Raw genomic sequence first — 70,180 nt, 5'->3', positions numbered from 1 at the left:
AATAGTTTTGAGCTGAGCTTTTCCAAGGGGAGGTTTTCCTTATTAATAATTTGTCTGGCTGACAGAGCCTGTGACACAGCACCCTCCACCCTGCCCAGCTCCCACAGATCTGAGTCTTAAGAGAGCTTGTAAAATCCAGGAGGAGGAGGACAGCCCCAGGCTTCTAGTGCTGTACAAGAAATTACTTTCCGCTGGTTAAATAGACAGATTCTTTCAGTCGGCCTGCTCCCTTTAAAATAAAACAAAAATCATCCAAGGAGCTCAAAGAACTTTAGAGACCTTAATGAAGTCTCACACCACCCTGAGAAGTAAGTAAAGGTACTAGAGAGGGATCATGTCACCCATCACTGGAATGCAGCCACCTCTGAGGTGGTACATGGCAGCCGTTTAATACCACAAAGCAACATTATGCAGGCGTTCAGGACAAGAAGTGAAAAATACCATATCCAAGTCAAACAGCAGGGCTAAATTTAAAGTGCCCAGGAAGGCAATACTGGAGCTAACATTTGGCCAGCACACTTGGGCGTTACCCTTACTTTTGCGCAAAAACAAAAAAAAAAACCCACCTGTAATGAAAGCAAAGTCTCAGAACTTTGGCTTTAAGTATTATCTAGAGGGCAGAACCTCAGCGCCCCTTAATACCATGTTGCATTCAGAGGGACGAGCGCGATCTACTGCATTGCTAGCATCCTTTCCTGTACTATCATGGGTTTTCTTACGGGGTCTCATCCACCTGTAGACGAAGCCAAACTCTGCACAGCGTGTGCACTGAAAAGTTCTCAGTACAAAGGAGCCTGGTTGCAGCCACACCTTGTTTTACTGCATTCTAATGCTAAAGGCAAATGATGTACCACACACAGAGCAACAACTCTGTGCTGTTGGGGCATGACCTCTTAAGGGATCACAGCAGTTTTCTGCCAGGAAATTGTTTGGTTCACAGGCCCACACACAAAGAAGTTAGATAAAAACAAAATACTCTTGCTGGAAGTTGTAATGTAACATGACTTTATATCTTAGTATTCGGAACAATAACACACAAGAACCGAAAAACAGAGAGAGAGAAAGCAGGCTGCTCCCTAAAAATGGAATGACACAACTCACCCTTCCTTATTCTAGACTGGTTCTCTGCAGAGTGATTGCTGCTAGGTCCGAATTGCACACATCCGTACAGAGCCACCTAGACTGCAAGCAGGACCAGGAAAACCCCCTGCAATGTAAAGTGTCAGTCGACAATTTTAACAGAATTTTCAATACACCACAGAGGTGAGCCTGCGCCCTCTTGTCCGTTTCTGACCTTTATTCAGTCACCAGCTATCCCAAGTGCCAGGAACCCATGCGTCAATACTTGTGGCTCCTTTTTGGACGTGCTAGAGGGACTGGCACAGAGGAGTCTCAGGGAAGGGTGTCCACGGAGTATAGGTAGCGACCGGGCCGTATGGTATGAGCAAGGCTGTGAAATCCTGACACGGAGCCCTATCGTGATCTGTATTAATGGCCCTTTAAACAGCCTGACTGGTATGTATGGAGTAGGGGGCGGAGCTCTTGATCCAAAGACGGAGCCTATTCAACAGTGATGAAATTCTAGCTGGCTCGGGGTTGCTTCTACCCTCTGCTTCTTATGATTTCTATTAAAAACCCCTGGCTGGTCCATGCCTGCTGAGTGACTCGGCCTTGCAGGGCTTGGGCTAAGGGGCTGTTTAATAGCTGTGAGAGGGTCCCCAGTCAAGGATCAAGGCCCTGTTGTATCAGGTGCTGTACAGACAAGTAACAAAGACGACAGTCTCGCTACCCTAGCGAACGTACAAACAAGTATTATTATGACAGTTGTGTCCGCAACAATTACACAGTTGTTTCTGGGTGTAATTTTGCACCCTCAGAAATGGAAGCTGGGGTAAAAATCAGTAATCCCAAGTAGTCAGGTCATCTGCTTTGCCTCAGCTGAAATGGGGTGTATATGTTCAGATGTGTTTTTAACACAGAGAACAAAAACTTCAACACTCAGTCCAGAGGAATTCTTAACTAAGCATCCTCCAGCATCCCCTTCCAGGTGTAGATTTTGGCTGCCAAGAGGGGCCAGGTGACAGAGTTTACAGCCGGAACACCTGGTAGCCGGCTCAGCCAGTCAGCCTCCCGACACTTTGCTAGTAGGTACCAGATGTGTGCTAGAATCCTAACATTGTTGTTATGAATTATTTGTGTTACCATAATGCACAGGATTCCAAGTTGTAGCTTCAGAGATTCCAAGGCCAGAAGGGACCACTGTGATAATCCAGCCTGATCTCCTGCATAACAGGCCAGAGAACTTCCCCAAATAATTCCTAGAGCCAAACTTTTCAAAAAACATCCCGTCTTGATTTAAAAACTGCCAGTGATGGAGAATCCCCCACAACCCTTGGTAAATTGTTCCAATGGTTAATTACTTTCACTGTTAAAAGTTTACCTCTTATTTAATTCCAGTCTGAATTTGTCTAACTTCAACTTCTAGCCATTGGATTGTGTTCTACCTTTCTCTGTTAGAATGAAGAGCCCATTATCCAATATTTGTTCCCCATGACGGTATTTACAGACGGTGAGCAAGTCACCCCTTAACCGTCTCCTTGCTAAGCTAAATAGATTGAGCTCCTCGAGTCTATCACTGTAAGGCATGTTTTCTAATCCTTTAATCATTCTCCTGGCTCTTCTCTGAACCCTCTCCAATTGATCAACATCCTTCTTGAATTGTGAACGCTAGAAGGCACATATTATTCCAGCAGCGATCACACTGGTGCCAAATGCAGAGGGAAAATAACTTCTCTACTTCTACTTGTGATTACGCCCATTGTGCTAGGCACTGTACAAACACAGAACAAAAAGACAGTCCCTGCACTAAGGAATTTACAATCAAAGTAGGAGACAACAGATGGATATAGACAGACAGAAGGGGGGAGCACAAGGAATCAATGAGACAATATTGGTCAGCATGACAGGCAGTGGTCTGAGCCATCTCACCAGGGCCGGCTCCAGGGTTTTGGCCGTCCCAAGCAGCCAAACAAAACAAAACAAAAAGCCGCGATCTGCGGCGGCAATTCGGTGGGAGGTCCTTCGCTCCGAGCAGCTGGATTGCCGCCGAACAGCTGGACGTGCCGCCCCTCTCCGAAGTGGCTGCCCCAAGCACCTGCTTGGTAAGCTGGTGCCTGGAGCCGGCCTTGCATCTCACTGCCTAATCGTTGTCAATTTTTTTGTAGCCATCATTGCAAAGGAGAGTTAACACCCTCTTCAGATGCCCAGCAATGAAATTCTAACTGGCAGTTGGTATCTGTCATAATAATAACAAGTGCACTCTCCCTTTCTACAGTGCCTTTCAGCCCCGGCTCTCAAGCAGTGAGATCTCAGCAGCTTCAGGCCTGGTCAGTTCTTGGGTAAGAGCCCTCCAATGAAATCCTGGAATGGTCCTATGGGTTTTGTGAGTAGAACGCATTCCTCTGGAACCATCCTGGAGGTGAATGCTTGGCTGCGAGGATGGTGTCGCCAGGAGGGCTTTGGCTTCCTTGACCACAGGATGCTGTTCCAGGAAGAAGGACTGCTAAATAGAGATGGGGTCCACCTATCGAGGAAGGGGAAGAGCATATTTGGCTACAGACTAGCTAACCTTGTGAGGAAGGCTTTAACGTAGGTTCGACTGGGGCAGGTGACCAAAGCCCACAGGTAAGTCAAAAACATGGAGACCTGGGAGAAGGGTCAGAATCTGGGGGGAGCATGGGCTGTTATAGCAGAAATAAGGGAGAGACAAGACAGAACTTGTGGGGGGGAAGGGGGGGTATCCAATCAGTATCTTAGATGTCTGTATATTAATGCAAGAAGTATGCGGAATAAGCAGGAAGAAGTCGAAATGCTAGTAGATAAACACAACTATGACATAGCTGGCATCACGGAGACTAGGTGGGATAACACACATGACTGGAATATTGGTATAGAAGGATATCGCTTGCTCAGGAAGGACAGGCAGGGGAAAAAAGGGAGGAGGTGTTGCCTTATATATTAAAAATGTATACACTTGGACTGAGGTAGAGATGGAAATAAGAGACAGACTTGTTGAAAGTCTCTGGGTAAGGATAAAAGGGGTAAAAAACAGGGTAATGTCATGGTAGGGGTCTACTACAGACCACCTAGCCAGGAAGAGGTGGATGAGGCTTTTTTTAAACAACTAACAAAATCATCCAAAGCACAGGACTTGGTGGTGATGGGGGACTTCAACCAACCAGACATCTGCTGGGAAAATAACACAGCAGGGCACAGATTATCCAACAAGTTCTTGGAATGTATTGAGACAATTTTTTATTTCAGAAGGCGGGGAAAGCTACTAGGGGGGAGGCTGTTCTAGATTTGATTTTGACAAATAGGGAGGAACTGGTTGAGAATTTGAAAGTGGAAGGCAGCTTGGGTGGGAGTGATCATGAAATGGTCGAGTTTATGATTCTCAGGAATGATAGGAGGGAGAACAGCACAATAAAGACAATGGATTTCAAGAAGGCGACTTTAGCAAACTCAGGGAGTTGGTAGGTAAAATCCCATGGGAAGCAAGTCTAAGGGGAAAAACAATTGAAGACAGTTGGCAATTTTTCAAAGAGACATTATTAAGGGCACAAGAGCAAACTGTCCCACTGTGTAGGAAAGATAGGAAGTATGGCAAGAGACCACCCTGGCTTAACCAAGAGATCTTCAATGATCTAAAACTCAAAAAAACGTCCTACAAAAAGTGGAAACTTGGTCAAATTGCAAAGGAAGAATATAAACAAATAACACAAGTATGTAGGGACAAAATTAGAAAGGCCAAAGCACAAAACGAGATCAAACTAGCTAGGGACATAAAGGGTAACAAGAAAACATTCTACAAATACATTAGAAGCAAGAGGAAGACCAAGGACAGAGTAGGCCCGTTACTCAATGAGGGGGAAAGACGATAACAGAAAATGTGGAAATGGCAGAGGTGCTTAATGACTTCTTTGTTTCGGTTTTCACCTAGAAGGTTGGTGGCGATTGGACGTCTAACATAGTGAATGCCAATGAAAATGAGGTAGGATCAGAGTCTAAAATAGGGAAAGAACAAGTCAAAAATTACTTAGACAAGTTAGATGTCTTCAAATCACCAGGGCCTGATTAAATGCATCCTAGAATATTCAAGGAGCTGACTGAGGATAATCTGAGCCATTAGCAATTATCTTTGAAAAGTTATAGAAGACGGGAGACATTCCAGAAGACTGGAAAAGGGCAAATCTAGTGCCCATCTATAAAAAGGGAAATAAGGACAACCTGGGGAATTACACACCAGTCAGCTTAACTTCTGTACCCGGAAAGATAATGGAGCAAATAATTAAGAAATCAATTTGCAAACATTTGAAGATAAGTAACAGTCAGCATGGATTTGTCAAGAACAAATTGTGTCAAACCAAGCTGATAGCTTTCTTTGACAGGGTAACAAGCCTTGTGGATGGGGGGAAGTGGTAGATGTGGTATATCTTGACTTTAGTAAGGCTTCTGATACTGTCTCTCATGACCTTCTCATAAACAAACTAGGGAAGTACAACCTAGATGGAGCTACTATAAGGTGGGTGCATAACTGGTTGGAAAATCGTTCCCACAGAGTAGTTATCAGTGGTTCACAGTCATGCTGGAAGGGCATAACGAGTGGGGGCCCGCAGGGATCAGTTCTGGGTCTGGTTTTGTTCAATATCTTCATCAATGATTTAGATAATGGCATAGAGGGTACACTTATAAAGTTTGGGGCCGATACCAAGCTGGGAGGGGTTGCAAGCGCTTTGGAAGATAGGATTAAAATTCAAAATGATCTGGACAAACTGGAGAAATGGTCTGAAGTAAATAGGATGAAATTCAATCAGGGCAAATGCACAGTATTCCACTTCGGAAGGAACAATCTGTTGCACGCATACAAAATGGGAAATGACCGCCTAGGAGGGAGTACTGTGGAAAGGGATCTGGGGGTCATAGTGGATCACAAGCTAAATATGAGTCAACAGTGTAACGCTGTTGCAAAAAAAAAAAAAAAAAAAAAAGTGAACATGGTTCCGGGATGTATTAGCAGGAGTGTTGTAAGCAAGACACGAGAAGTAATTCTTCCGCTCTACTCCGCGCTGATTAGGCCTCAACTGGAGTATTGTGTCCAGTTCTGGGCACCACATTTCAGGAAAGATGTGGACAAATTGGAGAAAGTCCAGAGAAGAGCAACAAAAATGATGAAAGGTCTAGAAAACATGACCCATGATGGAAGATTGAAAAAATTGGGCTTGTTTAATCTGGAAAAGAGAAGACTGACAGGGGACATGATAACAGTTTTCAAGTACATAAAAGGTTGTTACAAGGAGGAGGGAGAAAATTTGTTCTTCTTAACCTCTGAAGATAGGACAAGAAGCAATGGGCTTAAATTGCATCAAGGCCGGTTTAGGTTGGACATTAGGAAAAACTTCCCAACTGTCAGGGTGGTTAAACACTGGAATAAATTGCCTAGGGAGATTGTGAAATCTCCATCATTGGGGATTTTTAAGAGCAGGTTAGACAAACACCTGTCAGGAATGGTCTAGATAATACTTAGTCCTGCCATGAGTGCAGGGACTGGACTAGACGACCTCTCGAGGTCCCTTCCAGTCCTATGATTCTATGCTCCAACATGGTTTGCAACTTGTTTCTATAGTGCCTGAGTGGCAGAGAGCCACGAATCTGTCTTCATATTTAAAGATATTGGTATGAACTGGGTGCAGGGGTGCCGGAACAGGGGGTAGGGCCACAGTTTGGGCTCTAGGAGGTTTCCAGAGGGGTCACTGATTTTCACCTGTGGCCCCCCACCTTTAGAGCGCTTGCGCCGCTCCTGACTGGGTGAATCCTTGTCGTGGGTGGAGACAAAATCTTGTTCAAACTGATATGTGAACACGCCCTTCATTTAAAACAGGGTAAGAGATCGTTAGGGGGCCACACCCAACCCAAGGCCTAATAGAGTCTGCCCGTAGACTAGCTTCGTTGCGCACCAGAGCTTCCCAGAACGCAGATGTTAAATGTGTGCTGGGCTTGTTAGAACGATGCCATTCAACTGCAACCCACTTTATCTGGTTTTCTGCTGCAACTAGATTTACTAGTTCGTGGTGAGCTCTTGCTAGGTCACGGTCCCAGCTGGGCCTTCTGGATAATGTGTCTTCTGTGTGCTCAAGGAGTGTGCCTGCCTGTTTCAATAGCCTCGGCAAAGCAAATACATGCATGTTGGAGCGTGTCTTTTAGCACAGTCACAAATCCATCTATGTTTGTTTTCTTGCTGCTCATCAGGGGAACTGGTGCAAAAGTCTTACGTGCTGCAGCTCCTTCTCGAACCTCGGGCCTAGCCTAGGGTTGCCAGGCATCCGGTTTTCGACTGGAATGCCCGGTCAAAAAGATCAGCGATGCAGGGGGGCTAAGGCAGGCTCCCTGCCTGCCCTGGGTCTGCGCAACTCCCGGAAGCAGCTGGCATGTCCCTGAGGCCCCTAGCCGCAGGGGCCGTCAGGGAAGCTCCGCGCGCTGCCCCCGCCACGAGCTCTGGCTCCGCAGCTCCCATTGGCCGGTAACCGTGGCCAATGGGAGCTGCAGGGGCGGCGCCTGTGGGCACAGAGCTGCCTGGCCGCCCCTGCACCTAGGAACTGGGCCGGACATGCCAGCGCTTCTGGGAGCCACGTGGAGCCAGGGCATGCAGGGAGCCTGCCTTAGATGTGCTGTGCTGCCAACTGAAGTAAGTGCTGCCCGGCTGGAGCTTGCACTCCTCACCCCCTCCTGCACCCCAACTCCCTGCCCCAGCCCTGAGCTCCCTCCTGCACCCAAACACCCTCCCAGAGCCTGCACCCCTCACTCCTCCTGCACCCCAACTCCCTGCCCCAGCCCTGAGCTCCCTCCTGCACCCAAACACCCTCCCAGAGCCTGCACCCCTCACTCCTCCCACATTTCAACTCCCTGCCCCAGCCCTGAGCTCCCTCCTGCACCCAAACACCCTCCCAGAGCCTGCACCCCTCACTCCTCCCACATTTCAACTCCCTGCCCCAGCCCTGAGCTCCCTCCTGCACCCAAACACCCTCCCAGAGCCTGCACCCCTCACCCCCACCCGCATTCCAACTCCCTGCCCCAAGCTCCCGCCCACATCCAAACTCCCTCCCAGAGCCTGCACTCCTTTCTGCACCCCAAACCCCCTCCTGTACCCCAACCCCCGGTCCCAGATCAGAAGCCCCTCCTGCACTCTAACTCTCTCCCAGAGCTTGCACCCCAACCCCCTGCCCCTTCCCGGAGCCCACACCTCCTCCTGCGCCCCAGCCCTGAGCCTGCTCTTGCACTCCGAACCCCTCGGCTCCAGCCCAGAGCCCCCTCCTGCACCCCAAACCCCTCATCCCCATCCCAGAGCCCGCACCCCCTCTCGCACCTGAACCCCCTGCTCCAGCCCAGTGAAAGTGAGAGAGAGTGGGGGAGAGTGAGCGATGGAGGGAGGAGGGATGGAGTGAGTGGGGGGCAGGGCCTTGGAGAAGGGGCGGGGCATCAGGGAAGGGGTGGGGCAGGAGGCGGGGCAAGGGTGTTTGGTTTCCTGGGATTAGAAAGCTGACAATGGCGAGAGCCATCCAAGGGGGATCAGTATTTACAAGGGTAAGGAGAGCACCAGATCTGCCCGTTGAGAGCTGCATTGAGGTGCGGGGAGCTTAGGGCAGAGAGCTCTTTGGGGAGGAACATAAAGAGTGGTGGTGGGTGCACCACGGGAAAGTCCCAGCTATTCTTCAGCATGTTCATAAGTCCCTCCTTAAGGACAGCATCATCCTTTACTTCAGATTTCCACCAGGGAAGGGCATGAACTGCATGAGCAGCTGCCTGGATTGACTCTGCCACTTCTAGTGACTCCCATTCGGGGACCATCCAAGCTGGGTTTCCTCACCTTGCCTTTCCACTCAATCCCCTCCTGATTGACCTGAAAAAAATTCCCAACCACCCTCAATCATTCCCTTTTTTAACGAGCCTGGGGGGGAAGCAGGAGAAAGTTTGCATTAGGGTAGAGCTGTAGCATGAATGACTGCTAGGTAAATATGTATGCAGCGGTGGTGTAGCTGGGTGGGTCCCAGGATATTCGAGAGAGAAGGTGGGTGAGGTAATATCTTTTATTGGACCAACTTCTGGTGCTGAGAGAGACAAGCCTTTGAGCTACACAGAGCTCTTCTGCAGGTCGTTATTTGCTAGGCAAATAGTGAGACTCTTCTGACTAACCACGAGCTGGGTTCTCGGAACCTCGCGGTGCATACAAATCTTCGGGGCTGTTACTCTGTGTCTGGGGCTCCTGTGTCTCCTCTTCGGGACGGAAACAGGCTGTTTGTCTCAGGCCCACAGAGGTACGTCCTGACTGGCTTTCAGCCCCTGCTCGCTGGCTCTCACACAACTGCACTGAAGTTTTACATAAAGTTATGAAATGGGGAAGTGTGGAAAGAACCCAGCAAACCAATTTCATTCACGAATGACTGAACTCAAGTACAGCTTAAACTACGGCTCATGGAGCCCGAGTCTCTTTGCTGCCCAAATAGACTCTACTTAAAGAGGAAAGTTGGTCTTGTGGTTCAGGCACATGACTGGGGGTCAGGCAGGTCGGATTTGATCCTCCCTGACCTTGGGAAACTCCGCTAAAGCCAAGTTTCCAGAGGGGTCACTGATTTTCAGGTGGGCACCTCGGGCTGGATTTTGCAGAGGGATTGAGCCACTGGTTTCAACGGGAGGCGTGAGCGCTCAGCCAGTCTGGAAATCAGGTGTCGCAAGCCAGGTACACAAAAGCAGGGACCAGGTATGCATCCGAAGAAGTGGGCTGTAGTCCACGAAAGCTTATGCTCTAATAAATTTGTTAGTCTCTAAGGTGCCACAAGTACTCCTGTTCTAAAAGCAGGGACTGCTTTTGAAAATGCCGGCCGGACTCGCTGGGTTTCATTTTCCTCATCTGTAAAACAGGAATAATTACCTGCTTCACTGATATGTGCAAAGTGCTTTGAGATCCTTGGATGGGAGGTATTACTAGATTACAAATCGTGTTTCCTTAACCCAGCTAAAAAAGAGGTGTGGATGGTGTGGATCTTTGGGGGTGTCTACACAGCAGCTGGAAGCATGGGTTACAGCCTCCCCCTCCAGACCGACGCACGCTAGCTCTGCTCGAGCGAACATGCTAAAAACATCAGTGTGGCCACAGCGTTCCCAGGCTAGCCTCCTGAGTACATATTCAGGGGCTTGGGTGGGTTTGCACTTGGGTGGCTAGCCCAAGCTGATGTTTTGAGCACAGCGCGAGCCTGTTGAAGCCCACTCCCAGCTGCAAGTGTAAACGGACCCTGTAAGTCTTGGGCAAGGGTTTAACCTGTCAGGTGAACTCAGTGAATTTGGAAATATATTTAGTCATTTTGTGCCGGTTTGACAGTGCTGGGGACCAGCGTCTCCTGTTTATCCCCAGACCAGGCAGGGTGGCAGTGACAGTGCTGCCCATTCTGGCGCGACCATTTCTAGAGGTGTAAAGAGAGGTCAGTCTGCAGGGTTCATTCAGTGCTTGGCCCCTGAGCCCAAATTGCCATCAACGGGGCCAGGGGCATTGGTGGCTTCTGCGGCGCAGAGACTCCTGTTTGCTAGAGATTGGATTCAGCCCCACCAGTGCACAGCACAAGGGGCACCAACCACCTATTGGGTTGCGGTGACTTGCAGGCACTTCCAAAGTTAGCAAAGGCAGAAGATTTCACATCCCGCACTGCCATCAGCAGGTCACGTCGGGGCAGATGAGCACTTTGGTCTGGTTGTATTTATATTGTGCTGGGCCATCTGCCAGGCTGATGGCTGTGTTTTGTGATGGTAAAGAAGCTCGCAGTGCACTGAAATAATGAGCGTACTATGCTTTGCCATGCTCTAGTTTCCTCTCTCTGAGGAGCTCAAAGCATTTTTACAAACAGTGACAAATTAAATCTCACAACCCACTGAGAGGTAAATCACTGGTATCCCCATTTTACAGATGGGCAAAGAGAGGCACGGAGAGGTCACGTGACTAACCTAAGGTCACCCAGTGAGTCAGGAGTCCTGACTCCCAGTCCTGGGCTTTAACCACAAGGTAGTGCTTCCTTCTGTAAACATGCATTACAGTGGTATCTTGATTCGGCAGAAAGCACTACGTGGTGTTTTAATCTAAACGTTCTGTTTTTAAGCCACTCTTGTGTTCTGCCTTTTCAGTTCTCCTTATGGGAAATGTGTTTACATTGGAAACATATTTTGCTTCCAACACCTTAGCACATTCAGCAGGAGTCGGATATACAACCCCCCTCCTCCTGGGAAAGCAGCTGCTGATAAGGAGATTGGCAGGAGAGATGTGATAACAGGCACACCCCTATGTTCTCTTCCAAGGGAAAAGGAGAATTGCCCAATCTCCAAGAGAAAGAAAAATAAAACAAAAGAAAACAACACAGGTGAGAATTTGGGGTTTAAAGAGACCGTGTGGGCAAAACATAAATTGTTCAAAACACAGCTAAAATGTCTGGATGCAAACTAATGGCCCCATTCTGACCCTAGGGTAAAATGTTCACTGGGAGCTAGATTGGCCCATGAGTTTTTGGTACCCACGGCCAGTCTTGCACTTTGCAAGACCCCAAGCTAGAACCGGCTGCTGGAAGGGCTGGATCAGTCTACGAATTGCTCCCCTGTGTGGCTGGAGATGAGGTTCTCCATCCCACGCTAGTATCACAGCATGATAGGGACACAGGCCCTAGGTGAGCTGTCCTGGGACACTGCGTTCAGATTGTGTGTGAGGCTGACCCCGATTGTACTCATTTGCCAGGCTAGCAACTTGATTCCTCATCCCCTGTTTGTGTGGGTCAGGACTTGGCTCTGTCTTTAACTGAAGTATATTCCCCTTATTTTTCACCAGTTAGCTGCTGCCCTCCACCCTAGAGATGGCAGCATTCAGATCCTGATGTCGGTTACACGGAGCAGCTCTCCTGAGGCAAGGTGCCATAGACCGTAGTCTGTAAAATGGTGTGAAGGTTTCTATAGATTGTCAGCAGCTGCTTCCTGGTCTGCTGTGCGCTCTCTAACCCGGCTGGCTGGGAAATCGTGACTGCTGTTCGGAGCCGACTCAGCTCCCCTGAGCCCGAGGGTGGGGGCAGCTGAGTTGGATGCAGTAGCACATCAGGGCCCAACTATTAAGGCAGGAACGGGCCAGCTACAGGCTCCGAGGCCCGTGGAATCAGTACCTGGAGGTGCCTGGGAACAATTGCTGTAAACCACTAATGGCGCTTCTCACCCTCCAGCTTGCTAGGTGCTACTTCAGCTGTGTTTGAAACCATTGCATGGATGCAAGCCACCACCAACCCTTTCAAATGTGGTTATGAACCCTGGTGAGGACAGGCCATACAGAGCCTGTTGGGCCCTAGTTTAAAAGCAAGTGACTATCGGCTCCTCCTTTCTCACTTGACCTGCTGCCCGTGTGTGTTCAGAGTCAGATCGGCTCATTTTCATGAGTAAAATGAGTGCTTACTACTTCTCTCTTCCTCAGTACTTTGGTCTTCACCACTCTAGCCTCTGAACACCTGTTTTATACGCCTCTTCTCCTTGCAGAACCAACGCAGCATCGAGAGAGAGAGATCCGGATTCTAGTCTGCGTTGCTCCTGGTCAAAAGAATTAACGAAACGGTGACGTTATGGGTATTGTTTCTTGAAATCTGTAGCAATCCGCCAGGCAGCACTGAGGCTTGGGGAGCTTCTAGGCAGAGTTCTACAGTAAAGCAGAGAGAAACAGAGGAGCTTTAGGGTTAGCATTGCGTTGCTTATTCTAATAAAGGTCCATGTTCCGTGTTGGAAGAAAGTGATGCTCTCTAGGATTCTTTGCCACTGGCACATGACGGTGTCCGAGATAAACTCCTTCTGGAGCGGGATCAATAACAGGAAAAGAAAACTGCCAAAGTTCAGCGCTCCCCGGCCCTTTGGGTTTGACAAGCCCCTGGACTGGCCCGAGTAAAGGAGTTTCACCAAATCCCAAGCGGCGATGAAGCTAAACACAGAGCGCGGTGAAGTACAAGTCAGCTCACCGTGATCAGCACTGGTGAGTAAAGCTGGAAATATTTCTAAATCATTTATCTTCGCTGAGGAAAGAGATAAGAATCATGCCTAAAAACTGGGGTGAGCATTTAATTCCAAAAAGGATTTGGCTCCAGGGACACTTATAGTGTTGCCCACTCTCACAATTTTATCCTGACTCTCGTGGTATTTGGTTGGGTTTTTTTCTTAAAGCCCCAGCTCCCAGATTCATGTGACTATTCATATTTTTAAAAGGGTAAGGTCTGGGCTTCAAAAACATGACCCGAGTGTAGCTCAAAGGCTCAAAACACAGAAGTAAGATAACAAGTAACCAAACTTCATTATTTTTGGTTTCAGTCTCATGATTTTGAAGCCAATCTCAGTCTTTTTTTGGGGGGGTGACTCATGATTTTGGAACACTTGGGGTTGGCCGTACTTAGACTGCTCTTCTCATAGGGTGCAGAAAACGTGGAGGCCTTTACAAGGTTGTATGCAAATCTGTAAGACTCTGCTATGCTTAAAAACCAACACCCCTAAAACCAGTGCACACATCCCTACAACGTCCTAGCTCCAGGATCATTATTGCTGGCAATGCGTTAATCTGTCTCTCAGATCTCAGGCTGAGTTTGCAGGGCGGGCAGCTAGAAAAACCACCTATTTTCCTGGAGAGCTTTGGTCGCACACAACATGGTCTGGTGCTTAGGACTTAGCTGCTCTGTGCCTCAGTCTCCCATCTGTAAAATGGGGATGATAGCGTTTCCCTATTGCACAGGGGTGTTGTGAGGGTAAATACATTAAAGATTGTGAGGCCCAGCTCCCCAAAGGTATTTGGGCACCTACCTGACGTCGATTTCAATGGGAATTACGTGTCTAAGGGTGTCTCTACACCGCCTGCAGCAGCGAGCCTCCGAGTGCACGTTGACAAACTTTAATGCCTTGCGCGTTCGGCCTCTCGTGCTAACCAGCGGGGCCTGGTTGTTTCTTGCAGGTCCCCTCCCGGGTGACCCCAGACGTCCCGATAAAATTGGGACTGTCCCGATATTTAGGCGTTCGTCCCGCGTCCCGACCGATGTTTAGTCGGGACGCCATTTGTCCTGCTAGTTCATGGCGCACCCCCTGCGTCCCGATATTTTCTTCCTCTCATCTGGTCACCCTACTGCCCCCGTCCTCTCTTGCCAAGGATCGGCCGCGCTTTGGGGCAGCGGCTGTCTTGGTACTGCTGCAGGACCCAGGCCTGGGGGTCCTGAGTGCCACGGTCACAGCCCTAACCCTGCCAGGGGTGCGGTGAGGGTCGCAGGCGTGGGGGAGGTGGAGATCGGTGGGCCCCCCCCACCTCCGCCACTTCTGCCGCCCAGGCGCGGCCGCTTTAAGGCAGGAGGCCGAACGCGGCGGCGTTTCAATGTATCGAATTGTGGCGGTCACGTGGGCCGGCGGGGCGGGGCCCGGGCTAGAGGCTGCAGCGGCGGCTCAGCCCCGGTGTGAGACGGCGGCGGCGCGGCCACGGGCGGGGGGCGGCAGCGGCAGCAGCGGGCGAGGAGGAGTCGGCGGCCGTGGCACCCTCCGGACCGGATCCCCCCGCGCTCCCCGGGTTGTCACTCGCCGGCGGCGAACGAGGCGCCGCGGCCCCAGGGGAGCCCGCTCGGGGCGGGGGGATCGGGCCGCCCCCCTGCGCAGCGACAGCCCGAAGAGGACCCGGACCCCCCCTTCCTGCAGCCTCCATCGTCCCTCGTCCCCCCCCCCCCCGGGAGCCGCTTCCCTGGCTGAGCCCCCCCCCCCAATCCCGAGGACTTTGGGGTCCCCGCACCCCCTTGAGGATTTATAGTGCGCTGTGGGGGTCGCTTCTGCTGCTCTGGGCTGCCCCCCCCCCACGTACCCCCCCCCCCTGCACCTGGGATGTGACAGCCTGTTTCTGGAGCTGCCCATTGACTATGGCCCCGTAGCTGTCAGGAGACCTTATTCCTTCTGTATGGCCCAGCCTAGGGGAGCCGCTGCCCCGGTCGCCTTCCCCCCGGCGGGCGTGTGACATCGGGGCGAGCCCGCTTGGGTTGTGGCTGTTTCGTGGTGTGTGTGTGGGGGGGGTTTCTTTTTCTTTTAATTTTGTAGGAGTCGGTTTATTTCCCCCCCACCTCCCCCTGCGTGTGGCAGAGACTCCGGGGGGAGAGAAGAGAGAGCCTTGAAACCATTGTGTTGCCAGACTATTTTTGTATGATTCTGGGGGCGTAGGGAGGAAAAGAAGAGACGTCTATTTTTATTAAAGAGATTATTTAAAAAAAAAGAAAAGAAAAAGAAAACCAAGATGGCTGGAGGTGGCCGTGATGAGCGTGTTGGCTTTTTTTTTTGATCTGATGATAAAGCCAAAAGACAACAGCAGCTGGTGCTACACAGACTCGATTTGGAGTTTCCCCTCCTTAAACTGACACATCAGGCGCATACTTTACAGGGTGGTGCCGTCTACCAGATCGATTCTTTTTTATTGTTTTTATTACTTTTTTTTTTTAATCTACCCTTCTTTCTCTGGTGGCTCTATTTTTAAAATCCAAACTGAGAGAGGCAACTCAAAATGGCTGAGAATTGACTAGATCCTGCTGGAATTGTACATTTCAGCCGTCTTCTTTCAGCTTCTCCCTCTCACCCCCTTTTTGCAGGCTGGATCTGAAAGGAGAAATAGCTTTCATGTCAGAGAGAAAACAGAGAAGAGAAGGAAAAGGAGGGGGAAGGGCTCTTCATTAGCAGTTGAGAAATTCCTTTTCAGTTTGATCAAGGCATGCTTGTTTTCCTACCAGCGACCCAGCTCTCTCCCAAATATTGAGCTTCTGTTTTGTTTTATTATTTCTCCTTTTGGATGTTTTTACCTTGAATCAGAATCTCTCCAGATCCTGAAACAAGATTTTCATTTTCTAAACCTGTTCCCTAGTGAGAATTTAGAGCACAGGTTGATTTTTGTTTCATGGGCCTTTTCCCCCCCCCCCCTCTCCCGAACCTTTTTTCTTCTTCTTTCGTTCTCATTCCTGTCTGTGAAAGGAGGAAGGAACAGGGAGCGTTCCTTTGGCTCTGGGCTGGAATTTCATCTGAATGATTGACCCATCTTCCCACTGTATTCTTCCGTCCAAGATCTCACTATTCCAAAGCAACGGACAGAATTTTTTTTGCTGCTCAGCTGGGTTAGAAGAAAATCTTTGGGGCAGTTGAAAGAATCCAGTTAGTTGTTTCATTGGTTTTTAATCTTCCATTTGGATCTTAACTCTGTTTTTTTTTTTTTTTTTTTTTTTTTTTTTTTTAAGACTAATTCCTAGCTCCCCTCAGGGAGAAAAGGAAGGGGGGGAAAAAAACGGAGACAGTCTATTCTCTTAGGCTTCTGACCAGGTTGGTGGACAAAAGTCCCTTTAAAATATTGAATGTCAGTTGCAAACCGAAGACAAGAAAAATCAAATCCGGAGTTCTAAATTTAGGAGGTTTTTATAGAACTTGGACTCTGCTACTGGATTTTGTATGGATTTTTTTTTTTCCAACCTTCAGTAAGTTTCGATTCACCTTCCGGAATCAAAAGAAACAAAACTGCTCCTAAGAGTTGTTAAAATTGTGGGCTCTAAACCCTGAAAGCTTCTGTGTTTTTTTTTTTTTTTTTTTTTTTTTCAACTGACACTGGCCCTTAATCAAATCATATATATACATTTTGTTAGTGTTTGAGTTTCGTAGAACTCTGCTCTGTAGGTTATTTTACTTTGAATTTTAGGATAGACTGTAGTTTTTATTTTTTATTATTATTATTTTATTTTTCAATAGCAGTTTTCCGGCAGACTTCCCACTGCAGGGGGAAGAGCCCACTCTCCAGCTGCATCTGTAGATCAAACTGAAATAGTAAGAGAGAGATTATAAATCTATCCGTAGAAATGGCTGAAAATTGGAAGAACTGTTTCGAAGAGGAACTTATATGTCCCATTTGCCTGCATGTCTTTGTGGAACCCGTTCAACTTCCTTGTAAGCACAATTTCTGCAGGGGCTGCATAGGGGAGGCGTGGGCCAAAGAGACTGGGTTAGTGCGCTGTCCGGAATGCAATCAGGCCTACAACCAGAAACCCAACCTGGAGAAGAACTTGAAACTGACCAACATTGTGGAAAAGTTCAACTCCCTCAACCTGGAGAAGACCCCCTCGGTCTTGCATTGCGTCTTCTGCCGCAGGGGCCCCCCGCTGCCCGCCCAAAAGATCTGTCTGAGGTGCGAAGCCCCCTGCTGTCAATCTCACGTGCAGACGCACCTGCAGCAGCCCTCCACGGCCCGGGGGCACCTCCTGGTGGAGGCGGACGATGTCCGGGCCTGGAGCTGCCCCCAACACAACGCCTACCGACTGTACCACTGTGAAGCGGAGCAGGTCGCCGTGTGCCAATTCTGCTGCTACTACAGCGGGGCCCACCAGGGCCATTCGGTGTGTGACGTGGAAATCCGGCGTAACGAGATCAGGGTAAGTGGACCCCGCGGTTGTCCCTTTCTCTGAGACGGTTGTGCTGGTTGCAGCGCGCCCATGGTGTGCATGGTGCTGTCCAAGAGACGAGCAAAGGCAAGTAAGTCCCTGCCCCGAGGAGATTCCAGTCGCAAAGAGATGGTCAAAGTCCTTAAAAAATAATGTGTCATTGGAACCGACCTGGGTCTGGCCAGTGGGGCAAGGTGAAGGGACTTCATAGATCTCTTCCAATTTGAGTGGGGGATGGAAGCGAATCACTTCCCCTGCGTATTTGCCTATCTGAACCTTTACCTAGCCCCCCACGGCGATTCTTTTTGATCAAGGGCTTTTACTCAGTTGTGAAGATTCCAGACTCAAGTGGGCACAGTCAAATCTGACACCCCCTCCCCAAATTCCATCTGCTTTAAAATCATTAGGGGAGGAATTTGCCACCTATTCCCTGATCTACCTCATCTTTAATCCTCTGTTGTGCCATTGAGAATCTTTTTATTTGTTTATTGAAAAGGCCCAGTGTTTATGTAGGACCTACAAAATAACTCCTTCCACTCCTCCTCCCTGATGGTTCTGCAGCTGCCATTTGATGCAATGTCCTGTTCCTAGCTCCTCAGTGGTGCTGGGGTAGAAATGAGGAAGTAAACAAAAGCAGACATGAGAGACACAAAGTAGGTGAGGTAATATCTTTGACTGGACCAACCTACATACTGTGTCTCATATCCTGTGGACTAGTGTGGCTACAAAAGCACTAAAGCAGATGTTAATTTCAAGTTGAGCTGGAAAGGCATCGTGGGGGTGGGGGAAAGTGCGTGCCAAACAGGGGTGGGTGATAAAATCACTGGGATGGGGTATGTGTTTTCCACTTTCAAGGGGTTATTCAGACAATGGAGTGGAGGTGGAGGAGAGGAAGCAGCGAGGCATTTGATGGGGATCTTTTGAAGTCATTTGTCACCCACTGGTGACAATAGGACTTGAAACCTTCCAACTGCTTTGCAGACTAATTAACAAAGAGGATATGGGTAACTTGGCGAGGCAGCTAATTATGGGTATGTGGTTATTAGGTAAAGGGTCTGAGTGATCCCCTCCTTGGGCCATTTGTTGCAGCGAATGAACGCTGAACGAAATCATCCTGGTTTAGAACAAAACATCAGCAAAGAGAGGCCCTTTGCCCGAGGACTTGCTTCCAGAACCTTTTCTGAAGGCCCTGTTTGCTTTCCAAATAAGCGAGGGTGGAAGGGAAATCAGATGGGTTCGTAGGTTGAATTGCATTGAAATCTGGTTTCAGGCAGCTTGCTCCCAGGGGTGGCAAGCAATGCCTTGATTACAATGCATCCCTCCCTTGGTATGGCTTGTCCGGGTCAAAACAGCCTCTCCTCTCTCTTCCCACCGCCCCGGGCTCCACCAGAGTCTCCCTCCTCTGGCGATGTTTGAAACCCCTTGGAGGTGCGTGTTGTGGAGGAGGGGTGAGGCAGGGGTAGGAACTTGAGCAGCTGGGGTTGGTGTCACCAGTGCTTGGCCTTCTCGGGGAGAGGGCAGCATGGGGGCGCAGTGGGCTAATGCTCCAGCTTTTCTGCCTGTGGGCGCTTAGGCTGACATTTGGCTGAACAATGAAGAGTTTGTGGTGGGGACGGGTGGGACCTGTGCCCATCCTGGGAGGAGCACAGACCACTGGGGTTTCGCTAGCTTGTGCCCAGAACTGGAATAATAGGGGGTTTTGTACGTTGAAGCTTGTTTGGCAGCGTGGCCTGGTGGAGTCCTTCCTGCTCTAATCCTGGGGTCTAGTCCCCGCCTTTAGCTGGGGAGACTGGGGACAGCTAACAAGTGCGGAGGCCATCAACCCATCCCAGCATTGCTGTCTTCCTTGGGCTGGCTCCCGAGGCCTCTCCTCTTCTGTTCTGCTGTCTCCCGCACAACTGCTTCAGGGCAGTGGGGCCCTCGCTTCCTCCCAGCGCCAGAGTGCGCGGAATAAATATTTAACAGTGAATCTAATGGTGATTGCTGTGAAATGGGGATGATTTCCTGTGTATTTTAATGCTGCCAAGATGAGTCACCGTTTAGCAATTAAAAAAAAAAAAACACACGGTAATAAATAAAAAGCGCAACATAATTACTTTCCAGTTGGATGGCCAGGCTGGGGGGGGAGGGGAGATGCTCTGCAGAGAGGACCCAGTGTGAGCTCACACGAAAGTGGTTTTTCCCCCTCCGGGTTTTTTTGGGAGCAGCTAGTGGTTCCCCCCCCCCCCCCCCCCACACACACACCCTGAGGAAGGGCAAAGACTCAGCCAGGCTTGTGAGAAGCGTTTGTTTGCTTCTGTTAATTCATCCTCTCTGGGAAAAGTAGAAAAGATACCTTCATCCCAGAGTCGGGAGTGGCTGGCCGGGCTGGGAAACCCACGCAATGGGGTGGTCCGCTGCGCAGCGCCAAGGAATTTTCCGGGTGCGTTCCCAGCAGACTTGGATCTCATCCACGCCCACTTTTAAAATGTGTTGCTGCTCGAAGGATACCTTCTGCTGGCTCGCCATCAGCCCCTTCAGGGGGTTTCCTGGCTAAACTGCAGGGTGCAAAGCTACAGCCAGTCAAGGAATACACTTCAGCCTCACTGCAAACCTTTACTGTTTAGGAAAGATGGTCCAGAGGTTAGGGAACTAGCTTGAGACTCGAGACTTGGGTTTGATTCCCTGTTCTGCCACAGACTTCTTGTGTGACCTTAGGGGAATCACTTAGCCCCTGTGTGCCTCAGTTTCTGCTCTGTGCAATGGGGATGGCGGCACTGGTCCCCCCTACAGGGCCATGCACTGAAGATTGTGAAGTGCTCCGATGTTGTAATGGGGACCCGATGCATTCCTTACATAGATTAGGCCAAATATTGAGGTTCTTAATCAACAATTCTACAAGTCATCAGCCTGAGTTTGTCTGAATAAGCAAGGCACCGTGATCCAGTGGGTAAAGCCCAGAGCTGGGAGTCAGGAGATCTGGCTTCTGTTCCCAGTTCTCCCATTAGCTCACTATGTGACCTAGGTCTTGTGCCTCAGTTTCCCCGTTCAATAAAATAGCAAGAAACCCACCTTTTGTCAGTAGGCCTTGGGATCTGCCCATCTATATGTTCAGTGTGCCTGGTGCTTTGCAGACAAATAAGAAATGGCAACTTTCTGCCCTCGGGATCTTGGACTCTAAGGGCCGGATCTGGTGGTTCTTTCTCAGGCGAATATTTCCCTTTGACTCCCAGGCCTGAGTGTGGTTAGCCACAACGCAACAAGAGACTGCAAAGAACCCCAAAGAGCTGGGCTATATAATGACATTGACGAATGGCTAATAGCACGGAGCTAGTGAGATCTGGGGCTAGAGGGAAGGTGTCTGAGAGTAACTGGTCATGTGATATTCCTCATGGATTTTTTGTAGCTTCTTTTTTTTTTTCATAGAATATCGGGGTTGGAAGGGACCTCAGGAGATCTAGTCCAACCCCCTGCTCAAAGCAGGACCAGTTCCCAGACAGATTTTTGCCCCAGATCCCTATAATGGCCTCCTCAAGGATTGAACTCACAACCCTGGGTTTAGCAGGCCAATGCTCAAACCACTGAGCTATCCCTCCCCCCCGTTCAGAGACTCCGAGCCTGATTCTCTCCTCTGTCACCTTCCTAATATCAATGTGTAGCGGGACTCTGAATCCAGCTCCATGTCTGAACAAGGGCCTGGGGCTGACATCGGCTTTGGAGGCCTTTGAAGGTAACCTGATCACAACTAGCCAGGTGGCAAGTTGTGATCATTGCCTCGACAGGCCCAAGGCATGTGGCCATCGTATTAGTTTTCTTACCCAGGTCCCCTGCCGCCGAGCCCTGACCCTTTGTTTGTGTCCTCCACTTGTTAGGTCTAGTCTTGGCGACTGTAAGCTCTTTGGGTGCAGGGACTGTCATTTTCAGTGTGTTTGGTCTCAGTTGTGCTAGGGCTGTACAATCTAGTTGAGACCTTCGAGTACCACCACACTATAAACAGTATGTTGAGCATGAGTCAGGCGAGATCTTTCCAGGTTGGCAGGTGTGGGGGCGCAGCGTCGGAGTGAAGACCGTATGGGAGAAGGGGCAGGTGGGTCTCGAATAAACACATGCAGAATTGCAAAGGCAGATAGTCTTGTACGTAGATTTCAACTCTTCAGGGCAAAGGATTGTCGTTTTGCTCTCTGTGTGTACAGTTCCTGGCACAGTGGAGTCCTGGTTCATGATTGAAGCTCACGGACACTGTTGCAATACAGATAGCACATATCGTTTGTGGTTAATCTTTCGCGTGCGAATGTGTATAATATATAGCCTCCCCCCCCCTTGAGATGTTTTCTCCTTTATTTCCTGTTTTTGTGGCGTGGAAATAAAAACCCTCTGTTTTGTTCCATTTCATTTTGTTTGTATCAAGGAATCAAAAAATGAGGGGTTTCTCTTCAGGCCCTGCCTTCATTGTTGAAATCTTAAAGTTCCTGGGCTGCCCTTTATCCCTGGTCATAATGGAATCTCCTTCCAACCTGGCAAAAGAACCCATCTTGGGAACAATTATTTGTTGTTCTTTTGGTTTTTATTTGTCTATTTAAAGAAAAGTTTGTATCGGATTCTGAAGTCACCTAATGGGGATTTGAAGGAAGACAGGAAACAAAACCAGCAAGATATTTTTCCTCCCAAACATTCTCCAAATGTTGCCATGTTCATCCTGGTCTTACACTGGATGCAATTGACTTAGACTAGCCTGAATCAAAGCTCACTTGAGAATCTCAAAGCAGACAGGACAGAGTTAAAATGCTGTTTATAACCTGGGCTTTGGCCTTTCTTTTCTTTTTTTTTAAGGGATGCTGAGGGTTTTTAATCCTGCTATTGGTCTTGCCTTAAAGGTAGAACAGTTTGGTGTGTGTGTGTGTTTGGGGGGATTCTTCTATATTCTGAATAGCTGTAGTATTTTTCTTTTAAAGAAGAATGGGAGTTCTATATATGAAGAGCATTATTTTGGTGAGACCTTTTGCAAACAATGTTCAGTGCTCCCCCTTCAGGTGCTGAGGCAGTACAGCACGGTTTCCAGAGCAGGGCTGATTGGGCTATTGCACGGGGAAGATGGTTTTGGCTTTGTAGATGGCCGTGGTGGGTTGGGGAGTTGTTTGTTTTTAATCACACAAAGAGCTGAGTTGATTTCAGCTCTGTGTTAAAATCCAGGAGGGAGGAGACCCGTAGTATTTGCCAAAAGTCTGAAATGGATCGGTGGGGGGAACAGTGATGAATTCTCAGCTCCTACTGGGGGAGATTTTTTGGGAGCGAAATTTCTGTACAGAGGCAGGCCTTGTGCCAGTGCACTGCTGGGAGAATTGGCTGCAGAGCCCGACACAGATGTGACCTGTTAATCGTGCCTGTCCAGGCAAAGCAGTGGCCGGCCATACCCTCCCTGCAGATGATCTGTGAAAAATGTCCACTGTGGCTTTTTTCCACCCCCTTTCCTGGCTGGCCCTATCGATTTTTCCCTGACGCACTCCAGCAAGGACAAAAAATTGTCAGTTACACAATGGGTTTCAAAGGGGGAGCTCTGCAGGCCTCTGTTTGATAGACAGCTGTGGAGCTGGGGGAATTTTTTTTTTTTTTTTCCCCTTGAAAGGGTCCTTCTCTCCCAATGGTAAAAAAATGTTATTGGAACTGGAGTGCCTCTAAATACTGGGTGGCGGGCACCGGCTAGAACGGAGAACTGTAGGCAGAGCTGAGGTGGGTTGCATTTTAAAAACAAAACCAGGTTTTGTATCTTATAGTGCGTAGGGTTTGATTTAATAGGCGTGATTTCCAGGTGATTTGTTAGCAGGTGTGCGTGTGCAGTACAGATCATCGGATGGGTAGTGTTTATACATATTTGCCTAGAGCTTGGGGTAAGTGAGTACACGTGACTGTGGTCAGTGAGGGCAGATGCTATGCAAGCATTTTCCCATAGTGCTCTGCAAAGGTGCCTCACTCCAGACTCACGACTATTCCAGCACTAGGTCCCACCCAGTGCACCTCCGCACTCGCGGGAAGTCCCTGGCTATTCTAGTCCTAGACACCCCATACATAGCTCTGCTGATGTCCTTCAATTCCCTGCCCACAGCCCTTCCGATGTTCCTCGGCCCTGACCTGGATTGCCCCTTGTTATTCCAGTGCTGGGCTGCCAAATGGGACCTGGGTTCTGTGCCCTGGGATTCTGAGTTTCTGTGCAGTGTCTTTTTAGGCCATCATAGGTGATCTCGTCAGACTGCCCTGGCCCCATCTCCATGGCTTTAACAGTCGTTGGTTTGTGTAGGCTTTGCTGCTGCCCTTGGTTTTCCTGACGATTTAGAAGACAGGAAATTAAATGCATTGGATAGCAGGAAAGGGTGTTTCAGAGGAATCTTGGGGGCGCCTAGCCATCCCTGCTGTAAAGCCTTTGAAGTCCGGGAAGTTACCCCAAGCATGAACTTGTCTTGATCCTAGGAGTCTCTCAAAGCAAGACGGTACCTTTAGGCCATCAGTCAACTAAAACTGTCTTGAATTTCCCTATTGAATTCCTTGGCTGTGGGTTGAAATAGTTCTTTCCTCTTCCTATACCCTCCCCCTCGTCTTCCTTACTGCATTTATACTAAGGCCTCGGAATGCAGTCACACCTAGACGGCTTGGTTGCTTGTGCCTGCTTTGCTACAGATCCCCATCCCCAAGTGCTTTGTACAGAGCTAACTAAAAAATAAGGGCAGAGACCGGAGGAATTAAGAGGCAGAGGTTGGGGAGAGGTTTTTGGCGGAGACCGGATACAAGATATGGAGCTGATGAAATGGGAAGGATGGAAGAAGGCTGCTTGGTGTGGTAGGAGCTGCAGAGGAGAAGGCCCTTGGGCCTCAATTTGAGACTGCATATAGGCATGTGCAGTGGAGGAGGGACAGCGTTAGGGGTAGGCGTATATAGATTACACACGCATATGAGACAGGTCCATGTGATACTGTGCATAGCATCTTTTATCGAGGCTCTCAGTGCTTTAGAACCAGTAGTGAGTTGAGGTCCTCCCCCCCACCCATGGTTTAGGTATTATCCCATTTTACAGATGGGGAAACTGAGGCACAGAAAGACTGGATGATTTGCTCACCCACTGAGTCCGACAGCTTGGGGTTAGAACCTCCTCCTTCCAACTGCTCTCCCTGTTTCACAAATTCTGGCCCCAGGGCCTTCTCCTCTGCAGCTCCTACCACACCACACAGTCTGCTTTGAAGAGCTTCAAAAGCAAAGGGAGGCAACCGTGAAATAGACAGGGAGTCAGTGCAGTGTTGGCCGGGTCTGTTCCTGTATAAACCTGCAGGTATTTACAGAGCTTTTGATGGCTGCGGAAATACCCTTGTTGTAATAAACTTGGTCCAGCATCTTGTTCAGTCTGAGGCTAACCCGTGGGATTCATAGAGTGCCATTAGCCAGAGAAGCTAGGCAGTGGAGAACCATTCTCTTCTACATGTGCTCTGGCTGGGGGAGGAAAGGGCTGGGTAGTTGAAAAAGAGAGGAGAGAAAAGAGGCCTTAATTTGAAAGTATAATTTCTTCCCCTTCCCCCCCCCCCCCTCCTGTTGGGAACAGAGGCGTGATGGGGAAGTTTGACACCCTCCCTGACCAGCTGTAATCAAAGGAGCGGAGGAGTTTTGGAAAATATTAGAGAGGTTTTGAAGACGCTTCCCGCTGGCCTCCCCTCCTCCTATCTCCATGAATGGATTGTTCCCAAACTTCCCAATTGCAAGGGCTGGTTTAGGCCAAAATCAGATCTCCTGGCTCATACCAGCATAAGCAAGAGCAGAATGAAGCCGCCTGTCTAGCCGCCCGAGGAGCAGGTTGTTGGATTAGTGGCACTAGGTTAGAGTAACAAGGGAAGCAAAGAACTCTGACTGCCTTGCAGTGCGTTGGCCTATTCCCTTGTTGTGTGTGTGGGGGGGTGGGTGGGTGGGGGTATTTTGTTTTTCCTTAGCACATCTCAGTGATCCTACCAGTTTTTGCACTTGTAATCAGAGCTGAGCTGGGCCTGACAACAGCAGATCCTCCCCTGGGGGGGGACGGACAACAAAAGGTGGGGAAGGAAAGGAGGGACTAACATTGAAACAATGAAATAGCCGAGAGAGGGCAGCCCCGTGAGGGAGCTTTGCAGAAATGCTAGCCAGTGCGGGTGTTTTATAATCCGCTTCTGTGCTGCACTGGCCTGCAGCGATCAATGTGATCTGCGCGGAATGCTGTGAATTCAGCGGCTGCCGGCCGTCATTCTGTCAGAATTCAAATGGACGTGTACATACGGATTTATAAATCAACACTCAGGGCCGGATCCTGCTCTGGGTCGTGCATGTTGCGCCCGTGGGCTCCAGGGCAGAATCCAGTCTGTGCTTTTTATTGATCTCCAGACTGGTGACTGTCACCTTTCTGCCTTAGCCGCAGAGTAGGCTAAGGGGGGGTAGGGTTATCAGCCCCTTCTTGTTAAGAGAGATGGTGTTTAGTGGACTTGTAGCCAGGGACTCCTGAGTTAATCTTAGGCTCCTTTATTCACATGTCGTGTGAATGTAGACAGGCCGCTTCACTTCTCCGTTCCTCGGTTTGCCCACCTATAAAATGGGGCTAACATTTATTATACCGTAAAGGGGGGTTGTGTTTGTTTGCACAGTGCCGTGGACAGAAGCGTTGCAGTAAACTGGCTAGTGCGGAGTGGGTGTGTACACCACTTCCCTTTATTGCATGGAATCAGAACTGTTCAGCTGTGTGTCATAAACCCTGTACTGATAAAGAAGATTCTCCTTTAGCTCACAGGGTAGGGGCCTGTGCTTTTGGAGGAAGAGGGAACTAGTCCTGAGCAGCTGTTGGAGGGCAGCATAGTTTTAGCCACGAAATGCTGGGGTTGTTATAAGTATTTTGTGTCTCTCCTCAAGATCAAGCCCGTGAAAATAGTCCTTGTCCAAACCCAGTTGTTTTCAGCAAAGGAGAATCTGCAGCCCCAGGTCCAGCATTCAGTCACAACCTCAACCTTTTCCTCTTTCTTATTGGTTGTATTAAGGCAGCGCCAAGAGACCCCAGCCAAAACTGGGGTTCGCTTTTGCTGGGTGCTACATAGCTATATAGCAAGATGTCGCAGTCTAAATTCTTCCTGTCTCCTGGTGATGATGTACCTGAAAAAATGGGGATTTATTTTTCAGCCTGAGGTTCTTCTCTCCCCTGTCTTCCCTCCTCCCCGCCCCCACTGATGCTTTTTATTCTTTGATTTGTGCCTTTTATTTTTGGACACCTCCACAAGCGGATTTGGAAACTTCTCAGTTGCGGATGGATCCAGAGGAAGCGCTTGGCAGACACGGAAGTTCTGGCTGGGGAACGAGCGCTCGCACGCTCTCTAAAATATGAGTGAATATTGGCAGGCCGACAGATAGTATAATCTAGTGGATTCGTGGTGAGCTGGGCTCTCTCTCTCTCTCTCTCTCTCCCCCCCCCCCCCCCCCCCCCCCGCCCCCCGCTCCCAGCCTGTTCTCCTAGGACGGATCCTCTTGTCTCCTCAGGGTGACCTGGTTTCTGAAGCTTTGCTTCAGTGCTGGACCTTTTTAATAATAATAATAAAAAAGGTTATTAAATTGAACTGGCAATTTCCCTAGAAATACATGGGGGTGGTATAAACCCTGCTTTGAGCCCAGTTATTGTGTGGGTTTCATATCCTGTCCCCTGGAACCTCCCTCCAGTCGGTTCTGATGTTTTGCTGGGGCGCTGCAGGTGAGTTGAAAGATTGATGCTCCACCGCAGACCGACGAGCGTTGATTGGGATTGGGGGGGGGGGGGGGGGGGTTGGGGCCTCTTCAAGGTTGTGCAGCAGGCATGAGATGCAGGTGTAACCCCCCCCCTTCCTCCCCTCCCCCCTGCATCAGCACAAACGGCAGGTCGCTCAGTGGAAACTGATGTGGCTGGGCGAGGATCCCTGCTTGCAGACAAAGGGATTCTCTCGCTCTTGTGTGCGCGCGCGTCTGTCTCTTTGTTCTCTTGGCCGGGCACGCCGGGCTCTGACGGCGAAAGCTCATTTGAGCTCGGCTTTCCAACAGGCTCAAAGGGGGGAAATACATAATAAAGCCACGAGGTCTCCGTCACCGCCAGAAGCGTTGGGGGGAGGGATGAACGATGGGAGATTTGGCCCCTGGTTGGTTTAATTTCATTTGGACATCCCTGGGCAAATGACACTTTTAGCTCCAGGGTTGTTGGGTCTAGTGGGGCGCAGGGCTGGGGTGGGCTGGGCAGGCCAATAGACCATTCTAGCTCTGATATTGAGGGCCTGTCCACCTCAGCTTGACTTCAATAGAGCTGTTCTAGAGCTGGTGGTGTGGGACATCCTGCAGCTCACATCTTGCTCCGATGGGAAGACCCTTGTGGATGGGGTCATAAGATTGGGGACCCTGTATGGTGCAGGGATGTAGTTTTCTCTCTTCGCCCCTGCTGTGCTGTTCCCGCAGGTAAGCTGCCTCCCCATGCGTGCCCTGTTAGCCTCGCGTGTTAGCCAGCAGGAGGTGACTACCCCGCCCCAGGCCAGCGTTCCAACCCAGCAGTCGTAACAATGTGCTTGTCTGTGGCCTCCATCCAGGGATTTCAAAGCACTTGCCATGTGTCGGGGAAGTGAGCTTAATCGTACCGCTGGGATGTAGGCTGGCGTGACCCTCGTTTGACAGCTGGGGAAACTGAGGCACAGAAAGGGGACGCGCCTTGCCCAAGGTCACACGGCAAGTCGTGGGCAGAGCCAGGAGTCCTGTTTTCTAACCGCTCGTCCCTGTGCAGACGCCATCACCACACACGCTGCAGTGCTGAGAAGGTGGCCAAGACTGGCGCAGGCGGCTTCTGGCCCCAATTCAGCAAGCTACTTAGGCACATGCCAAGCATGTGAGACGTCCCCATTGAAGTCAGCATGGCTACTCAGGGGCTTACGTACCTTGCTGAATTGGGGCCCCAATGGCCCAGTTTTCCTTCCTGCTCTTGATTCACTTCAAGGTTGGCTTGTGATTCTGGTTACCTGTTAATGTGAACGGCACTAATCTCCATGCACCAGAGTGCACCACGGGTGGCTCATAATAAACACAGACTCGACAAACCAAAGCTCAACCTCCAGCTCGGTGGTGAAGCTCCCCCCAGAACAGAATGATGTTCTGCCTGAGAGGCGAGGCATGCAAAGGGGCACGCTGGATGATGGAGGGGCTGGAGAGGAGGGTCGAAGGGGGCATCGACACTGATAAAAGACCCGCTGCACAGCCGCAGCTGGCCTGCATCAGCCGCCGTAGGCTCCTGAGATTTGGGCTGCAGGCTCTGAAATTGCAATGTAGATGTTCGACTCCCCTTCAAGGGGGAGGGTCTCAGAGCCCAGGCTCTGATTGGTGGAATCTCCTTCGTTGGAGGTTTTTCAGGTCAGGCTTGACGAAGCCCTGGCTGGGACGATTTAGTTGGGGATTGGTCCTGCTTTGAGCAGGGGGTTGGACTAGATGACCTCCTGAGGTCCCTTCCAACCCTGAGATTCTGTGATTCCAGCCCACCGCAGTTTTTAGCCCCATAGCCTGCAAGCCTGAATCGGCAGGGTGCTGTGGGTATTTTTAATCCCAGTGTGTAGCCATATCCTAAGGGAGACTGAAGAGACCCCTAGAATAACATGTAACCTGAATGTAGCACTTCTCTGCGAAAGATCTCAAAGCACCTGAAAAAAGGGGGAATAAGGGTCAGTTTTCCCACTTTTCTGGGATTTGTGGGGAAATGAAGGAACAGAAATTGATTTGCCCCAGGCCACAGCAGTGAGTTAGTGGCTGAGTGAGGAAGAGAACCCAGGAGTCCTGGCTCCCAGCCCCCAGGCACACCATTAGCCCGCAGCTGCCTGACCCAGATCCTGCCAGTTGAAGGGAGCAAATGTTGACCTGTTGAAGGTCAAACCAGATTTCAGACCGGATTCTGAGGTGTGCAAATATCCAGATAACATGGAAACAGCCAAGAAAAACCTGCAAGCAGTCAGGCTCTAAGTCCCTAGGTCAGAATAAACACCGTTGTGAGTGAAGCCAGGAGCGCCTGGTAAGGATCTGGGAGCACAAAAGGTCAAAAGAGGTTTTGGAGAGAATGAGACCTCCAGAATTTCCCAGAAGAACAGGGGGCATGATGAGCAAACTCTAAATCCGGGCAAACCAAGTCTCCGAGAGCCATTGCTGCAGCTGCAGTGGAAGGGCATGCTGGAAGAGGACAGAGTTTCAGTGAAGACACTTGGACACCAGAAAATTGGCCTCCTTCTTCAATCCCTGCTTCAGAAAATGGCAGTGCACCCGAATCCAGAAATTAGGCCTGAATTTGAATCAGTGCTCTGACATGGACTCCGTCTGTGGCCACGGGCAAGTCACTTAACCTTGCTGCCTCAGTTTCCCTATCTTTAAAATGCAGCTAATGTTAAGACATAGGGAGGGAGAATGAAAAGGTGTCATAGACCTTGTGCTGCTGAATGCTACAGATTCCTAATGGAGACTTTTGGAGCTTCAGGGACTGTACTTTTGAGTCAGGAGACCTGATTTCTATTTCTGCTGATAGCCAGCTTCCTTGGGGCTGCTCTGGTTTACATGTACCCCTATGGCCGTGGGAAGCAGGAGCACACTCTTTATGCCAGAACTGAACTAGCGCAGAGTTCTTATGCTAGTTATGTGCCAGCTGGGAAGATCCCCTGTGCAGGGTTTTTTTCCCGGGCTTGTCTATACGCCTCTGAAGTGGAGTGGATTGTGACGGAGAATCTTTAGATATATTAATATCATCTGCAGAGAGAGGATACTGAAATCCACTGTAGCTTTATCAACCTCAGGATAGGTTTGCAGATCCCACGATAAACAGCCAAAGTCCAAGGATGGTTCCCTCAAATACCTCAGCTTAACTCTCCAAAACTAGAAAGAAAAACACATCACTTGAGGTAATTGACTAGGCTAGATTCAAACCCCTGAGCACCAGTCCATGGAAATCAAAACAAGAAGATAAATGAGGCATCGGGATCTTAAGATCAATAGTGTCAAAGGCTGCTAACAAATCAGGGAAGATTAAAAACCAATGACAGACATCCGGATGCTAACAGAAAAAAAAAAAAGTAATTTTAAAACATAACAGTTACAATAATTGATTCTCATGGCAAGTACCCAAAATGTGCTTCCCAAACACAGAGGGAGACGCTGTCCCTTCCCCAAGGAGCATATGATGCAAGAAGATCCCCAGGTCAATATTTACTAATCATACCTATTGAAAAGGAATGTCTGAAACACCTGGCACTACTTCATGATCTCCATCAAATGGCCGGGACATCTCAGTCCCTGAGAACGGCCATGGGTCTGACGCTCCCCGGGAAGAGGTGCAGTCTGATTATAGTTTGAGACCAAGGAAATTCAGCTCCGCATCTGAGCATGGGGGTCTCTCAGGGTTGCAAGGTAAATTGGGTTGTGTGTCAGACACGGGGGTGAGTAGATCTAAGTACGTTAACTTAGATCGATTCCTTCCCACCCCCCCACCCCCCCCCCGGCCCAGTGTAGACCAGGGCTTAGAGAACTGTGGATGAGTGTTTACACAGCCTTTGCCTGAAGGAGCAGTACTGTTGGATGCCTTCACAAAGAGAACTTTTCTCCCAAGTGTGTGTTGGGTGTTTGAATTCAAACACCAAGTGTAGAGCAAAGCCAAGGGTTTAAGCCAGGGATAGTCAATTACTTTTTGTCAAGGTCCAAATTTCTTGGTCAAGGTATAGTCAAGGTCCAGACTCCAGAAAAAATAAGTAAATAAAAAGATTTCAGGGTCCATTCAGAAGCGTCTGGAGGTCCAGATTTGGCCCACGGTCTGCCTATTGGCTACCCCTGATTAAAACAGTGCAATTGGAAAACCCCACCCCAGCTCTCCCTTGCTCAACTTTAATCTCCTGAAATGTCACAATTCTACTAAATTTTCCAACAAAAATGAGGAAGTCGGGCCTTCATAGATTTCCCAGGCCAGAAGGGACCATTATGATCATCTACTCTGACCTCCTTTATAACATAGGTCGTAGAACTTTCCCCAGATAATTCCTAGAGCATAAATAATTCCTAGGTTTGGTATTTTGGGTGGTTTTTTTTTTTTTGTTTGTTTCAAAAAAAACCCACTGAACAGATCTTTTTAAATTTCAGCTTCTCCTTTGACCCTCATAAAGGGGCACAAACTGATGTGGCTGTGATAAGGCTGAGCAACTGATGGTCTTCTAGGCACATTGGCCTGATAGTAAAGACACTGGGAATTTAGCCGTATGGACTGGGAAATGCAACATTTCCTTTCTTTCTCAGCTGTGAGCCCATACTGTTCTTCCAAACTGGTGCGCTCATCAACCACATGGTGTTAGCTAGAGGCCCCGGTTTGCCATAGGCACAGTGAGTTTCCATCCCATGTCTTCCCAGGAGGCGTGGCCTTTGTGTGAAATAATCCCTCATGACATCAGAAGGGATCCGTGACTTCCTGTGGCCCAGCAAGGGGAGGGAGGTGCTGCTCTCAGTAAGGGGCAAAGAAATCCAGAGCCTCACTGGCAGATGCCTGGCATGGGAGGAAACACTCAACACATATTGACAGCCTGGGCTCGTTCACATCAAGTGCCCCTAGTAAGCAGCAAAATACCCATCGCTGTCCCATTGGCGTGACCCTCTTTGGTGCTTTCAGTGACCTCTTTATGAGCAGTAAAGTGCATGGGCAGAGCACCCAGGAAACGATCCCCTCCCATCTGGGGTGTGCATGAAATTTACCTACGACGGGCGCCACTGGAATTAAGAACCGAGAAGCCTGTGCAAGAGATTTCCCTCCTTTATTAGGCAAGCTCTCGTCTTAAAGCACCACCCCAAGCTGTTGGGTCTGATTTCCCTCCTGCTTGCAGCTGTAACTCCATTTGCTTAAATGGAATCGGTCGGAAATCACACAGCTGAGTGGGAAGGATTGGGCTTTAGCATTGGGGAAATTCCCACGATCTGTCTACAGGAGGTCAGATGAGATGGCCTTACGGTCCCTTTGGGCGTTCGTATACCGGTTCAGTGGAAATGAGGAGCCTAAATGCCATTGTGGAGCTGGCCTTGAGCTAGTTTACTAGGCCTAGTGTAGAGGCCAAATCCCAGAAAACTGGGGTGTAGGTAGACTCAGCCGGGAAAGCCAGCGGTAGAAGAGGGATTAGAACCCAGATTTGCTGGCTCCCAGTCCTGGCCCTTATTCATTAGAGAAGCATTCCTGCTTAGGTGCTGCATCTCTTTGGTGAGGACACTTTTACAGCTGAGCACAGGTAGGTTAATGGACTTCACTCAGGCCCCCTTAGGGAAGCTGGCAGCCCTGGCCTAGGGTGACCAGATGTCCCAGTTTTATAGGGACAGTCCCGATATATGGGGCTTTTTTAATATGGGCTCCTATTGCCCCCCCCATCCCGATTTTTCACACTTGCTATCTGGTCACCCTTCGCTGGCCTAGCTTAAAAGGCAAGGAGACCAACATGGTGGTCAGACCTAATTTTTTCCCAGATGGGAGGCTGCATTCGCTGTACTGGATTCTTAACAAAATGATTTGCAGCTGCCCCCACATGACCGTGGGACTCCATCTCCCAGAGTGCAATGTTCTACATAGCCTGGCTCCTGAGAGCAAGATGGAGTGTTGCAGGCTGGGACACAGTCATTGTTGCCACTTTGATGCTCCTTTTGCAATCAATGGGAGATTTGCCATTGACTTCAATGGAAATGGGATCTGGCCCAGAACCCCCATGAGCGGCGTTTGCTCTGTGGCTGCTCCCCTGCTCCCCGTTAGCCTCCATCCTCCCAGCATAGGCCTGGATTCAGCGTGGGAGTCAATACGGTTTGGCCTGTTTATGCCAACAGAGAATTTGGTCCCTTCGGTGTGAGCGCAAGATTTAAATGATCTGATGTCAAGTATTTGTTGAGGGCCTTACTTAAGACTAAGGGCAAAGATTCATTAATGGCTGTGCCGTGCTAAGTATAACAAATTATTGTTGGACCTGATCTGGACAGGTACGGAGCACTTGCAATGGGACAGAAAATATCAGACAGGCTGTTCTGAGCGAGGTAAAAATCTGCTTTCCCCATGGAGGTGGTTATATCCTCTCTCGATGTGCAGGAAGCTTATTGCCATGGATAAGAAGATTATTTCACACAATGTGTGATTAACCTCTGGAACTCCCTGCCGCATTATATTAGTGAGGCAAATAATTTATTAAGTTTGCTCAAAGGAGCAGATGCTTAGCAGTAGGAACAGAATCTGAAGTTACTTAAGCAAAGGTTAGCTTTGGAGCGGAGTCAAAACTCCAGATCTGAATACCCCACCCTTAAGAGTGTTTGAATTATGGGATTGCAATCCTGTAAACTAATCGCCATGTGGGGTTTCCCCATGGGGTGGCATTGTGCCACTGGCCAGATGTATTTCAGCTAGGGGTTTGTCTCCTTCCTTGGAAGCATCCCACAGTGGTCATGGTGAGAGATGGGATGTTGGACTTGAGGGACTATGGGGCTGTTCCAACAGGACAACTCCTTTGTCCTGTGCCATTCAGTGCAAGTAGCCTGCGGTATTAACTTCAAAGTCAGGTCCCGTTGCTACCTTGGATTCTTCTTGCTAGGGTTGGTTTTCCCCAGCATTATAATGAAAGCTGGGGCAAGATAATAAATAGTCTTAACCGACACCTCAAAATGTGAAGAAACGTGGAGGATAAAGGTAGCTGAAATTGTTATCTGGTATTACTTTACTAATAGGACTGAAGCTGCCCTTCTCCACTGCCTTCCATTGGAGGATCGCAGAGCACTTTACAAATGTTCATTAAGTTCCAACATGGCGAAGCATTATTATCCCCACTGTACAGTCACAGAAACTGACCAGAAAAGGGAAAGCGATCAATGCAGGGAATCGGCGTCAGATCTTGATAGTATCTGGATTTCCAGTCTCCTGCTTCAAGCACTAGACGCCACTCCTCCGCAGCTGGGTGATCAGGATGACTTTTAGTCAGTCTCCATCCTGCGAGAGGCTCTGTATCCCTTCAGCACCTCATCCTGAAACTGCCACCCCGTGGTACCGTACATGTTCCTTTTATAGCGTGTTGAGGGTGGGGAATCTTATCATGAGCGAAAAATGAAAGTGTGTGGGATTCTGCTCTTGTGAGTTGTGGTGGCAGGGGAGCCCCGAAGTGTTAAATGGGCACAGGGGTAAGTGAAATCAGTAAATATAATTATCGCCATTTCATGGGGAAACTGAGGCACCATGGTTCAGTGACTTGTGCCCAGCGAGTCTGTCACTGAGCTGAGCATAAACCAAGATCTGGTTCCTATTCCTGTGACTTAATCACAAGATCATCCTCTCTCTCCCCCCAGACCTTCCCCCACACCCCTCAACTAACCCTGATCTGAATAGAAACTCAGAATGGCCCCTCTTCACACACCGCCCCCTGCCCTCCTGTGCATCTCAAGTTAAACAGTGCCAGCGAGGTGATGCCATTAGACCCGGGTGCTGGCACCGGTAGTTAGATGGTGTATATTTGTGGTGCTTTTCTTTTTATTGGCAAGTTTGGACAGACCTTCAGAAACCCACCTCCCACTCGGAAAGTAACGTGACTCTTTCCTAGTAGGAAAAGGGCCAGGTTTCAAGGGAGGGTTGTGGCAGAGATCCGTCCCTCTGCTGCCATTCCCACATAAGAGAAGCAAAACCCACAGCCTCAATCAATACCATGAGGCGTGCGTGTATCTAAAATGTGTATAATTTTTTTTAATAGAGATCTATATCCTTTTGCTTTTTAAAATAAAAACAGCTGCAAGCAGCTGCTGGTTGGCAGCTTTGCGGGAACATCTGGTGTTCCCGGGCCGTTTTTCAGCACATTCGAACGATGGGATTCATAAAGATCCTAATCCAAGCCTTTAGAATTCTGAGCAAACACCCCCTCAAAAAAAAAAAAAAAATGATCCAAGCTGATTTTGTTTTAAAGGAGACAGCTGACGGGTCCTGAGCTTCAGCAACGATGTAATTGGTAATGGCATTTCATGGTTGAAAGGGCAGAAATCTCACGGTGCTGTACACTGCTGTTGCTGGGCGCTGTTTAATCAGCGGTCGGGTTTTGCTCCAGAAGTGAGTGCCTTTCACCATTTGTAGTGTGATCCCCATGTGTCCCTTACTGTGTGTGGGATTTGAGCAGGCCTAAATTCATGTTTGTAAACCGCTTGGGGATCCTGCGACGGACGGCACAGGAGAAGTGCAAAAGCTGATTTTATTTTTCGTGTTGATTGCCGAGTCCAGCTGGCTCTCAAATTCCTCTGGTTTGTTTCTCTCTGTTTAGCTGAAGCAGCAGTTTTGCCGTTTGCTGGACTAGCCATTTGCAACTGTTAGAAGCACCAAGGGACTGTTTGTAAAAACTGGAGTGTTTGTATAAAGTGAATGATGATGCAACAACATTTTCAAAAAGTGCCTAAGCCTAAATCCTATTCAAAGGGGGTTAGGGTCAGATTGTCAAAGGTATTTAGACACCTAAGATCCAAATAGGCACCTACTGGAATTGCTCCTATCTGCAGGTTGAGGTGCCTAAATCCCACTGACTTTCAGTGAGATTCTTGAATGCCTGAGTCACTTTGGAAAATGGGTCTAGGTTCCTGGGTACTTTAGACAATGTTGCCCCACATCGGCACTAGAAAAGTTGCCCTGGTTTAACTTAATCCGTGTGGAAATCTGTCCCTTTAAACTAGCGGAACCGCCTCCTAGAGATGCATTTAAGCAGCTTGAACCCAGGCGCATATCGATTTAGTCAAAAAGGGTTAAACCACCAAGTGCCTCTATGTTAGGGTTTTGCATCAGTTTAACTAGATTGAGTTTAAAAATCAATTTATTTAAAACGGGCCAAGCTTTCTAATGTAGACAGGACGGAGGGGCTGGATAGCGAAGAGTGGGCACTTCAGAGCCAGACTGTAGAGACAACTGAAAGTTAGTACTCTCTTGTCCTGCTGGGTGGTCTCAACCCAATTCTCAGTGATGGGCAAAGTGCCCACCACAGTGGGCAGCGACTAGTCCCCTTGTTGCTGGTCTTGGCAGAGGGCGATCGAGAACTGAATGGAGACCGAACCGTCCGCTCGCCCCTGGAGCAGTGCCTTCCGCGTCAGGACTGAGACAGGTGGGCCAGTTTTTGCTGCCTGCTCTGTTCCCTAGGGGTGCCAGTGTATCATCAGCTGGAGGTGTGGGCAAAACATAAGGATTTTTTCAGCCCATTGTTAGAATAAGAATGAGAGCAGATTGGGGTGGGCGGGGGGGAGGGAGTCAGCCTGTCAGGTTCAAATCCTGGCTTAGGTAACAGATAAAGATGGATTTAGATGATCCCATCTCAGTTGAAATCATAAACTCCCCACACAACTGGCAGACCGAGACCCGGGGCTGGGATAGCTGTGGGGGCTCTGGGTTGGGATTGAGGGGCATCAGCAGAGCTGTGGGGGTGGGAGGAGAGCCCTGGACTGGAATAGCCAGATCGGGCTTGAGGGGCAGGCAGGTGGTGAGGAAGTGCCCAGGGCTGGGATAGCAGTGGGAGCTGTGGACCGGGATTAAGGGACGGGGAGGCGAATTGCAATTGAGGGGCACTGGCAGTGCTGTGTGTGTTGAGTCCAGGGCTGGGAAGCAGGGGCTGTTGCAAGACCAGATGCACGGGCAGAACATTTTTGGGGGCGGGAGAGGTCATCAGAGCGGGTTTGATCTCCCATAGCACATGTCTCTGCTGCACCTGGCTCAAGCCTGAGCTAGGGGTTCTCCCCCCTCTGACGAGCATTAAATCCACTCGTGCTTTCTTAAAAAGATCTCCCCTCGTGCTCCAGAACAGGTGAGGGAAGCGGTGCAGCAATAAGCTAGATTTGTACCGTGTTCCTGTTTGAAAACACTCCGGATCAAAGATTCCCAAGGAGCTTGAGGACACAGTCTTCCCCTGGTGCCTGTGTGTGGATTGCCATGTGCTCTCAGGCTGGAGGGACACAGGAGTTCTGGCGATGATGAATTTCCCCCAGTAAGAAAGGGGGTGAGGGTGTGTTTGCCGCGGTTAGTGACTGAATGCAGTGGAGGACCAGAATTCTCTGCTCACTAAACGGCACAGAGCGAAATAGCGTGAAGCATTTTAAAGGCTGAGATCTTATTGTCTATCATGCTTTCCATCTGAAGCTCTCAAAGCACTCGAGAAACCCTAATTAACCCTTTTTCACGTACCCCCAAGATAGGGAAACTGAGGCCCTGAGACATGAATTGATTGGCTTGAGGTTACCCAGGTCTCCTGACTCTTCCTTCCTGTGGTCTGAGCCACAAAACCACCCATTGCGCGCTCTCATTTATTTTCCCTGCGCTGTGGCCAGCACAGCCTGTGTTTTCCAGGATTTCATGGCTGCGGAATTCACACAGTGTTGAAGAATTTGACTGCAGAATCTAGATTTTCATTGGGGAAAATAAAGGTCCGGTCTCTAACCATTAGGAGTGTGGAGTTGATCTGAATGTAGCCAATGCCGTGATGTCTGCAAGCAGCCTGAAAGCTCTGAGAGGTCACGTCTTGCGCACATCTAGTTGTGGTGTTAACTCTGAAGCCTAATGCTAACGCAAGTGATTAGTTCACTCCTCAACCTTTTAGCAAAATCATTTGGCTGTTGTGCTTATCCACCATTGATGCAGTGAGTGTATTAGGGAGGTGGAGTTGCTGGGATACAAGAAGAGGAGTTCAAACTCCCCAGAGAATTTCAAGGTCTTTTCCCCTCCCACGCTCCTCGGAGCCTAGGCTGGAAATAAAGGAAGGCAGCATTGCAGTGTGACTGATTTAGCCATTGCACGTCCCCAGTTCTGCACGCCGTCTGCTCACCGGGAAATGGACTGGGTTCTAATGCCGTTTTGCATTGCCTTCGGAGACCAGACAACCGCTGCTTGGTGGAGCTGGGGGTGGGATTGTGGAGCTGAGGAGTAGCTGTGTCTTGCGTTGGGTACTTGCAGGCTCCCATCAGCTCGTGCTGCCTGTTGTGAACTGGAGGGAAGGGGCAGCTTGTTCACCACTGAAACCAAAGTGTTTTGCGTCACAGTAAAAAATAAACTGAGAAAGGCCCCGCAGGTTCCACCCTGCCCCCACATGGAGCAGACACAGGACTTGGCTGTAGCCCGTCGAAAGGGGGTTTCTTTTTTGAGGCTGCCGGACACAGGCAGACCCTGTGGTTCCTTTTGGCCAACCGCAGTCTGCGCTACCTAGTTTTTCCATGCAGGAGCTCCCTGAATCTTGGCCTGCACTTTGCAGTCGTGGAAAGGACTGCTGATTACAATCCGCCCCTGGCCCCGCAGCCTCTTAGCAGCTGGGTGGGGAGATCTGCCTCTTTCCCTTCTGAGTACCAGGTCGCTGGTTTGTGCAGGATTTCCTGAGTTCCTGTCCCTCTGAGAGCCTGCCTGGTTACTGGTTACCCTGCCCTCTGGAAATCCAGCAGGGCCTCTCTGTGCTGCCTCCAATCTGGCCCCACGCCCCAGCCTGAGTGTATTAGCAGAGCCACCTCATGCCAGAGGAGGTGGCTTGGCGAGCACAGTGCATGGGAGGAGTGGGGGCTGGCAGCACCACTCGGCAACAGGGTAAGCTGCAGTGCGACCTAGTTTAGATCTTCCAAAGTACAGAGCGGATGTGCCTGGGCTTGGCAGGGGATGGAATGGAGTTGGGGAGAGGAGGGGCTCGCCTGCTTCCGCAGAGGAGGAAGGGACCCGAAGCAAAGCTGGGAGCATGACCAGCCAGCCAACAGATGTCGGAAGTTTGATAGCAGGCTGCGTAGCGCTGGCTTCAAGCAACAGCCCAGCATCTCTCTCTGCTCCCGGCCTGCGCTGCTGGGCTCTGAGAAGGACCAGAGGAGGGTTTGGGTTCAGAGCGCCCCGCAGCTCAGGGGGTTAGGCTCATCTCTGGCTCATTTATACCGTAACCTTGCCAGCCTCACAACAAGGGGGAGAGATTCAAGGCGCCCAGCTCCCAGAAGGTGTTAGCCGCTTAACTCCCCCGATATTGCTATCTCCTATTCTAGAGCTGGGGACGCATGGTGGCTCCCCAGGAGTTAGGCGAGCCACCCAAGGTTGCGCAATGAGTTGGTGGCACAGCCGGGATTAGAACCCCGGGGCTTCCAGGCATCCGCTGATTATGTTCAAGCCAGCAGGAGAGATGAGCTGCTGGCTTTGGTGTCACATTGTTTCCCTGGGTTGGCCCCACCAGGAGCGATGAGCTGCTTGTGAAAGAGAGAATTAGGGAAATCCAGGGACTGGACATCCCGCCCCTGGTGAAGTCAGTGGGAGTTTTTCCATTGTCCTCAGTGAGGGCAGGACTTTACCCCCAGCTCTTTCATGATTGTTGTAAAGGGCTCTGGCCAGGACTTTCAATGTCCAAGGGGTTTGGTGCCTGACTCCCTTAGGCTCCTTTGCAAACACCAGCTGCTGGCTTCAGCCCCTGGTCCCTGACTGCGCCTCCCCGGTGCTGCCACAATACACATTATAAATCATCATTTCTGTGCTCCGTGGGTGCGCACGGACTGCGGGAATAAATCCCTCTTCCGCAGCCCTCGTCTCTTACCATACCGTGGCCGTCTTGTTCTTTTTCCTCTGGCTTTTCATCCTCTCTTCCTGGCCAGACTTCCTTTCTGCTACCCCTCCTCTTTCTCTCCTATGCTCTGTGCCCCCCCACACCTGGTATTGCTGTTTTGCTGAAAATCAATACAATTCTTAAGCATTAAAAAGCACAAGAGAGAAGCGATGAGCTAAGGAGCTGATGGAGGCGAGCGGGGTGTGGGGCCGGGCACTGGAGCCCGGCAGGGCTGAGCACTGTGCATTTGGAGGGGCTGTGCTTCAGGGGTCGGAAAAGGAGTGGCCTTAAACCCACGTTCTAGCAGTTTGATGGGGGGGGGACACGACACTGTGGATACCAGGTTGAGTTCTAATGCAGGCCCTGCCTCCTGCTCGTCCTGTGACGTTTCGGGGCCCGACGTGCTACATCCCAGTCAAGCTGGGCGCCCAGAATTAAAAATGTACCCTGTGCCCTCGTCAACCAACGGGAGACAGTTACCACCACCCCCTTTGCAAAGCGCTTTGAGATCCGCCCGTGAAAGGCAGCTGTCGAAGAGCTAAGGGTTGCTGCAAGAAGATCTAGGATGATGAGCAGTCAGGGGGGGAGCTCCCAACCAGGGCGTCCTAGCTCGGTTTATGTACCCGTAACGGTTTGGATTTTGCCTTGGGCCATATAACCTCTAGGTTGCCCTTTGCAGCCCTGCTTTCTGCAGGGAGGTTACGGTTTCGCTGGCCCATCATCTCTCTTATCTCCTTTGCTTTAGAGCAGACGGGAGCCTGGGCAGCGTGGGCTACTGTTAGCCATTCAGCTGCTCGCTGGGCCAGAGGCCGCACTCTGGGGTCCTTGCGCTGATGAGGCCACGTTGGCTCAGAGCTTCTGACCTATTTCCCCTCCCTCCCCGAAAGGCCTTCCCTAGCTGTTGCCCCTGGTTTCTCCATCCTGTTGCCATGGTGACTGGGCAAGTGAAAGTAGCTGTCTCTGATTTGATGTGGTGGGGCCTCCCCCTTAGGAAGTTTATGGCTGGGGATGTTGTTATGCCCTTAGAGAGACTTCCCTGCTTGTCATGCAATTATGGCCAGGAGGTTGATCTCCTCCTTGGGAAATGTCAATATTGATCAGTTTCCCTCCCCCCTCCCCATGGTCCAGAAAGGGGGAATTTTTCATTGTTAATCATCAGGATTTATAAAGAGGGATATTCCTCTCCCCCCCCCCAAAAATATCGATTGAGGGAAAATTCCAGAGAGAGACCGTCTCTCTGCTGGACCATGGGGCTGTGATTGAGTGTGAGAGCATGTGTAGGTGAAACCCAGATCTCTGCAAAGAACTCGTCCGTCCGTCATGCCTGATGCAGCATTAAAAAAACCAACACAATCTGTGGCCGTTGTGAACTATCCCGCTTACGAAATCCGCGTTTATTTTCGACTCTGGGAGCAGTGCCGTCTCTTGCGATGGTGCCGTGCGGCAGAGCTAACCATTAGTATTCAGGGTGTTCGGGGTTTTGGAATTCTGCCAGGGCAAACGTAAGTTGATTGCAGATCGAAAATCAGCCGAGGTCACTAGAAGAGCCTCTCTGTAGACCCGGAGACAGCACATCCTCTCACTGCCATTTGACCACTGCCTTAGCATTATTATTTGCATGACGGTAGCACCTTGAGCTGTGCAAACATAGTGAGAGACCGTCCTTGCGTCGGAGAGCATGTCCAAACCTAAACGTGGGAGACAAAAGGTGGGAAGGGAAACGGAGCAAATCAGTAGGTCACACATCCGGTCAGTAGCGAGCTGGGAATCGAATCCAGGTCTCCAGAGTCCTGAGCCTGTTCGTTATCCACTAGGCCACACTGCCTCCCCCATCCCACATGTACGGTCTTCCTCTCTCCAGCCAGCCTTTGCCTTCTGCCACGTTCCTGTTAGTCTAGTGGCCAATGCAGGAGCCCTCTGCTCTGCAGAGTATTTTGATGCGTATAAAGCACCGGTGCCTGGATTATGGCGTTGCAGAACCTGGACTGTGTCGTCTTCTAATGAGTCTGTCGGGGGGAGCAGCCTGATGAGAAAGGGAAAGCGTTCTCATCTAGTGCTCGGGAAGGGCAGGCAGATAGAAGAGGAGGTGTGTCTGGCTGGCCCGAGATGGAGCTGTGACGTCCTCTCCCTGTCCGATCTGTCCTCTAACCACAGCGATATTTGTCCTGGCTGTCGCACCTGAGTTAAGCGTCGGGCTGTGACTCTAGGCAGTAGTTCCCCAGGACTGGGGTGGATCGTGCTGGTGCAGTGTCTCTGCACGAGGGGTTCACACTGATGTTACCATGCTTGTCTGGTTCCCCTTTGCAGATCCCTGCCTGCAGCTCCGTGCTCAGCCTCACGGTATCAGTGCTGGGATTGAGGGAAGGAGCTCGTGGATGGAACAGAGAGATCACCAATGTGACCAGGATAAAGCCACCGTCCCCACCTTACCTGTTGCCGGGGGAACGGGGGTGGGGGGAAGCGCTGGGTGTGGGGGAGGGCTCCTCCTGCATTCACTCCCGCCAGGAGCTTTCTGCTCTTCCACTTTCTCCCCTCCTGTTTATCCTTCCTAACCCCCTTCCTACTCTGGCAGAGGAGCCTGGCCAGCTAAGGACATGTCTGACAGCATGCACTGGTCTCCAGCGGTTGGAGGAAGGCTTTGCCTGCTTGAGGGGGTGGCAGCCTTGGGCGGGGGAGAGCCGGGAAAGGATCAGATCATCCGCCTCGCTGTGCAATCACAATCATTTGCATTGTCTCCCCCTGGAAACCGCTGACTGTGGCTTTCCTGTCTCAGGCACTCACCACCCCAGAGGGGTGACCCATAACAATGCCGCTGAGGACCGGGCGACCCCGCAGAGGTCCCTGGCTCACACGGTTCCAAGAGGGGACGTTTTCTAGTGTCTCTAAAGAAAACGGGCAATTTGCGGGACCATTGAAACAGGCAGGACTCTTGCCAGGCGGGCCCCCCGCGGCGGTACCAGCACCCAGGAAGTGAATTCAGCAGAGGGCACTCTCAGGCTGCCCCATGGGAAATGCGGCTTGTCTCTTACCCTGATGCTGCAGTCGTAGAAAGAGGGGAGAGAGAAGAGGCTTCTCCTGTGGCTGTAGGGTGTGACGTGGGTGGAGCCGCAACACAAGGAAGGAAGGCAGGCCCAGTGGTATTTAGGCTCCTAACTCCCATTGGTTTCAGTGGAAGTGAGGTACCTCAATACCTCTGAAGATCTTCCATAGGAACGCTTGGCCAGCCCGACCATGGAGCCAGTGTGTGATGCTTCAGAGGGAGGCCACCATGATTGGACGGCACTGTGCACACAGGGAGGGGTGGGGAATTTCTTCCTGACCTCAGCCTCCTGAAGCATGAAATTTAATTACCTCGATCTTGCCATGCGTGACTTGAACATTATGGCCCATAAAATTATCCAGCCGCAACATTTGACTCCTTGACCCTCTGCGAATTGGCTTTCCCAGGCTGGGGGAAAAGGAGTTCCTCTTGCTTGTTCTGACTGTGTTTGCTCTTCCTTGCTCCCCGTTTACGGGTGGGACCGAGCAGCGTTTGCTGGGTCCTTTGTTGCCTCAGGTGCCCTGTTCTGAACCATTTTGCACATGGTGTCCATGGGGGGGGTAGGCAGCATCTAGACAGAGGGAGGGGGAGTTTCTCATAAGAACGGCCAGACCAAAGATCCATCCAGCCCAGTATACAGTGGCCCCAGAGGGAGTGAACCTAACAGGTAATGATCAAGTGATCTCTCTCCTGGCGTCCATCTCCATCCTTTGACAAACAGAGGCTAGGGGCACCATTCCTTACCCGTCCTGGCTAATAGCCATTGATGGTCTTAATCTAGTTCTCACTGGTCACTAGATGTTCTGCCTGTGTGTTTGGCTTTGTAGGGGGTAGATTTCTGGGCAGGACTGGAGTGATGCACAGACCCCCGGCGTGCAATAATTCCCCACCCCCTTGGCGAATCCAGACCCTGTGTGGTGGGAAGGCTGCCCCTGGAGTTCATTAGAAAGTCTGATGAGCTCTCTGGCATGTTGAAGCGAGTGTGGGGAGCTGTGACCAATGACTATCCCCCTCGCTGTCAGCTGTGCTGGGGAGCAGAGCGTGATTGACTGGGTGCAGCGGGGCCTTTTGCTTTAGCGTTGTGGGTGGGTGGTTGGAAACAGGAGGGAGCAATGACTGGAAACGGGGCTGGCGGTGCGAACCCCGGAGGAAACCCAGGCACACGATTTAATATATGGAGATTTACCTATCTCATAGAACTGGAAGGGACCCTGAAAGGTCATTGAGTCCAGCCCCCTGCCTTCACTAGCAGGACCACATACTGATTTTGCCCCAGATCCCCCCTAAGTGGCCCCCTCAAGGATTAAACTCACAACCCTGGTTTAGCAGGCCAATGTTCAAACCACTGAGCTATCCCTCCCCGCCCTTCTGTTTCATACCAAGCTGGGTTGGAGCCTGGTGCAGTGCAAGCCCCCTTTGCCCCCAGTTCTGCAGATGAACCTCAATCCAGACCTCATGGTGTCCTCTAATTCCCCCCCCGCTCACCCGGAGCTCCCCCAAGGAGAATGGGGAGCGAGCCCGCAGTGTCTCCTGAGCAGGGGAGCTGGCACTGAGCAGCTGGAAGTACCGAGCGGTGGAAGGGGTGTGAGAGAGAGACACGCTTACCTCTGCAGTGCTGCTGTGTGGGGGCTTTTTCGCAGGGTAGGGATGGAGGGCCACCTGGTTGACAAAATAAAGAAACCGGGAACATGATGCATCTTTCTGGTAAGAAGGTGGTAAGAAGGATCCTACAGGCATCCATGTCCCCCTCCCCTTCCCGCCCAGCCTGCAGGCAGTAATCTGATGGGATGGGGGAAAAGGAGACGTACCATTAGGGAATGAAGTCACTGCTGCTGCAACACAGATTCGGATTGCTCTGCCCAGATGTGATGTTTCAGCAGCAGGCGATGACAGGAAACGGGCTCTCAGCCCTCTCCCACCCAACGTCCCCCCATGGGGCTCCTTCCATGAGTCCCAGTGGGGAGCAGCAAAATTACACTCAGTGGTACCCAGGCCCCAGTGAGGACAGGTGCAAATGAGGGCGGAGCTTGACTGCAGGTGTTGTCCAAGTAGCATCTCACGACATCCGTTACGGCCATGGGGTTTTTTGGGGCCAAGAGCTGACCTTGATCCATGTCCCACTATGGTTGTGAGTCCTGACTCCAAGGAAGGACTGGAAGCGGACCGAAATATACAAGCAATAGCATATTGTTGCATCTTACTGGGGAGGGGGGAGCGTGGCTGGACTCCTGGGTTCTCTTCCTCGCTTGCTGTGTGAATTTTAAACAAGTCACTTCCGCCCTCCGTGCGTTAGTTTCCCACGTGTAGAAGGGGGCTCCAGCTCACAGGGGTGTTGTGAGGTTTGATTAAATGTTTGTCCGGTGCTTTGAGATCCTCCGATGAGGCGCTAGAGTCAACCGAAAGTGGTTATTTGGGAAGGTGACAGGTGCTGCCCCAAGGAGGCATTTGGTCACGACTTCACCACCCAACATGTTGGTTTCAAACACATGGGAGCGAACTGTGGAATTTCAGTGCCCATATATCTTTTTTTTTTTAATTGTGGCAGATCTGCAGGAGGGCTCTGTGCATAGCCCCCAAACATAGAAGTCAATAAACGCGGCAACCATTTGGGGAATCATGTTCAAATTCCACTTAGAAGTAATTTTGCGATTACATAACTTATTCTGTTCAAGGATCTTAAACCAAATGGCTCCTCTGTGTGTCATGGGCCCTATAGAGCTTGGTGCTAGGGAAGATTTTCCTTTAGTTCAAGCGGGCAAGGCCTGTTGTTTTGGAGCAGGAGGATCTGAGTTCTGTCCCTGCTGGGAGTGTGAAGTTCAATGTGGCCCTGCTGTATTCAGCCCAGTCACCTCCGTGAAGCGTTTCCTGGTTTTGTTACAAGGCTGTCCACAGAAATACAATGAGGCACCTTTGTCAAATCATTAAACTTGCAAGCACCAAAAGCCAAAATGCAACTGAATAGATTGCAAGGCCAGACGGTAACCACTGTGATTGTGGAGTCTGAATTCCTGTATATCACAGGCCACAGGGCTTCCCTAAAATGACACCTGATTTCCTTATAAAAGGCTGGACCTGACAGGAAGAACAGATCGGTGCAAGCAGTGTGGTTTTGATGCAACCGTAATGGTTTGCAAAACAAGACGGGCCTCTTTGAAATCCAACTGCAAGAGTGATCTTGAGGTGTATCTGAGCGGGGGTGGGTCAGGTCTCAAGACCAGTTTTGCATTGTCTCCCTCCTAAGGCGACATTCAGCCCTTGCGGGCGTTGTGCATATTTTCCCCTTCTCCTGGTAGCGTTGGTGGAACTTGGCCCGAGATTTGGATCCACCCAAAAGTAGCATGAGCTGACCAGACCTGAAAATAGATGATATGTGTGTTTAGCTAGCTGGGGGGGAGGAGAGGCGTTCCGCTCGCCTAAGACCTCCTCTGTTGACTGCTGGTTACTGTACATTTGTGTAAGATGAAACCCAGAAAACATTTCCTTCCTGTCTATGTAAATGGATCGGCCTACAGTCAGTCTCCTGGGGGTTGGAGAGATAATTAAAGGGCCAGCAACTCTCTGTTTGCGTCAATCGGAGGCACTCATATGGAGCGGAGCGTGTTTCACCCCTTCAGAGGCTGGGGTTGTTTCAGGTGGGGTCCCAACGTTTGCCCAAGGAGTTAGCTGCTTCCTGGCTCTGAGGCCGTGAAGTTCTGTGCACTGATTTCTCTGTGTTAAAGGCAACACGATGCTCCTTCTCCTACAGAGACATCGCGCATCGCATCTAATGAACTAAGGGGGGGGTGGGCTTGCATAGGATTTGCATGAGAGGCATGAAGGGGTCTCGGGGTCACTGATCTCCTCCTCCCGCAGTATTGGAGCGATTCCCCAGCACCGTACTAAGAGAGGAGGCCCTGTCTTCTGTATCGGGACCCTAAATGCTCTTTGTCATTTAAAGTTTCTGCAGTAGGTGGGGTGTTCACCCCAGTGCCCATGCCAAATTCCAGCCTTAATGTTTACTCCCCCCCCCCCCCCCCCGAAATTCCTTCTGTGGTTTCAAATGGGTCCGATGTTCGTCACTTCCTGTCTTAAATTGCACTCGTGCTGCGGCGTGCTGTTAAACATGCTCCACCCCAGAGATGGCTGCATTTTAGTGGTGGCTGAGCCATCTCCATATAAAGTCTGTTGCTTGTTTACAGGCTGGAGCACGGTAGCCCTCCCCTGGATGGGAAGGGGTCGCCATAGTTACGAACGCGTTTCTCGTAGGAAATTCACTTTTTTGTGGCGCGGGCTGAAAAGCAGGACGTTGGCAACCATGGAGGGAGGAGTCTGGTGTTGGATGCAGCCTGTGTGTGTGTGTGTGTGTGATGTGTCTCTTAGTTCATTGTGTTCTAAAATCCAGTGCTGGTGACTTAACCCCATTGCTATGCTGGGACGCCGGGGCAGCCAGGATCAGTTTTCCCACAGGACTCTGGTCTCACTGTGGAGCCCGAATACCGTTTTACCTCTGGCCGATTTAAGGTGTCTGGAGCCATTGCTCCGTTTGTGACCTCTTTGCTCTTGCTGCATCTTCCTCCTTCTGTGCCCCCCCCTCGTTCCCTCCCCCCCCCCCCTCGTTCCCGCCGCTCTGTCTTTCTGGTTGTTGCAAACAATGTCCTTATTCACTCGGGTGCTCAGCGCTGTAATTTGGCTGCAAGGGGAGAGCCAGAGCGAGGAGAGAGAGAGATCAAAGCCCGCTGTACAGTGAGAGAACTGCGCTAGCTAGCCAGTTGTGCTTAAAGGGACAGTGTCAGGTGGTGTAGATTTAAAAAAAAAAAAAAAAAAAAGTTTTGGGTATTTAAAACAAATATTGTAATACACTCTGATCAGAATATACATTTTAATCGTGGTTCAGTGAAAGCGTGTTATTTATTGTTTGCATTATGGTTGCCTTGAGAGACCCCAATCTGCGATCGAGGCCTCCCTTGTGCAAGGCGCTGCACACAGATAACAAAAGGATGGTCCTCGTAAGTTACAAGAGGAGAGAGAAATAACCAACAGACAGGGTGAGGCACAAGAGGACAGCAAAGTGATTCTGTTCAGCGTGGCAAGCAGCGGTCACAGAACGTGAACTAGCTAGCCAAAGCTTTTGTGTGTGTGGGGGGGGGGGGGGGATTTCAAATTGCCTTGTGGCATTTGCAGCCCAGACTTCTGCCGCAGCATGAGAACTAGCGAGCAAAACTCACTAGAGCCAAAAAGAAACGGGGGCTCCTCTGATTGTGCACTGCCCCAAGCTCAATGAAGGAGCAAAAATGTCAACGAAGGGCAGAACCAGCGTGCAGCGAAATGTAAAGGTTTAAAATGCTGCTTTAGTGATCGCTGGGGTTTGTTAGTAAGGACTTAAACAAGCCTTCCTTGGAAACGGTCAGAACCCCCTTCTCACCGGTGGGCACCGGTCTGCGTCTGATGCGATGCAGAGATCCCAGCAAGAGGTGCCACGGGAGGACCTCAGCCAGACAAAGCTTTTTGGTTCTTGCCACCAGCTGAGCTGCGGGGGAGGGGGCTTCACAGGGGTGGATCGTGTGGCAGATTCACGTGCAAGTTTGAAATTAGTCTGGGTAGGTGCAAAAGCACGAAAGGGCTCGCTGACAGGAGGCGGATCCCCTTTGTTTTCAAGGGGAAAGGCGTGCACGGGAAATCTCGCTTCTGTGATCCCGAGAGCAGGAAAAACAGCTTTCCAAGGACAGCCTGGGGTGGGACCCACTCCCATAGAACTCCATAGGAGCTTGGCCATTGACTTCCGTGAGAGCGGGATTTGAGCGCGTCGTTTTCAGCTTCTGCCGTGGGTACAGCTCAGACACTGAACTACCCCAGGCTGGGCTGTCGCCTTGGGTTAGCGATGGCGGCTTCCAGGCAGGGCTGGGGGGTGCTGCCGGGGGTATCGATTATTATCTGCTAAGCGCTGACCAGAGCTCCACACTGTTCAACACTTGAAAGTAGGACAGTGGCAGGATCACTATCGAATGGATTGGGTAGAAACACGGCGTACAAGCGGCCAGCTGCAGAAAGTATAGCCTAGTGGTTAGGGCATTCGCCTAGACCATGGGAAACGCCGCTTCAGTTCCTTCCCGTACTAGTATGGGCTTCCTCTGTGACCTTGGATGAGTGTCTCTGGCCCTCAGTTCCCATCTGTCCAATGCAGATAACAGCCCTGCCTTGCTCTCTTTACCTTGTTTGTTTCCCTTCTGTCTGGAAACTTAAAATATAGATATAATTTCTACAAAGTTTTAGTCCCTAGTACCAAAATCACCTCCCCCCAGGTCTGTGTATGTATTGGGCCCAGCACCATGGGGCCCTGATTAAATGCTGCTGTAATACAAGCAATAATTGTGTGTGTGTGTGTGTGTGTGTGTGTGTGTGTGTGTGTGTGTGTGTGTGATGATGGCTGGAATTTTTATAGGCAAATCCTATTGCCGTTCAGTGAGATTTGCGCACCTAACTCCCCTCGGCACCTTTGCAAGATTCCAGTTCCCGTGTACTCACTGTGCTCTAGACATGTTTAGATGAGAGAGAGAGAGAGAGAGCGCTAGCTTAGCTGAAATTTTCAAAATGGATTAGTGCTGTAAGGTCCCTCTGTTTTGGGGGTGCCCGATTTGAGACGTCACAGGGTACATCTATGCTCCCGTGAAAGCGAGTCTCGGAACCCGGGTCACTGACTGGGGCTTGCGAGGCTCGTGCTATGGCACTAAAAGTAGCAATGTAGACGTTTGGGCTCAGTCTGGAGCCTGGGCTCTGAAACCTGGCAAGGGGTGAGTGGGTCTCGGGGCCCAGGCTCCAGCCCAAGCAGGAACGTCAACGCGGCTGTTTAGCCCTATGACGTGAGCCCGAGTCCGTTGGCCCAGGCGCTGACCCTCACTCCCGTGGGGTGTTCTTTGTTGCAGTGTAGACGTGCCCCGAAAGGGGCCTGGTTTTCAGGAAGTGCCGAGCCTCCTCCACGCTTGTGCCCTGCAATTAGAGTTAGCCGTTTTCGCAGCGAGTGCAACCTCTCCTTCCTGCTCACCAGTTCCCCGCTCCCAGGCCTCGATCCTTACCAGTGTATCTGTCGGTCTGATTAACCCGGCGATTGGTTTCTGTCAGTGGAGCTCCGTCTGGGAGCTGCTCACAAGCTGTTGGTGGTGACTTAGAATCATAGAATCTCAGGGTTGGAAGGGACCTCAGGAGGTATCTAGTCCAACCCCCTGCTCAAAGCAGGACCAATCCCCAACTAAATCATCCCAGCCAGGGCTTCATCAAGCCATCACTGGGTACTTAGCGCTTAGGATCCTTGCACTGCCAGGTCGATGATGCATGTACCGGTTTGAACAAGCATTTGCGAGTCCGTCTCTTCCCGCAAACAGAATTTCACTCCTGTTCCTGATCGCAGGGGACCTCAACACCGCTAACCCGAATAAACATTCCCAGGTGTTCGCCCACCCCAGACCAACATAGATCCTCTGATAATTAACCGGGGTTTGCTTTCCTCCGGTTACCTTTAATAACAGCTTGGTGTTTGTGGCCTTCCAAGCATGATCCCATCCTTCCCTTATCATGGTTGGATCCCATCCTGGCTGGGATGATTTAGTTGGGAATTGGTCCTGCTTTGAGCCGGGGGTTGGACTAGATACCTCCTGAGGTCCCTTCCAAGCCTGACATTCTATGATTCTAAGTCACCACTATCAAGCTAACCTTACAGCTACTTTTTGGGGGCGGGAAATGATATGTGCCGATAATAGAACAGGCAGGCGGGGAGTGCTGTGCTGCTGGGGGTTGGAGTACGTCCGCTCAGCCCAGGCTCCGATTCATTTGGGATCCCCACTGGCAGGCTGCTCTGAGGAAGTAAAACAGTATTTCCCTCCATTCAGAAATCCATTGTGCTCTGCTGCTGGAACCGCTTCCGCTTTCCGTCTGTGAACCAATGTATCACCGGCTGCTAAGGAACCAGTTACTGCCGTGGTAACTATGTACGGCGTGGACAATAGACTCAACACAGTGGGGGCCAGTCCTGCCAGGTGCTGAGTGCCCTGCTTCCTATGTGCTCAGCCCCCAACTCCTCCAGCACCTTGCAGGACTCGGCCCTTGCCACGTTGGACTATAGAAGAGACTGTGTTAAGTGTTGGGGCAGCATCTCCTTACTTGTGGGGATTTCTGGGGCTAGTAACGTTATTTATTAATAAGACACTGTCAAAATTTGCATATAAAATAAGAATCCTTCCCTGTGTTACTGACCGCACCGGGAATTACTAAGCCTCAAAGAGTCTAAACAAACAGATCTGCTTTTCACCATTGATGCGGTTGATTCTCTTTTTGCGTTTCATTTGGCTGGAGCAGTGAAACTGGACCAGTCAGTTTCTCTCAGTGTTTCTGGTCAGTTTCACTTTTGGTTTTCATAGGCTACTAGCTTCATGTCCTTGTACTTGGGTTCACAACACCACAGGGGAAGGCTTAAATTTAAAACAAAACAAAACCCCACCTCTCTACCCTGACACAAAAAGAAAATAAAATGAAGATTATTAATCTTTTGTACTTTTTGTTCCTCAAAATTCATGTTGTGGAGCAGTGTAAACTGGGGTTTTTTTAATTGCTTTTTAAGGATAAGGGTTGTTTTTTTTTTTGTTTTTGTTTTTTAAATGGAATAAATTGATCAGCTGCCATCCCAGCAAATGGTTGCACCGTCCCATTTCTCAGAGAGAGGGCATAAGGTTTCTTAGACTCTGGGAAATGCAAACAGATATCCAGACATCAAACAGATGCAAAGGGGCTCAGGTTATCCCAACAGGAAAGTCCGCATGAACTGTGAGACTTTGCTGCAAATCTTGGGGGGTGGGAGGATCACTCCTTAAGTGGTGAACTCTGCTGAGCTGGGGGGAGGAGGTAGTTCCCGAATTCAGAAATACCTGTTTGGGAGGAAGTCGGGGGAGAGGGAAGGGATATATTTTCCTTTTCAAAAATATTCTTATTAATGGAGATATCCTATCTCCTAGAACTGGAAGGGATCTTGGAAGGTCATCAAGTCCAGCCCCCTACCTTCATTAGCAGGACCAAGTACTGATTTTGCCCCAGATTCCTAAGTGGACCCCTCAAGGATTGAGCTTACAACCCTGGGTTTAGCAGGCCAATGCTCAAACCACTGAGCTATCTCTCCCACCCCCCATACCTAAATATACCTAAAGAACTCAGTCCATATTACAGAGAAAGGAAAGTGCTCTCATCAATACAGCAAGGGGTGGTTTCTGCCTATATTTTTTTATTATTGGAACTAGTTGCAGTGGGTGCAAATACCTCTTATCCCATTGTACCCTCAAGCATTCAAAATCATGAGTCAGGACCCCCAAAATCAGAGATTGGCTTCTGAATCATGAGCTGTATCAAACTGTCATAAATGTCAGGTTCTTTTATTGGTCTTCTGGTGTCTGAGTCTTTAGATCATACTTATGACACATTTTCCAGCTTTTCTCTGCACCAGTGAGGCCTGGGAACTTCAAGCAAGCAAGCGAGCAGTGATTCTCATGTAATCACAGGATTCCAGGAGCTGGGGCTTTAAGATGAAACACCACATATTGTGGGGCTTGTAATGGAATCACGAGAGTTGGCAGCACTACATGGAAGGGTTGAAAGGAGGTATAGATAGATAGGGGTTAAATAAGCTGTCACAGGACAGGAGAGACACAGAGTGTGTTGGTCTGGCCTTTCCAGAGGCTTGGGCCGAGAATCGAACCCAGATCTTTTGCATTGCTGCGCAGCGCTAACAGCTGTGAGCCGGTAGACCTGCTCCAGGCGCTGTTCTCATGGTGGGATGTAGAGTCCCGTTGAGGTCAGCGGGAACTTTTCCTGCAGGCTCTGGGGGGACCTGCTGCAGGATGTGTGTGGGCATTTACGATGGAGCTGGAGTGTGGGAGAAGAACCAGGGCTCAGGAGCGGGGAATGCGAAGGGGATTCTGCATCGAGGTTGCTGAGCGGACACAGCCCCCGGAGCGTCATGGGTCAGTTGCCTGCAGCGTGAGAAACCCAACCTGTGCTGCACAAGGTCTGGGTGAGCCTTCCTGGACTGGATTGCTGACGGCGCTGCACCCCTCCCACATTTAAACTCCCCAGCAATCAGATGACTGAACTCTGGTTTAACTACTCCTTGCTAGGAACCTAGATGTATTGACACCAGTGGCAAAGCTCCCATTGAGTTCCATGGAGCCGAGGTTTCACCCACTACTTTTATATTTAAAAAAAAAAAAAAATTCCTACTGTCCCCACAGAGTCGATGACCACGCCGCATTGATCGGTCACCACGGAGATCTACAGGGTTCTGGACTCTCAGGAGTCGTCGGTGTTAGGGGCTCTGGTTGTGGAGAGATGTCCCCCTCAACAACATATTCCTCTTGCTGCGTGGCTAGAGGCTGGGTGTCACGTCTGAGTTCTTTGCAGCGTGATGCATGTCTTGTTACAGAATGGGCCACGGAAGGAGAATTGAATGGGGCCGTCCACTTCCTTCCTTGCTCCGGCAGGCTGGCATGGTGGCCTCACGAAAGGCTTTTGATCGGGCCGGCCGTGGGAACGGCCGAGGTTACATGGTGTGCAGCTGGAGGCCAAGGATTGGAGCGGGCCTGCGAGCAGGAGCTGTGCCGGAGACCGTCCTGGGGGTTCTTTAGCGTTCCAGAGAAGCTTGCGTTGCTCCTGTTTCCACGGCTGCCTTTCTGCTGCAGAGGCTGTAGTGGCTTTTTGTAGAGGTTTCATGAAGCGCTCGGCTTTCTGGGAAGCCCCTGAGAAGTGATTTTTTTCCTCTGAGGGGAAGCTGGGGACGTGGCAAAGTTTGTCAACTCCTGGCTTGGACAGTGGTGATTCGTGGTTAGACCTGACTTCCCAAGCGTATTCCAAAGGCAAAGAAATCTTTTCAAGCGGTGAGGTAACCTTGTGAGCAGATGCAGAGGGGGCCAGCTCTCGGGCTGGGTCCCTGCGTGTTGATTGAGGAGAACCAGGAGCCAGTCATCAGGGAAGAAGTGACCCACAAAAATCAGCAGGGTCCTTTGGACAGATCTTGCAGTTGATGAAGATTGTTGGCTTATGTCAGCGGCAAACATTGCTTGGCATGGGACTGGGGGAATCAGACAGCCCGTCGTCCGCTGTGAGTGAGATATGCCGCTCCAAGCGGGCCGCGTTGTTTAGGAGAGAAATGCCCACATGCATTCCAGCTTTGACATTGACCCTGCTGGAAACGCCCATCTCCTTTCATGGCGATTCCCAGTTCTTCCCAATAGTCCGGCGCTTGTTCTGGGTGTGGAGTGGGAGCCATCGATGTGGCTGGCAGTAAGCAAGGGTCAGGATGGAGCTATTTTCTTGGAAGTCTTGGAGTCCCATGGGGCGGCAGAGAAAATGTGGGTGACGCTGGTCGGTGGCGCTCTTTGGGACAGTGTGAATGAGTCCAAGCAGGGAGGCTGAGCGGGGATCTGTCTGTGCCTTGTGCAATGCAGAATACAGCTCGAGTTAACGCGGCTAAAGGACTGAGCTGCAGCGTGTAACTTTCCCATCAGTCAGTGGTCGTTGGATTCCATGTGGGGAAACGCCAGCTGTTGCCTTCCGGACTGTAAAGAGCCTTATAGGCCTTTCCATCCAGAATAGTGACCCCGACTCCTGAGCAAGCCTTCACCGGGGCTCTGCTCCAAAGTCGCTACGTGTTTAAACGCACGTGCTCTTGGGATAGGTCACAGCTAACTGGTCCACCTGTCCAGACCTAGGGGGCTTTACCCTGGGTCTGGCCAAGCTGCACTCATAGAATCCTAGAATCTCAGGGTTGGACAGGACCTCAGGAGGTATCTAGTCCAACCCCTGCTCAAAGCAGGACCAATCCCCAACTAAATCATCCCAGCCAGGGCTTTGTCAAGCCGGGCCTTAAAAACCACTCAATGCAGGCTCCAAGGAACGGGCACTGGCAGGCTCCATAGCTGCATGGTTCTGTGGCTTGCAGAAGGAGGGAGAGGTCTGGCCCAGACTGAGCAGTGGTGGACTGGATCGCGGACACTGCTAGACTGGGGAGCCAGGATTAATATGCCTCAAATCTTCCTGTTGCCTCCTGTGTGGTTAGTAATTGTACTTGGGCTTTTTAAAGGCCTATGACACAGAAGGGGGCAGGTTCTTATTCCAGCCAGTAGAGGGGAGTGATGAGGGGGGCAGTGAAGCCCAGTGGATGGGGTATCGCACTGTCAGGGGACTGGGGCTCTGTTCCCAGCTCCACCACTGACACGTGTGACCGTAAACAGGTCACGTCCCCTCCCTGTACCTCCGCTTCCCTTCCCACGTGGCCTTGTCTGTTGAGATGGTGAGTTCTTCAGGGCAGGGGCACTCTCTGCGTATGTACAGCACCTAACACAGCAGGGCCCTGCTCTCCCTGGTGGCCAATCAGTGCTACTGCAATATAAATATTAATAATGCTGTAAGTGTGTGTGTGTGTGTGTACATCCACAACCTCCAACACCAGTTTCTTACAACCACCTAGAGACACACACACACCAGGGGCACCAGAATGGGGGGGACCAGGGAGCCATGTTCTCCCCACTTTTAAAATGGGAAGGGCAAAGCCATAAGAGTAAGCGATAGGGTCAGGGGGTGGAGAGGAACGAGCAGGGAGGTTCTTGGGGGAAAGAGGCTGGGGGCAGGGCCTTGGGGAAAGGGGCAGGTGGGGAAGAGAAGGGGCAGGGTAGGGCCTCGAGGGGGAATGGGGAGCGGGGGCTCAGGGAGAAGGGGTGGTGAAGGGGGGCACCCCCCCCACACTTTTAGGGTGCTTCTGCTGTTCCTGACGTGCACACCCCACCTTCTTCCTGTTCATTGCGCATGTAGTCAGGCCCACTAGTGCTGCGAGTCAGTTTCCCCCTCAGGTCCTCATGGAGAGCAGAGTGGGGGCTGCGTACAGACCCACTGGGGGATGCTGGTTTGATCCAGTGCTGAGATTCGGGGCCAGTTTGACCCATCAGTATCTCTTGAAGGGACCGAGGCTGGAGGCGAAGAAACCCAAGAGGGCCCACTCGTCTACTAGTGCTTGACTTATCCAAGTGTTAATGAGGCTGCAGGTGCCCCAGACCTTCAGAAAAACAAGAAACGAGGAGGCTCCAAATTCTTGCTTACGAATTAAGTTGAAGGCTTCAGCCTCTCCCTGTGGTGCAATTAATCGAGGCAGCTCCGTCCACCGCCTCTCTCCCGCTTTCCCTCCCCCTGCTTAGACCAGGAATTAATTACTTGATTATAAATCCCCGAGTGCTGGTTTATATTAGCAATAATCCCCTCAAAATTGGTCTTTGCTGCCATTTCCCTCCATGTCCCCGTTGCTGTGCCGTGTCCAACCGGTTCGTTTCCCAACGACCCCTCCCTTCTGCCTCGGTCATTAACGGTTAGGAGCCCAGCGGCTTTTTCTGATGGGATTAATGCAGGAAGAATTAAGGGCAAACGTCTGAGAAGTGTGTGTGTGTGTGTGTGTGTGTGTGTGTGTGTGTGTGTGTGTGTGTGTGTGTGTGTGTGTGTGTGTGTGTGTGTGTGTGTGTGTGTTATGGGCAGGGCGCCCCTGACGTAGCAACTGGAGTTGCCCGGCGCTGATCTTATACCAGTGGCTCTTCGCTTGCCTTCTGGCAGGGATGCCGGGCCGCCGAGCCAAGCTGTTTAGCGGATGACTCATATGGTTGTAGCCATTTTTGGATTTCTAATTTATTCTGTCTTTTAGGGCGTGTGCGTGTATGTCTCTTCCATCTGGCTGAAGCTGGAAAATACACTGTCCTCTTCCCAGAACAAGGTTCCCCCGGTTAGAAAATAGAAGTTGCTTGCGGGGCTGCCGTCGGGGGGGAACCTGCCAGAGCTTCCTCTCTCGCTGGAGGAACCTGAAACCCCCTTTTTAATCAATGGGAAAATGTACCAGCCCAGCCCCAGATTCCACCTTGACAGTGATCAGCCTAGAAAACATCTCATGATATTTCACTCCCCCAGCCAAAAAACCTCCTTGTGGTGGGAGTCGGATTTCGCAAGCTTGGTTTAGGCTGAATCTTTATTATCCAAAAAACACGTGTTTCAGAAATGAGGTCACCTTCTCCCATCTTTTGGGACGCATCTGAAGCGCTCTTTATCTGCATTACCTTCGTATCGCCCATCTTGTTGTGTCTTTCGCTCTTTACACAACAGAAACAATGCGAAGGAACCGCAGGGGCACAGTTAGGTCCCAAATAACCATGTTTACTAAATATACATGAACACGTGAGGCCTAGGGACAGACACACGGCTGGTCTGACTAGTTTCTGGCAGTGTCTACAGCATAGAACCCAGTGAGCGTCACTAGAGGGCTCACAAGCTATTAAAAGGGATACTGCCTTGTTCCTATACACTGCACATTTCACTCAGATCAGCGAGGCGATACTATAAATAGTTCCTTCTGTCATCACCCCTGAAAGAGTCGGGGAATATAGGGATTTGGACTGGAGGTCGAGATCTGGCACTTGTTCCCAACTCTTCCACTGATTCGCTTTGTGACCTTGGACATCTCTCTTTGCCTCGGTTCCTAGTGTATCGAATGAGAGTAACCTTTCTTTTCCACAGCACTTTGGGATCCTCTCATGTAGGGAAAGGCCTCTAGAAGTGTAACTTAGTAGTAGTAAGATCCACGTATATGTAACACCCTGTACCGGGAGTTATGAGTGGGGATTGAACTTGCAAACTTCGGTCCCTATGCATCAGCTTCTATCTCTAGAGCTAAAGGAGTAACTCAGTTAGTTGCTGGTGTAGTAGGCTCTTATCCTTACCAGCCATTAGAGAGGACTACAACATGCTCAGCCAGCCTGTTAAATTTATTGCCAGTATTATTATTCCCTGGGTTCTTTACTTGGTTGCTTAGACACAAACCCTGTCCCTGAATAATGGGGAAGTGGGGCTACACGGGACAGAGGGAGGAGAATGGATGGGGAGCAGATGGGATGCACTTTTTTCTCTATTCGTCTTGTTTACATTATTACTCTTGGTAGCCCCTTCCGATTGCGTCAACACTTGTTCGTAACCAGACCTGGTGGTCCTATAGGAAGCGGCTGTGGCAAAGGGGACTCGTACGGGAGACCCCAGGAATACAGTACAGCCCTATGGTTCTCTGAAGGTCTGGGAGGGACAGTGGATAGATATCTTTGCGTATTCAGTGGAGGCAGCTGTGAGTGGAGCCAGCAGCTCCTCCCTCAGTTTCTAAAGGTGTGCTGTTTCCTCCAGGCCAGCCGGAACCCCAGATCTCCTCCTGCTGGGGTGCCAGAGTGTCTGCCCCGCCAAACCCAGTCAGTACCGGCCCGTTGGGTAATTGTGATGGTCATTGTCCCTGTGACAGGGCTGGGCAGTGTCGCTCGTAGCGGGGAGCCGAAACGCAGGGCCCTAAACAGAAACGGGTCAGACCCCACAGTGGCCAGGCCCGCTGCGTGGAGAGGGAACGCTGACCTTTCAAACCTGTTCCGAGGTGGTTTCCACGCACAAACAGGCTTTCAGCCTAGAGGAGTTTCCTTATCAGCTCACGAAAGCCACCAAGAAAGAACCAATATAAAGTCCCCCGTGAGGGAGGAGGCGGGGATGTCTCTCTCGCTCTGTAAGACCCTCCCCATCGTCATTGCTACCCCCAAAAAGCCTGGCACTAGAGAGGCTGCGAATCAGGGATGGATGCTGCCTGCTAGCTGGGGAGGGGTGCTTGGGATGGGACCTCGTAGATCAGGTGGCTCTGGGGAATTTCAGACCCCTGAACGGTTGACCCGGTAGCCGGGATGCCCCCTCAGCCGCCCCGCTGATGTTGTGTAACGCCGATCCCGCTTGCGTCTCTCCTCCCTCGCGTGCCCTGCGGCTCACCTAACGGCCGCTCGCCCCCTGCTCTCTTGCAGAAGATGCTGATGAAGCAGCAGGACCGCCTGGAGGAGCGGGAGCAGGACATCGAGGAGCAGCTCTACAAGCTGGAGTCGGACAAGCGGCTGGTCGAGGTAGCTGGTGCTTTTCCCTCCCTCGTGCCCGCACCCTTCGACCAAGGCAGGGTGTCGCGCGGCAGCAGGGCACGAGCCAGTCCTCCCGTGCCGGGGGCTGCCCGGGCATCGCCTTCCGTCCTCGAGGCGGCTGCGGCTTGAGGTGCTGGGCATGCTGGGGTTAGGGGCACGGAGGTCCAGCCGGCATGGAGTTAACTCTCTGCTCGGGGCCGGGGCAGAGCTGCGTTGCTTGAGGATCCAGCAGGGGCCCGATGCTGGTGGGAGGTCTCCCGGAGCTGCTGGCCATCCGGATTCGTTAGGGGAGTCTGGGCCCAGAATGGACCCCCAAGTGAAGCTGGGGCTAAGCGAGGGTGTGGGGAGCAAAGGGGCTGATGTGGGGCTGCCCTCTCCGGGGAGGAGGGGGCGCCCTGCTCAGACGCTGGGGGGCTGGGATGCAGCCGGGGCTGGGTTTGTCTCTCTGTGCCTCGTTCCTCAGGTGCCAGCCAGGCAGCCCTGGTTGGGGAAGTGGGGGAAAGTCATTTGGTACAAGAGCTTTTCGTTGCGGCTCCACACAGCCCCTCTGCCTGCCCCCAGCTCCATCAGGCTATTGAGGGTTCTCACTGCTCTCCCCCGGGGCCATGGAAGAGGAAGGAGCATGGGGGAGCATTGGGGGGTGCGGGAGGGAACTATCTTAATACACTCCAAGCCAAGCTGGATGCCAACGCCTCTCTGGGCAGGGCAAGGGACCCAGAGGTGCGAGATCCTTATATAGGGACGTCGGGGGGAAGCGCCGAAATCCACAGGAGAGGGGAGACTTCGGAGACCGAGGTTAATATTTTCCGTCCCCCTCCTCTTTATGGCCCCACGGCATGGCAGGTCACCCCCCCGGGGGGCTCAGGCAGGGTAGGGGGCACGTGGAGCCTTTCAGCTCTAGCTCGCTGGCTCCGGGTGAAACTGACGGGGGGGTGTCTCAAGCCAGTGAGCGTGGAGGGATCTGGCCCCTCGGCGGGCAGGCTCGGCTGAGGATTCAAGGCCTGAACGGGCCCTGGAGGCAGCTCCCCTCGCTGGTGGAGTTGGCTGCTCGGGGGCGGAGTTGAGCCCCCATACACCCCCGGCGCCCTGCTTGGATCTGGAGGGAATTCGATATCCCAGCAGAGGCCATGAGCCTCCACAGCCGCCCTGGGACCTCTGCGGTTCCCAGGCTGCTCAGCTGCACGGCCAGGGACGGTCCGGCTGGCAGACGGCCCTGGAACTGCTCCTCCACCCATCATGGCCCTTCCCAGGCACGGCAGAGGCAGTGCACCGAGGCCTGCGGCTGCAGGTCGCGTTGGCTTCTGGATGGAGTTAGTGCAGGGTAGGGCAGAGGGCAGGGAAAGGCTGTTCTCTGGGTTGTTAGAAGCTAGGCCTGGGTGGGCGACACTGATTAATCCACTGTGATCACTCCTCAGCTCCCCCCGCTTCCCCGAGCCAGGAATGGAACCCAGGCATCCTGACCCTCAGGGCCACGCTGTTCCCTCTTGTAAATACCTCCACAGCCCTGAATATCTTGGTCAATGGGCTGAGGCAAAGGCGAAGGGCTGGCCTGTCAAGGGGGAGCGGCGGGGCAGGCCGGGGATGTCGGCACAGCACTAGCAGGCCCTGTCCCCGTCCCTCCCTCCCCGAGGGCGGTGGGCGGGGCTCTGCGGCGAGCGGGCGTGGCGGGCGCTGACCCTGGGCGCTCTCTCCTCCCCCCCGGCAGGAGAAGGTGAGCCAGCTGAAGGACGAGGTGCGCCTGCAGTACGAGAAGATGCACCAGCTCCTGGACGAGGACCTGCGCAAGACCATGGAGATCCTGGAAAAGGCCCAGGCCAAGTTCTGCAACGAGAACGCGGCCCAGGTGCTGCACCTCAACGAGCGCATGCAGGAGGCCAAGAAACTGCTCAGCTCCGTCCAGGTCATGTTCGACAAGACCGAGGACATCAACTTCATGAAGGTGCCGAGAGGGGGACCACTGGCCATGGGAGGGCAGAGGGGGAGCCCAGGGGATAACGGGCCGGATTCTAATGAAGTAGGGGAGGGATGGGGGACCTCTTGGGGCAGCAACTCCTTTGTCAGGATCCCTGGCCTGAGCATACCCCCTCCCATCGTGCCCCCAGAACAAAGACACTCGAGTTTAGTGATGGGCTGGGAGCGGAGTCACCTCGTGATTCTCCCCACGCTGGCGATACCCCCATCTCCCAGCCTGGCAGAGGAGGTGGAGCGCCATAGGGGAGGGGGCTTCTGGGCAGGGGACAAGGCAGGATTGGCTCCTCCCAAGAGTCTAATTTTGGCCCCAGTCTCCCGGTGGCCAGAGTAGCTTTTCCAGCCCACCGGCCCGTGTGTTCGGCTGTGAGCCGGGACGCACCTCCATCCTTGCTGTGGATTAGCTGGTTTCTCCTGGGGTAGGCTGGCAGCGGTTGGCCCTGCCCGAGTGGATCATCTCTAAACAGAAAAGGGGGACCCTCGGGATCTCCCACCTTCCTGTGCCTGGGTGGGCCTCCCACCCAAACCCCAATTGAGCTGGTGCACGAAACGGCTCGATCCCTCTGCCTCACCTCGCTCCCCGGGTGGATTCCGACTGATCAAGGGGCCCTTCCCGGCCTCGAAGCTGGGGTGGGGAAGTGGCTGGGCCAGTATCTCCCCTCACCTAACCCTCCTCTGGTGGTAATCGCCTGCTCGCAGGCCCCAGACAGCTCTGCTCCTTTAAGGCGGATGATCAACCCCTGAGCTCCTGCCGCCTGTGCTGGCTTCCTTAGGAAAGAGGCTTTAAAGGAAGCTGGGAAAATCTCTGGCTGAATCCAGCTGATGAGCAGGAATTTACACCCTGCTAGAGGGGAGCGCTGGGGCCAGTTGCAAACACAGCCAGTGGGAAAGGCCAGGGCCCCAGATCCCTTCCCAGAGGTGAATCTGAAGGCTGCTGTTTTGGAGAGTGGCGGTGAAGCTAGCTGGAGGGTGGGCACGACGGGGCAGTGCTGCGTTAGCCGTTCATCCCTGGAGAGTCTCCTCCTGAACTGTAACACCGGCGCCAGGTGACTCTGTCCTATCCCAGCCCCTGGCGGGTGACTTCTCCGCATCTCACGCCCCCCGCGGCAGTTTGGCATGATCTCTGCTCAGGAGAGAGCCAGGCCTGGAGCGCATGGGGCAGGGGTGCTGCAGGTCCTGGGAGAGGTGCATCGGGACACAGCTGAGACGATACACAGCAGCCACTGACCGGGGTTTCTCCTTTCCCTTGTAGAATACCAAGTCCGTGAAAATCTTAATGGACAGGTAAGAAGCCAGTCTCTTGGCAACTCAGGTTCTCAAGCAAGGGTGGGATCGGAGGCGTTGTCAGGCTGTGTTGCAGGGCTACGGAGCGTGGCTTAGACACAGGGCTAGGCCTCGCGCGACCTGGCTTCTAGGCCCGTCTCTCACTGAGTGATGTTAGGCAAGTCACTTCCCTGCCTTGTGCCTCAGTTTCCCTTCTCTGAAAAATGGAGCTAAGAATGTACCCCCCAGGGGTTTGGGAGGTTTGAGTCGTTGCCATATGTAGAGTGCTTTGAGATCTTCAGAGGAGAAGCGCTGTAGAACTAGAAAGCGTGGTGGTTGTATGATCCGGAGCCGTTATCTGGGATGGGAAGGAAGGTGGGGAGAAAAGTCACACGCTCTCCCAGAAGAGCGAACCCTCATCAGAAGGGAGCGAGTGCAAGACGTGGCCCTGTTAGCTCAGTGGATCCATCCCTGGGCCTAACAACCGGCACTGTGAGGACTCGCGGTCGCCACCCCTGCAGGGTGCACCTCTTGGTCTCTCCAGCATGGTCCTTGCCTACTTGCTGGCCGCAGAGATGCACACAGGGCACCCGGAGGAAGTCCATGCCCTAGTTGTGACATGGCCAGGCCTGGGAAGGGCCCTAACAGATACATTCGCCTCCTGCCCAAGGGCAGCTCCGAGGAGAGCCACGGACTGATTTGGGAGGAGAGATTAAAAGAGCTGGGAATGGGGGGCCGTGATCACAGGGCATAAGACCCCCAGAAGGGAGGGGGCCAGTGTCGGATGGTACCCGGGATCTAACTGGGGCTAATGGGCTGAATGGAAAGGAAACACAGGCTGGATATCAGGAGCGACTTCTTGCCTGTGCCACGTCCGGCTATGGGGGCGTCTCCTAAGGGAAATAGCGCATGGGGGTTGGGGGATTCGCACCACGGGGCCCTTTTAAAACTAGGCTGGCCAAAGCCCCGGGAAATGGCGCCCAGGAGAGGACTGGCTGATGGAAAGGCCTTTCCGTCCCTGGCTGAAACGGAGCTAATTGCAGATGTTCCGCAGCTGTCAGCCTCTGGGAAAGGCTTGGGGAGAGATCGGAGCCGGGCAGAGCGTGGGGGGATGAGGGGAGCAGAGGGGAAGCTCGACGCTTTTCATGAGTCCTTTTGCTTTCCTTGCCGGTTCATAAAGGACCCAGAACTGCACGGGCGGCAGCCTGCCGCCTCCCAAGATTGGCCACCTCAACTCCAAGCTCTTCCTGAACGAGATCGCCAAGAAGGAGAAGCAGTTGAGGAAGCTGCTGGAAGGTGAGGCGTCCCTCTGAACCATTGGCCTTGTCACGCAGCGCTCTGCGCCCTGAGATCGAGAGGCCGGTGGCATCCAGGGAGAGAGGAAGCCGGATCTCCCCTCCCCCCACCCCACCCCAGTGTCATTGCTCTGAGGTCAGCAGGGTTAGCCCAGGGCTGGAGTCCATCTGCTCTTTGCAGCATGGTGCTGACAAACCATCGCTCTGCATGTCCAGGGTTACCAAAGGAAACAGGGCAGCTCCCCAGGCTAAAAATGAGCAGGGGATTGAATGCACCAGTGCTTGTGTGTTAATTGCACGATGGTTTAAATCAGCCCAGAACCCCTTCGTGACCTCTGATCTCTGCGTCGCTGCAGTAAAGCCACAGGAACTCCAGTGGCTTTGCTCCGGAGTGATGCCGGGGTGACCATGATCAGGGTCCGGCTCTTTGTGCGTGAAGGGGGTTTACATGCAGGAAACGGCCCTCTGTATTTTGTGTGTCTGCAAGGACGGCAGACCCATCAGGAACCATCCCCTGCCGCTCTGCTGCCCTTCCCTGGGGCTGCTACGTCCACCAGGCAACTTGCAGAACTAGCCTCCAGCGCAGATTGTCCTGGGACTATGATCTAGATCACTGGGATGAGAGAGTTCTGGTTTAAGCAATCACTAAGGATCCCTGGGCCCTTTTCCCAGGACAGATGATAGCGCCGGTGCTCTGGCCCAGTTGGAGAACTGCATTCTGCTTCCCTACATGCCATTTCCATTGGTTATGGTGTCGTTTGTTGTGTACATACAGTGCCATGGGCACGTCTGGGGCTTCACCTGGCCCAAGAATCTTCCAGGCTAATGTCGAGTTAACCCAGCACGCAGGACAATGAACAGGGTCTGGCGGAAAGGCATGTGGGAGGATGGAGGATTGGGCAGTGGTGATGAGAGCTGCTCACGGGTGACTTCCTGTCCTGAAATGCTGTGCACGGCTGCTGGCTGTACCAACTTCCCCAGGCGCCCCCTGATGGCCGAGCAGGTTTAGCCATCAAAAGAGGCGGCACAACTCCGTGGCAGGGGCCCACGCACAACCGCTGCGCCCGCGCCCGGGTGAATTTCAGGCTCGGCAGCCAAGACAAAAGGGGACTGGCGTGAATTCTTTTAAATAGATGCTAGTCTTTTTAATTACTCTCCCGGCTCTCCCAAAGTAGTGACAGAAAATGGCTATGCAGGCAGGTGACTTTCCCACCCTGTTCCAATCATAGAACACACACAGGATCTGGGCTAAATTTACCTCTGTCTATCTCTGGTTCCCATCACCATAGTATCTGGGCACCTTCCTGCCATTTGCCTTTAGCATTAACTTAAATAACAGCAAAAGAAACCTCAACTGGCTGTCCTTAGAGTTTGTCCCTGCAGGACCCCTTTATCCCTGTCCTGAGTTCCCTTTGTCTCCTTTCATAGCCCTGGGTTGGAGCTAATAGGGCCCACCTGATCTGGCTGCCGAGGTGAGTCAGCAGACATAACTCTGCCTCTCTGTTAGCAAGAGGCCTGCAGGTCTGCGCGGGCAGCTAGAACTTGGGGCCCTGTACAAGGTAGAAATCTGAGTCCGATTTTTCTCCTGCAAATGGCTCTGGAATCAATGGTGTTACTCTGAATGTCTGCTGTTCTGCCCCTTTAGATAAAGAGGAGGCAGAAATCCTCTCTAACGGATGTAGATGGGATTCTGTATTGAGGCTGCCGGACACAGACAAACCACATGGCTCCCTCTAGTTCCCAGGATAATTAACAGCCCGTGGTGGCTAGCATCGCCACCAGGCAGGGGCTCCTGAAATCACGGCCTGGGACTGCAGAGTGTGCTTCACACGCTGGGGTGACTGCGCTAGCCCCAGATCTGGCTTCTCCAGGCTCTGTGGTTCTTGCCCGCTCTCCCCCACTGCCTCCTCTTGCTCCTAGGCCCTGCCAAATGGCTGCACTACTAATGCAGAGCGTCCCTAGCTCAGCAAGGAGGGTGAGGTCATATTTGGCTGGTGTATGGAGCCCTGCATTTCCAAGAGACCCAGCCGGGGTTCGCCTTGTACGCTGGCCGACATCAATGCAGCTCCGGGGCTGGGAACGGGCTTCGGGAGGGCTGGAACCAGACCATGGCCTTGTAATTACAGCTTTGACCACGGCTCTGAAACCAGCTTCCAGCTCCTTCTTCCCTGTGGGCCATCGCCTTGGTGCAGGGGGCAAATTCCATCCCTTCTCTTTGGATGGTTGCCCGAGGGGGCGGACTCCAGCTCCCTCCCTCTGGACGAGTGCGGTGATCGGTGGGTCCGATTCCAGTGCCCGCCCTCTCTGAAGCATGGCAGCGCCGCCTCGGGCAGGGCTGCAGTCTGCAGGGAGAAGGGACAGCGGGAACGTCAGCGCCTGCCTCTTGGATCGTTTCTGCAGCTGCCCCGCTCGCTGGGCTGTTGGCTGCTTCCCAGAGGGGGCCACCGCGGTCTGTGCAGGATGGAGAGCTCCTGCCCGCAGGGAGGGACTGGCACCGATAGGATCCGCAGTTCCTAGTGGGCTGGCTCAGGAGAGCAGATGGGGTGGGGGTTGCCTCTTCCCACTAGCTTCGGGTGGGAGACAGGCTGGCCTGGTAGGTCTTTCCCAAAGGCCTTGATGCTTTATTGGTCCCAGCCTCAATTTTGCCTAGACTGCTGGGAACGGGAGGTCCCAATCGAGCTGGATTGGCTCATCCTTCCGAAGCCAAGTTCCTGACAGCGTCTTGGTTGGGTGAGACCTGCAAATCCAAGACTCAGCATGGGGAACAGCTAAGATCCCCTGGAGTGTTTCCTGGAAGCTGCAGTTTGCCCACGTGTCCTGGGCCAAAATCTCCTCTCTGCTTTGTTGCTGAATGTTAACTGATCTGCCTGGCCGCTTGCCTCCACCCCAGAAGCAGTTGCGTGCCAGTGGTGCCGTGTGTAAAGCATCACCCACTGGCGATGGGCCAGGCTAGAATTGGTTGGGAGACCACCAAGGGCTATTAGATGCTGCCAGAAGAGCTAATTGTGATTCAGTTGGGGGTGCTCTCTCTTCCAAGTCAGTACCGCACCAATGCCCTAGGAGGCGCTGTGCCCCCTTCCCCACAGCTACAGCCCCGCCCTGCCTCCTCCCACCCCGGCTCGTCCCCCTCCTCCTCAGCGCCTCCTGCCCGCTGCTCAACAGCTGATTGGCGGCGGGTGGGAGGCACTGGCGGGAGGGGGAGGAGCCAATCAGTGGGGCCCCCCAAACAGCTGATTGGCGGCAGGTGGGCGGTGCTGAGGGGGAGGACCTGATCAGCAGTGCCTGCCAAACAGGTGATTGGTGGGTGGCTGGTGTGTGCTGAGCACCCCCCCCCCCCCCCATTTTTTTTTTTTATCTTGGATGCTCCAGCCACGGAGTTGGCGCCTCTGGCTCCTGAATTCCAGCGGTGGTTTCTGATCTGGCTGTTTGTCTTTTCTCTCTCCCCATCCAGGTCCCTTCAGCACCCCGGTCCCATTCCTACAGAGCATCCCCATGTACCCGTGCCCTAGCGTCAGCAACTCCGGAGCGGAGAAACGCAAGCACTCCGCGGCCTTCCCTGAAGGCAGCTTTCTAGAGCCATCGTCCGGGACTGTGGCTAGCCAGTATATGAGCCAGGGGGCTTCCGCTGGCGAGGGCCAGTCCGCACAACCCATGGTGCCTTGTAGCTCCACGCAGCACATTGTCGGACTGCCCAGTGGCCCGCAGCCAGTCCACTCTGGTTCGGTCTTCAACCCGTCTCACTATCCCAATAGCACGTCATCTCAGCAGTCTGTGCTATCCCAGTACGGCGGGCGCAAAATCCTGGTGTGCTCAGTGGATAACTGTTACTGTTCCTCGGTGTCCAATCACAGCGGGCACCAGCCGTACCCCAGGTCGGGTCACTTCCCCTGGACAGTCGCTTCGCAGGAGTACTCCCACCCGCTTCCCCCTGCTCCGGCTGTACCTCAGTCGCTACCCGGACTTGCCGTGAGGGAATGGATTGACGCATCCCAGCAGCACGGGCGGCAGGATTTCTATAGAGTCTACGGCCAGCCTTCCACCAAACACTACGTCACCAGTTAACCATCAGACTCCCCAGAGAGTGTTGTTAATTACACAGTCGGAGATAAAAATCCAGTTTTCTTGCTTTCTTTTTAAATCGCACCCAATTTTCTTCCTTCCCACCTCTGCGGAATTTGGGAGGCCCTTTTCTCTCATCTCTCTCTTTTTTTAATATTGGTTTTTAATTTAATTTTTTCAAAATTCCTCCCTTCGCTGGAAAAAGATGAGGACGAAATTAACGAGAAGAAATTAATGAGGTTTTTCAATCAGACATCTGGTTTCGAATTTCACACGTACTTACTACTTTTTCTGGTTTGGAAAACTTAGAGGGATGGTGGCTCCTTTTCTATTTCAGTGTCTGTGGGTCCTTTTTGGTTTGGTTAATTTTTATTTTTTCCTTCCCTTTAAAAAGAAAAAAAATTCTATCATTGATTCAGTAAGAAACGATACTTGTAGATTTTTGGGTTTGTTTTTTTTTAAAACAAGACTCATCTTTTTTTTGTGTGTGTGTGGAAAGGCCACTTATCATGCATCCTGGCATTTTTTTATTTCCTTCTTTCGGAGATTTGTAAATACACAATGGCAGGAGATTTAATGCACAAACAAACAAAAACAAAAAAAAAAGGGAAAAGAAACTTTAAAAAAAAAAAAAAGAATAAATAAGAAAAAATATTTCTGTTTTAGTTTCCGGGGGGGGGAAGCGTCGCCAAGTTGCACACGCCCCTTCCCGTGTATCGCTGATGCAACTTCCTGTAACAAGCACTTTGTATAAAAAAAAAAAAGTGGACTTCCTGCTATAAGGCACAGGTATTTATTCTGTAACCAATTTTAGAACACAAAAAAAAATATTCAAATAAATGTGATCACTTAGTGCAAATGCCTCGCTTTGCTGCCCCTCCTGCCTCCCCCTCGCCCCCTCCTCCCCCAGGGAACAGGGACCCATCTCTGCTCCAAAAGAAGGCTGTGACTTCATTTTAAAAATAGGCTATTCTCCGGTTTGGTGGGTTCGTCTCTTTAATTCAGGTGTTGGAAATGACCTAAATGAGCAGTGCCCGGGTTGGGGGAACACACGCAGGCTTTGGGCTGCTCACACTGATGTAAATCTGGAAGAACCCTTTTAAAATCAAGGGGCCCGATTCTGGTCTCGGGTCGGGCCCGCTTCTGCGGCGGCTCAGTGCCTTGGATCGTTGCGGTTGGCCTGCTTCTCCGTTGCTTTGCACGCTTTACCCGATTCTCCTTTCATCTTACTCTAGTTTTGCCGTGGTGTCAATCCATTGACTGGAGCAGAGTCGCTCTTCATTTGTGCTGGAGGGAGCGGCGAATCAGCCCCCTTGTGTAGGCCTTTTGCTCCTAATTCAGCAGAACACTTGAACGCATGCTTAAGTCCTGTTGATATGACTTCCTATGGGTGCTGAATGGGTGCATCCCTTGTTCTGATCCGGTCGCGTTTCACAGTCACTCTGGGAGGAGTACGTGACCATGCCTGGCAGAGCAGTGAGGGCAGCCCTTTGACTTCAGTGGGGCTACACCCGGTCGTAGGGGCTACTCCAGGTAATAAGTGCGTGCGGAACCAGGCCCTCATGCTGGTTCTACCCAGTGACGTAAAGTGTAATTACTCCTGATTCTCGCTGATGGAGCGCGAGATTCGAATCAGGCCCATTTTCTTGTCAATATAACCCAGTCCCCTGGGGTGCTGTGTGAGAACCGTAATTGGGCTGTAACGTTCTAAAAGCTGTGACCAAGCAAGGTTTCTTGGCGGATGGGGACAGGACAGAGATTGCCGTCCCGAGGAACTAGAGTGAAATCTTGTTGGCTACAGTGTGTGTAAGGATCTGCCTGCCTTTATCACGTAGCAGTGAACCCCATATGGATACAGTTCAGAGCCACCCCGGGCACATCCGGGGCTGGATTGCACATCTGTTTGTGGCCAACTAATGGGCCCGGAGCGAGTCTGGACCGAGAGATTTAGGTCCCAGGAATGGGTGGGCGTTTCACGTCTCTGCTTTTTATAGCGTAGCCCGTACTTAGGCCAGTCAACCTGGAAGCTGTGGGGGCAGAACGGAGAGAGTTGACTTCCACAAACCACCGAACTCCCCCGTTTTGCTGCGGAAGCAAGGTGAGAGGTGCAGCCGGTGAAATCCGGCTCAGCTCTGAGCTGGTGACTCTGGGTTTAGCGCCGTTGACCTCGCTCATGACTTACACGGGCGTTAGTGGCATCTGGCCTGGCCCGGTCGGGACACCAGACTCCTTCCTGGAGGGACGTTTTCATTGAGCTCAGCCGATGTTTTGGCTTCAGACACCAGTGAGTGGGAGGGAGGCTCTGAGGTCCAGGAACATTTGTAGTTCCTGAACTGGTGACAGCTTCCCCTGTGCATGGCCCTCAATCCGCGCCATCTCCTGGCTGGTCACAAACGGTATCGGGACAGGAACTGCAGCTGCGGCCTTTATTTCCCGACCTGCCGTGTGCAAACGTGACGCACTGCTGCTTCTCCCCACTGGCTACCGACAGGCGCAT

General features: G+C 51.7%; 1 protein-coding gene across 2 annotated transcripts; it reads left to right on the top strand.

The window, feature by feature from the left end:
* The first annotated feature begins 14,933 nt into the window (after positions 1-14,933).
* On the top strand, positions 14,934-68,536 carry TRIM8 (tripartite motif containing 8). Of its 2 annotated transcripts, none has more exons than XM_054033960.1 (6): positions 14,934-17,525; positions 58,991-59,089; positions 60,804-61,037; positions 62,319-62,350; positions 63,510-63,625; positions 67,076-68,536. In XM_054033960.1, the coding sequence occupies exons 1-6, from the start codon at positions 16,956-16,958 to the stop codon at positions 67,684-67,686; spliced, it is 1,662 nt and encodes a 553-aa protein (XP_053889935.1). In that variant the 5' UTR covers positions 14,934-16,955; the 3' UTR covers positions 67,687-68,536. The 2 variants fall into 2 exon arrangements, with proteins under 2 accessions (XP_053889935.1, XP_053889936.1); XM_054033961.1 differs by having other exon boundaries at positions 14,935-17,525; positions 58,991-59,086.
* The last annotated feature ends 1,644 nt before the right edge of the window (positions 68,537-70,180 follow it).

Source organism: Malaclemys terrapin, chromosome 7, assembly GCF_027887155.1.
Source record: "Malaclemys terrapin pileata isolate rMalTer1 chromosome 7, rMalTer1.hap1, whole genome shotgun sequence".
NCBI classification, from domain to species: domain Eukaryota; kingdom Metazoa; phylum Chordata; order Testudines; family Emydidae; genus Malaclemys; species Malaclemys terrapin.
This window is presented reverse-complemented; position numbering and strand designations above follow the sequence as displayed.

Bases quoted from the DNA above. Each gene is read 5' to 3' on its own strand.
- TRIM8 (XM_054033960.1), top strand. From the start codon at position 16,956: ATGGCTGAAAATTGGAAGAACTGTTTCGAAGAGGAACTTATATGTCCC. The intron at 59,090-60,803 runs GCTGGTGCTTTT...CCCCCCCGGCAG, and splicing joins ACAAGCGGCTGGTCGAGGTA to GAGAAGGTGAGCCAGCTGAA. The intron at 63,626-67,075 runs GTGAGGCGTCCC...CTCCCCATCCAG, and splicing joins GTTGAGGAAGCTGCTGGAAG to GTCCCTTCAGCACCCCGGTC.